This window comes from Lepidochelys olivacea, assembly GCF_965140295.1.
Source record: "Lepidochelys olivacea isolate rLepOli2 genome assembly, chromosome: 3".
Taxonomy (NCBI): Eukaryota; Metazoa; Chordata; order Testudines; family Cheloniidae; genus Lepidochelys; species Lepidochelys olivacea.
Genome location: NC_140413.1, coordinates 107,166,105 through 107,238,193, shown reverse-complemented (window position 1 = coordinate 107,238,193; position 72,089 = coordinate 107,166,105). Strand labels below are relative to the sequence as shown.

Below are 72,089 nucleotides of genomic sequence, written 5' to 3'. Positions count from 1 at the left end.
GCCAAGTGTCCTAAACTCCCAGTCATCCAGAACTGTTAGCAAAGATTGGTGTTGACACAAGGGACTACATTCCCCAGGGATGTACATTCCCCAATCCTTCTTGCCAGCCCAGCAAGTAAGAGACTAGGTCCAGGAGCCCTTCATCCATCCACAGCACCAGAGCTAACCCACCAGAACTGACCCACAAATGGATTTCTCTCTCTCTCTCACACACACACACACGTCTCATTCCAAAATATAAAGAAGTCTTATCAACCTCAAAGTTGGCCAGTAAGATCTAAAGGCTGAAGTAGAAATGTTTTATTTTATTTGAAATGAATTGAACAAGAAATCAAGGTATTCACCAGAATTCCAAAAGTGTACTAATGTTTTTGCCATGTTGGAATAAGAAACCAAAAAGGAGAGATCTCAACACCTCTTTTATTGGACTCCCTTAGCTAGGATCTACTGTACACAAATAAAAGTGATTGATTACAGTTAATTTGACAAGTAATTCTGAATCCTAATAGTAATGATGCTGTGGCTTGCTGGTCCCAGTGACCTATTTTTGGTTTGTCAGACCACTTATCGGTGATTGGAGAAGGTGGATCTTCAATTCCCAGATGTTCTTCATGAAGTCAGGTGAACAACAAGGAGAGAATCACCTGTAATTATGTTGCTCACTGACTCCCCCATTCCTGCACACTTCTTGCTGTCTATAGGAAGAATGTCCTGCCCCTGAAGACCTTAGGAGAGCTGCAGGAGTAGGGATGGGAAGAACACTTGGATAGAGCAGGGAGCTTTACCAGTTGTTGTTAGGAGCTCATTCCCCTACTTCATTGGTCTCCTGAGGCCAACAGGAAGGAGACACACCAATCACCCTTAGGAAGCTTTTGAAAGTCCCCCACCCTCACAGGCTTTAGTGTCATTGGGACCACTGAAGTCTTTGAAGGTTGAGTGAGAAGCCCTCACATTCTCTAACTCCCCACCACCACCACCACCCACCCTTAATTGGCATGTTAGCTCCTAATTAGACTATTTTGGGAATTACTGAAAACAAATTATCCTGGGAAACAATTTCAGATAATTTTCCAGGCCATACACTCATGAACAAGAGTTGGAGACGTAGTCCAGAAATCAAACCAATTTTCCCATCACTCTCTTTGCTGACTTCTCACCGTTAATGACATCCAACTGGGCACGGACTTCCTTAAGCCAACCTGTACACATAACATTTTGAACTACTTTCTAAAACAGTCTGAGAGTTCTACACTGTTACATCTCTACTGAGACAAAATTAAGGTTGTGGTGACTGTGACGGGTTCCCCCAGGGTGCCACCTGGAACTGGGGTACCACTGCGCCCCCTGAGCCACCAGCCTGGGCTCCCTCTTACACTTATTGCTCTAACATGCTACCAAGCCCTCCAGGCTTCAGCCTGCACTTTCCCTAGCATACGTACAGGTAGGGACACACCCAGCTGCAGTTACATGCAGACAGGCTCTTTGACCAGCCCCTGCATGGGAAGGCTTCAGCTAGGGCACCTCCCAGTTCCTCAAGCATGCACCCCTTCTGGAGTATAAACTCAAAATTATACCATCTTGCGCTGCACAGGGAACTGTACAGCATAAGCTCATAAAATTCTCCCCCTCCCTCAATGTGGAGAGGAATATGCAACAGCTTTCTGCCCCTGAATTATGATTTCCATGCACTGGTTTAGATAAAGCAAAAACACATTTATTAACTACAAAAGATAGATTTTAAATGATAATAAGGGATAGCAAACAGAACAAAGCAGATTACCTAGCAAATAAACAAAAAATGCAAACTAATCTTAATATACTAAACAGATTGGATATGAATAGCAGATTCTCACCCTAAGTGATGATACAAGCAGGCTGCAGATTCATAAGGGGCAAGCTGCACTTGCTTACAGCTTGGAATCCCCAGATGTTTCATTCACAGGCTAAAAATCCCTTTAGCCTGTGTCCAGCACTTCCCCCAGTTCAGTCTTTGTTCCTCAGATGTTTCCAGGAGTTTTCCTGGATGGGGCGTCAGTGAAGAACCAAGATGATGTCACTCCCCTGCCTTATATAGTTTTTGCATATGGCGGGGACCCTTTGTTTCAAAGCTTGGTTCCCACGCCAGTCAGTGGAAAAATATTGACATCCCAAGATGGAGTCCAGCACCAGGTGACTTGGTCACATGTTCCTGTAGAATCACAGCAGCCATCCGCCACTGGCTGTTTGGAGTGTTCACAGAAAGGCTCACCAGGTGAGAGATCAGCTTCTCCTAAGGCCTATCGTTTCTTCCTAATGACTCATTAACCTGAATGGGCCCTTCCCAGCCAGACTTCTAGACTGAGAGCATTTTACCTAGTGGGCGTTGCCCAGGAATAGCTACATGTGAAATAGATACATAGTCAATATTCATAACTTGGGACACAAAAATGATACATGCAGACAAATAGGATAATCATATTCAGCAAACCATAACCTTTCCAATGACACCTCACATGCCTTATCTTGCATAAAATACATCATAATTATGATATAATTATATCATAAATTCATAGATACTAAGGTCAGAAGGGACCATTATGATCATCTAGTCCGACCTCCTGCACAACGCAGGCCACAGAATCTCACCCACCCACTCCTGCGAAAAACCTCTCACCTATGTCTGAGCTATTGAAGTCCTCAAATTGTGGTTTAAAGACTTCAAGGAGCAGAGAATCCTCCAGCAAGTGACCCGTGCCCCATGCTACAGAGGAAGGTGAAAAACCTCCAGGGCCTCTTCCAATCTGCCCTGGAGGAAAATTCCTTCCCAACCCCAAATATGATGATCAGCTAAACCCTGAGCATATGGACAAGATTCACCAGCCAGACACACAGAAAATTCTTCCCTGGGTAACTCAGATTCCACCCCATTTAACATCCCATCACAGGCCATTAGGCCTATTTACCATGAATATTTAAAGATCAATTAATTACCAAAATCATGTTATCCCATCATACCATCTCCTCCATAAACGTATCGAGTTTAATCTTAAAGCCAGATAGATCTTTTGCCCCCACTGCTTCCCTTGGAAGGCTATTCCAAAACTTCACTCCTCTGATGGTTAGAAACCTTCGTCTAATTTCAAGTCTAAATTTCCCAATGACCAGTTTATATCCATTTGTTCTTGTGTCCACATTGTGTCCACTGAGCTTAAATAATTCCTCTCCCTCTCCGGTATTTATCCCTCTGATATATTTATAGAGAGCAATCATATCTCCCCTCAACCTTCTTTTAGTTAGGCTAAACAAGCCAAGCTCCTTGAGTCTCCTTTCATAAGACAGATTTTCCATTCCTCGGATCATCCTAGTAGCCCTTCTCTGTACCTGTTCCAGTTTGAATTCATCTTTCTTAAACATGGGAGACCAGAACTGCACACAGTATTCCAGTTGAGGTCTCACCGGTGCCTTGTATAACGGTACTAACACCTCCTTATCTCTACTGGAAATACCTCTCCTGATGCATCCCAAGACCGCATTAGTTTTTTTCACAGCCATATCACATTGGCGGCTCATAGTCATCCTATGATCAACCAATACGCCAAGGTCCTTCTCCTCCTCCGTTACTTCTAATTGATGCGTCCCCAGCTTATAACTAAAATTCTTGTTATTAATCCCTAAATGCATAACCTTACATTTCTCACTATTAAATTTCATCCTATTACTATTACTCCAGTTTACAAGGTCATCCAGATCCTCCTGTATGATATCCCGGTCCTTCTCTAAATTGGCAATACCTCCCAGCTTTGAATCATCCGCAAACTTTATTAGCACACTCCCACTTTCATGCCGAGGTCAGTAATAAAAAGATTAAATAAGATTGGTCCCAAAACTAATCCCTGAGGAACTCCATTGGTAACCTTCCTCCAGCCTGACAGTTATCTTTCAGTAGGACCTGCTGTAGTCTCCCTGTTAACCAATTCCTTATCCACCTTTCAATTTTCATATTGATCCCCATCTTTTCCAATTTAACTAATAATTCCCCATGTGGCACGGTATCAAACGCCTTACTGAAAGCTAGGTAAATTAAATCCACTGCGTTTCCTTTGTCTAAAAAATCTGTTACTTTCTCAAAGAAGGAGATCAGGTTTGTTTGGCATGATCTACCTTTTGTAAAACCATGTTGTATTTTGTCCTATTTACCATTGACCTCAATGTCCTTAACTACTTTCTCCTTCAAAATTTTATCACACTAATATCACTATGAAGAATAGGGGGTGCAGTACCACACTGACTATTTGAGTGGATGCCGTGGCTTGTGAAAGTGCAACCTTAACTCTGAATTACTTGAGTTTCTAACATTTGTTTTTTTCTTAGACACTAATGTTTTTTGAAAGTTAATGCTGATATGAGCTGGCAAGTGTTAATTTCACTCCAGCAAAGCTTTAGAATTGTCAATTAAACTCTGAAACATAAGGGTTCATAATGGAAATGGAAACCGACCTTGGTATAAAGCTGCCAACATGAGAAACAGTATAAATAGATTTATCTAATATGTTGGCTATATGTACACAGGCTGCTATTCCTGCTCATGCTTACTAACAAGGGATGGATTTTAGACAGCAATAACAAGGAATTCACCATGTGAAACATTACAGTACATTCTACTTTAACTACAGCAAATGAAGCATTCCAGCAGGTTGGATGCTGACAATCTCATTTCATCTTTTGATTGTGTTTGAAGTGGCAGCCTAGGTGACTTTAATTTATTGTCAGCATGTATTTACCTACCAGCTGCATCAAAACTAGCGTTTCTTCTGAAGAATTTCCCATCATTGCTAAGAGCAGTACAGCTCCCTCAGTGGTAGCTCCCTCAGTAGATATGCTGCTATGGGCAAGGCTCCAGATGGCTGGTGGTGTCTTGTCCACCATTTTGTCTAAACCTGCTCAGAGTAGTTCTACACCACACAGTCTCCATTAGAACACCGACTATTGCTACCACCGGTGGAGATGCACTGAGGTTAGCAATGTTGGGAATTTTTTTCAGGCAAAAACCTAGTGAAGACAAGGCCACAGAAATGACCCCTCAAAGCCAACCCTCATCCTGCCCCACTGCTTTCTGAATCCTTTTAAACACATTTTTTAAAAGTGTTATTTTTTTTTAAATGAATGGTTTTCGGAAAAGGGATTATGATGCACTCAGACTATCACGAGTGTTTTTAGTGTAGATCTGAAATGTATGGTTCAAAGTGGTAAGCACAAGGAAGCCACATATGACTCACCTTATTGCAAATGAATCACCTGTGGGGGAGGGACAGGGATCAGAGGTAAAATTTCCAAAGCACCTCAGTGACTTAGGAGCCTAACTTTCATTTTCAAGAGTGATTTAGGAACTTAGGAACCTAAATCTCATTAAAAGTCAATAGGACTTGGGGTATATCTACTCTGCAAATAAAAACCCATGGCTGGCCCAATCCAGCTGACTTGGGCTCATGGGGTTTGGACTGTGGGGTTGTTTCATTGCAGCATAGACTTCCATACTCAGGCTGCAGTCTGAGTTCTGGGACTCTCCCACCTCACAGGGTCCTAGAGACACGGGCTCTAGCCTGTGCCTGAAAGTCTACATTGCAATGAAACAGCCCTGCATCCCGAGCCCCATGAGCCCAAGTCAGCTGGCATAGGTCAGCCACAAGTGTCTAATTACAGTGTAGACATACTCATAGACTCCAGATCTAAGTCACTTAGATGCGTTTGAAAATTTACCCCTGTCATCTTCTATGTCTATACACCATCGAGCGCACTATTGATACTCCAAAGGTTAGCATAGTCACAACCTCCATGTCTTCCTAGGAATGTAACAATTGCAGATGAAGTGTCCCAGTCTTTTCCTTTTTTCTTCCTGATTCTATTTCACATTTGCCATGTGTCAAGTTTTCATTTGCATAAAACATTTTGAAAGATGGAGGTTTCAGAAAACCTTTCTGTGAGCCAGCCCTTTCTTCATCCTTCCAAATGGAATGCTAGGATCAGTCACACACCAATTATTGAATTTTTAAAATTAATGAAGGAAGAAAGATTCATTTTGTTTCCTGGTGTTGACAGCAGAATCTGATGATTCATCTTTCTATTTAGGGTATATGGCATCCATCACTGTCATATCCTAGAGTAACTACATCTTCTTTGGGCTTTGGTACACTTGGCCTTATTCAGATTACATGCCTCTTAATAAATAAATACTCAGCAAGATATTACCAAGAGCCGAGTGAGTCATGAGAGGCAGTGTGGTCCAGTGGATAGGGCACTAAAGTGTCAGTCATTTCCAGCTCTTCCACTGACCAGTTGTGTGTTGTTGAACAAGTCTGTTTGCCTCTGTTTGACAAGTCAAACAAGTCACTTCACCTCTCTGGGCCTGTATCTCCTCTATCCTTTGTCTTGTCTGTTTAGAGTGTACTTCTTTTGTCTGTTGCTAAATGTCAGTACAGCACCTCACATAACAGACCTCCAGATGAGACTGAGGATGGTAGGTGCTACTGTAATACAAGAATTGTAGATGGAGTGCACCAACCTGAAAGCATGTTCGGGTAGAATATTCAACTCGCTAACACCAAAAGATGACCTGAAGAGTGTAAATAGTGAATTACCAGCTAGCAGAAAGAATTAGGCTAGCCAAATGGCTCAGGAACAATAGCAAGAGACACATTCAGAAATGAATAAAAATAGCATTAGTAGCAACAGTCAGTGATCTTGTTTTTGAGCTCTTGACATTTTTTTCATCCAGCTTCTTAGCAGATCTGTGTTGCCTACTTTTTATTTTTTTTTTTTTTGGTCTGAACACAGTATTTTCAATCTCTGAACATCTTCTTTGTAGTGACCAAAACACAGGACATGTGGATGCAGTTCCTGCACTGACACTGATTGATTCTCTGATCTTCACCAAGTCAATTAACATATCTTTTTTATCTTGCTGTAAAATGGACATAAGAATTCAGCAATTTCCCAACATACGAGTGTTGTGAGATTGATCAATGTCTGCAAAATGGTTTGAGGTCTTCAGCTAGGCTTGTATGTGTGCAAACTATTATTGTTATTACCAGTGCATCACCTTTCTTCCAGACACATTTTCTGAGATTGCCATCAATACCAGTTCAATAGATCAGCCATTGTGGGGCAATGGGAATTGTCAAAATAATAAAACTGATGCCCTCCCCCAACACCAACCCTATTGTATCTTCAAAAACAGAGGTGTCACTTCTCTGGCAGGGAATGAGGGAGGAACTCAAAAGGGTGTTCTCAAATCAGGACTCCGCAAGGCCTTGCCTCTCAAACAAGACACTAAGGGAGTATCATGACGACAGCTGCACTTACATCACTGAAAATAATTATTCTGATCCAGGGATACAAGCTAAGCCATAAGAGTGGTCTTGTAAGCAAAGGTTTGTTTTAATAGAAACATAAGTATTATGCATTACAGTCTATTGTAAATTGGCTGTAATTTTCTCCTGACGCTCTGCAAATTAAACTAGTTAGGATACCAAATAAATAAATAAATAAAATAACAAATGCCACAAAGCAGAAAGCAAGCTCAGTGTCTGAAGGTTAATGATTGCTCATGAAAGCTACAGAAATAAATTATCTGCCTAGGGACACTGTCACATGATCAGCACAAAAGCTGTAACAGCCAAAAATGTTTATGTAGAGGGGGAAAAAACACTGTCAGCATCACAGAACCCTTCCCCCACTGCTAAATCTGAGTCCCAAGCCAAACAGCTGCTCCTGACTGCTTACATTAAACTAATTTGTGCTGCAACATTGCAGCTGCTTAATTTTTAGTCTGAACTTTATCACCAATAAGTGCTACAATAACAAGTGATTCAGTTGTATCTCTGAAGAAATATCAGTTCCTCAGCAACAAAAACGGTTTAACATAAGTAGACTGCAAATAAATGTAAATTTAAAAAAAATAAAGACAATGAACCAAACAATGCAACTTAAAAACTTGGAGTGGGGGAGACTTAAAAGCCTGTTTTGTTCCTAAATTAATTATAGGACAAATTTTGCCCTCAGATACATGGGCATCTCCCACTGGTGTCAATGGGTGCATATGCAAGGACAGAATCTGACCCATCAATGATTGAAAATATAGAGTGTGGAATCTAAATAACAATAGCTCCTGGAAATAAAGATGAATTGTAACCATCTGAAGGGAGAGGCTAGATTCATGTAGGGCCCAGATCCTGCAGTGAATAGTGTGTGGGTGAACTGCTATGTTTGTGTGGAAAACAATAGGGTTTCCCGCAGAGCCAGCTGTCCACCCATGCACTAGACACTGCAGGACTGGATCCTTAAAGAGCATATGCAGCATTACTCTTCCCTTTACCCCAGACCTAGCCTGACTTTTACTCCAGTGGAATGTGGGACTTCCTCTCTTTGGATTAAATATTTAAGTAGTGTCTGTATGTCACTCTTCCTGTGGAAGATTCTGATGTGTGTGTTGCTGTGAGAGATTTTTTTAAATAGTCACACTCACCATTTAAAAAGTCTAGCTCATTTATATGGTCACAGCTTGAACATCCTGACCTCTTTCCCCCCCCCCCCCTCCTCCCATGAATAAAAATTTGTTCAGACTCGGTTGCATAGAAGGAAGTGTTTTGAGAGTGACTGCAAAATGTTGTTCCTTGGGTAACAGTCCTGCTGCAGTTACAAAATGTCACATGTTGTTCCTCATGTTTTCCTCTGAATTATTTTCCTAGCCCTGTGTCACAAGCTGAGCCTCATCTTTCTGCTGAAACAGACACTGACCTGAACTGGTTGTAATTCCTGCCAAATATGCAGGCACTGTTTTGCTACATTTTGGAATTTGACTTAGTCCATGTGTCAAGCATTTGCTTGCACTCAGGAAAGAACTTTTTTTTCACCCAGTGTTTGGAATGCACAAAAATTTCAGTTTTTAATTAGTTTAAATATGATTAATGTTTTTAAGCTGGATATCTTATTACGCCTAGTATTTCCTGTAAAAAGCGACCATTCAAATTTACTAGTCTTAGTTATTAAGAAAACAATTTGAAAGGAAAAATAAACATTCAAATAGCAATTTTAGTTAAACAAAAACCTGTAGTTTCTAGTAGTACTAACAACAGGGTTCAAAATATAATGTTGCTTGTTTGATGGGGAAAAACGGGCTTTGGGTTTTGCTAAACTAGGGGTTATTTAGCTGCAGGCCCCCATCTTATCCAAACCTCCAAAGATTAGCTGGGGGAAAGAGGAGTTAAATGAAGCTATGCCCCATCTCTTTTCGAAACAGAACTGGGGGGGGGAAGAGGTGATTGGTTGGTTGGTTGGTTGGTTGGTTGGTTGGTTGGTTGGTTGGAGGTTTGCGGGCTTTTGTTTGGGTTTTTTTGTTTGTTTATTTTGTAAAACTCATCAGTAAGGTTTTGGCTTAAAAAAAAAGTCAAAACAAGGGAAGGTTTGATATCTGCATGCCCATTTTATCCTGCCCCCAAAGTTTTGGGGGGTGACTCAATAAATGGGTTCCTGCTTGTATGTATTAGTATTTATGGAGTAATGTTGCTAGTGTGGAAAAAAATTCTGATGGCAAAAAATAATTGCCTCAAGCTGTTCATATGGAGGAGGAAAGGTGAATAGGGTAGTAGCTCCTTATATCCCTATGGAATCCCTGAGATTCCTCCTCTATTTTTCTCCACTTCACACTTTAAACCTAGAAACGCGAAGGGAATATACTAGAGATAAGATATAAAATTTGAATCCAAATCTGTATTTTGAACACCCCAAGTTCCAGAGTGGGCTGGATTCTGAGTTTTGGCTTAGTCCATTATAAATATGGTCCAACCAAATTCACAGCCATGAAAAACGCATGACGGACCATGAAATCTAATCCCCCCAGTGAAAATCTGGCTACTGTAGGGTGGTCACAGTTTTGCCACCCTTACTTCTCCACTGCTTTCAGAGCTGAGCGCCCAGAAAGCAATGGCTCCTGGCCTGGCACCTAACTCTGAAGGCAGAAGCCACCAGCAGCAGCGCAGAAGTGAGGGTGGCATGCACAGTTCCCTCTAAGCTGTGCGCGTGTGCGCACGCACACAGATCCTAAACGGCGAAACACCGCGCACACAACAATTTGCACAGAAGAAATTTTTTGTGCACACGGCCTGTCAAAAATTAGAGGGATCATTGGTGGCATGGTATGGAGGGTTGTCGCTTTTTGGGGTGGTGCAGGGCCAGCCTCTGTGGGCGACCGCCCAGGGTGCCATGCTCAAGGGAGCGGTGTAGTCACCCCTACACACACCGCCAGCCCAAGGTCCCTCTAACCCCTGAGCACTGGGGAGGAGCAGGGCATGGCTCCTACTATGCACCAGGCTCCAACTGCTAGTCCTGGGCAGGCTGCGGAGTGACAGAACTCTCTCTTCCCCTGCATGGGCCGCTCCGGGGGCCGGGTCACACCCACCTCTGGCAGCGGCACAGAAGTAAGGGTGGCAGTACCATACCATGCCACCCTCACATCTGCACTGCTACTGGTGATGGCGCTGCCTTCAGAGCTGGGCTCCAGCCAGCAGCCGCCGCTCTCCAGCTGCCCACCTCTGAAGGCAGCGTCGCCGCCAGCAGCAGCGCAGAAGTAAGAGTGGCAATACCACAACCCCCCTACAATAGCCTTGTCACCCCCCCCCCCCACAAACACACACACAACCCCTTTTTGGGTCTGAATCCCTCAGCTACAACACTGTGAAATTTCAGATTTAAATATCTGAAATGATGAAATATAAGATTTTTAAAAGCATAGGACCATGAAATGTATCAAAATGGACCAGGAATTTGGTAGGGCCATAATTATAAAGAAGTAAGGTGTCATCTGAAAAACATGGAGCTCGGTTTTGGAGCTGGATTGTGAACTTTGTCCATCCAAAACTGTCAGGGTGTTTGGATTCTGGGTTCAGGTCCATCTCTATTGTATACATTATTATTATTACTGTAATTAATTTATAGCACACCATAAATAAAAAGATACATATGCTGCCCAAAGAGCTTTCAATCTATATAATGTAAGGCAAAGAGAAGATGAAACACAGGGCACTTCAGAAGAGGTAGGGGGAGAAGATTATAGCTAGGTGAGAGGTCAAAGGACTGGCTGGAGAGAGGAGGCAAGTTGGGGCAAGAAGATTTGTTTCAGCTGTAAGGGCAGCATGGTAGAAGGTATGAAGCCAAGTGTAGGAGAAGGAGACAAAGGAGAGATCACAGGAAATGAGAAGGGCAATAGGAGGAAATATAGGTGGAAATTTAACTAAGTAGGGTCCTATAGGTGAAGCTGAGAAGTTTAATGTGATGCAGTTAGAGACAGCAAGCAAATACAGAGATTTAAAGATGTTGGTAATATACATGTGTAGCCGTTCTGCCAGGTGGAGTTGGCAGTAAGAAGGGCCAGGTTCCATATCTAGGGGTTCCTTTTAACAATACACCATAGAACTGGCTTGACCCCAACCCAGTAATCTGGGAGAATTACGCCCCACTCCTGGGCACCTCTGAAAGGGAATACTTCCCCTCTCGCAAGCACTGAGTCTGAGTATAGAAAAGAAAACCTTTAATAGCTTGGCATTAATTTGGGGAAACACCGCAAGCATATGACCATGAGCAAAACATCTACCCCAGAGTATGTTGGGCCTTTGCCTCAGGTTCTCACCTTGCGGTGTGAAAATCCAAGAAACAAATGTTCCTTTAACATGCCACTCCCCGCTCCCTTCACCACACCCCACTCACAGTTGTTGTCCTGGGTCAGCGAAGACCCGGAGTTCAAAGGTGCATTAGCATGAGTTCACCTCCCACCCCAGCGGGAGGAGTTGTCAAGCAACGCCTCAGCTGCTGTGCTGCTCACTCTGCATTGCTACCTGCTGCCACAACCACTCTGCCATTCACTCCACACTGGCCGCTGCGCCGTCATCTATTCCATCACTGGCCACTGCGTTGTCATTCACTCTGCCTCTGTGCTGTTGGACCACTGGACACTGTGTCACTCTACTACAGCCCCTGCGAGGTCCCGCCACTTAACACAGCTCTCAGTGATGTCAGCAGTTAGCAGAGGAGCCTCAATAGTAGGGCAGGTTGGTCAGTCTCTGTCACTGGAGATGTTGCCCCCCAGGGCTTAGCACTCAGATCTGGTTATCAGTGATTTTAGTTCTAGCGATCTATAACAAAACAGAAGACTCCCCATTGAGTCTAATCAGCTCAGGCACTAAAAGTGGAGAGAAGAAGGGTCAAATAGTGTCTAGAACTCTTTAGGGAGAGACAATACCACCAGAACAGGTACTTGTCCCCACCCATTCTCTCTTCACTGTGCTTTGGCATCCCTGCCCCCTACTTACCAAGTGCAGTTCAGCTGAGGGTGACCACCCTCAATCAGGGCATGCCAAGCACAGTTCTGCTGCCCCCACTCACGCATCAAGGACAACAACCTTGCATCACCCCTGCACCCAACACCAAAATGACTTGCAATCTAACAACAGCCCAAAGTGATCATTTGAATGAAACACTCCACCAAGCTGCACACCTAGGCAGAGTAGGCATGTCTGTGCAAACAAGGTCAGTTCCTGAAGTCTTTTTCCCCAGCTCATCACTCGATGTCAGGGGAGAGTTTATTCAGACCCTGCTTGTACATGTGATGGACTGGAGGGGCAACTGGTAAATTGGACAGTCATATGATACATGTATTCATCACTCCCCTTTCACTGCATTATCTACCCACTAATCCATCCTTCCACCCTTTCCTTCAGTTAGTTGAACATTGAAAAACTCAGTAGAATCTAGCAGCAACCAGTTCCTTTCTAAGCCAATCTGCCAGAAAAAAGCTTCTTCCTTCTCACCTCAAATGTAGTATTTTTCATACACACCCAACTTATAAAATAACCGCAGTTTGAATACATGGTGTGGTATAAACTCTGATCTGTGGCCAATATTTGTGTAATATTATAAATTATCATGCACCTTCGACCTCTGCACACCTTTCCTCTTGACCCACTAATCCATCTCTATGGAACTTAATCTAACATTCCAGAGCCAGAAGGAGCTTCAAAAAAGTACCAGTTAAAAAAAAATCATTCTTCTCCTCCTCCTCCCTAAATTGCACTTACCTAAGGACCAAGAGGGGCAAGCTCTGTAGTGAACCAATGACAGATATTATATTCATTAAAATGTCACATATTTAAAACCTGTTACCTTGCACTCCTGGAGGGCACCAAACAGGGAGCGCTGCCATTTTCCCAGAGGATCCAAGACTTGTTTCCAGCCCTGAAAATTTCCTGACATATCACATTTTAACCTCCTGAAGTTCTTAGCTAATTTTCAGAGGTTTTCATGGCTCCCTCTAAGATCTATACAGATAGACTCATAGTAACTAGTGCATTTGGGTTTGCAGACAGAGACAAACATGAAATTACCCTGATATCGTTTTCAAACTCTTGAACTTGTTTCTAAAATAGTTTTTCTATTAGCATAACACAAGTAGCCCATTCAAAATGCAAGGTGGTGTGATATGGCACAAAGGTTATATTGAGACATATCTGGGATGACTTGCAATAATTCACTCAGTAATAATGTAGGTAACCCAAGTCATGCAATATATATATATATATATATATATATATATTTCTAATGTACATAATCTTAGTGCAATAAATTATTCTTTCCACTCAGATCCTGACAAAATGTATCATATCCATTCTCATTTTTAGTAAGAAAATATGTCTTCTCATTTCTAATTATCACATAAGTTGAAGCAGTTAATGAGGTATGCAGCAATTTCTAATTCACAGCATTAATGCTCATAGTAATAAGCCTCAAATTTATCATTTTTTTGGAGACAAGCAAAATGTGAGCCATTTTATGAACATGAAAATTGTACAGCTCTTATTTTATAGAGAGGTGGGCCTGAGCCATAAAGTTTGTATTCAAACTACTCAATAAAGTGTAGGAGGGAGGAGATGCAGGAAGTATGTCCAGGATTTTGTTTTGAGTCAAGTTTTGTGTGTTTTGAAACAAAAGTATATATAAGGATCAAATTCTGTGCTCAAACCCATATGTTCAACTCCTTTGGAGCTAGGCTGAGCCTTTAGGTTCAGCATGTAGCTGTGCCTCAACAGGAGGAGCATCGAGAAGGAACTGTGACTATGTCACAATCCCTCCCCTGCTCTTTTCCTGATCAGGGCAGGGGGAGAATAATAATTTTTTTGCAGTTTTGATAAGGGTTCAGCTCACGTCTATTCTCATTCCCAGCCAGTTCCAGTTGCTACAGCATAAGTTGTGGCAGAGCCATGATTCTACCCACTCCCTGCCCTAGCCACCACATTAGGAAGAGCAGGAGCAGGGCAGAGCCTTAACTCTGCCAGGGACTCAGAACTGTGACCCAAGTAGCCTTAACAAAACCTCGCAGCAGGGTAGGTTTCTCCCCACCACTCCTCTGAACAGCCACTTCAGGTTAGGCATTTCAAGTCTAGCCCTTTGACTTCAGTAGAAGTTCAGCTGTGTAGGCACATCTGAAGGTAAAAAACGAGTACTTAGTTGTAAGGCAGTTTATTAACTTGCAGGACAAAACAACAAAAATACAAAGGCTCAGGTCAACATCCCAAAGCTTCACAGCATTTTATTAATGGCACAGTAGTCAGCAGTACACTGATGAGAGCAATTCAGAAACCCAACATCTGCAATTCAGAATCAGAGTTATCAAACAAACGGTGAAGCCTGCTATTAATATACTGTCTGCACTCATGTCTTCATGCAAAGCATCCTCCATATGGTAGTAGCTGCAGCTTTCTTTATCGTTGTCATCATCATAGATGGCACCATTTTGGCACACTGCATGCTCATTATAAGTCACCTGTAGCTACCTGATTTATCATAACTAAGGCTACGTTTATGTCATGGAAGTCATGGAAGTCGCAGACTCCGTGACTTCCAGAGACCTCCATGACATTCTCTACTTCAGCCCCAGGGGCTGCCAGACTCTGGAGCTGGCAGCTAGCAGGGCCCTGGCAGGGTTCCAGTGACAGGTGACAGGACCCCCTTGCAAGGTTCCAGCCACAGGTGACAGACTCCTGAGGGGGCCCTCCTCAGGGTTCCAGTGACAGGCAACAGCCTCACATGGGGGAGAGGGACACCTCAGGTGTGGGGCTGGGAGTGTCCCATTTTCTCTTGGGAAAATATGGTCACCTGCAGCTCCCAGCTGCTGTGGGCAAAGGGGAATCCCACAGCTCCCAGTCACCACGGTGGCAGGGGAAACCACAGAGCCGCAGCAGCGAAAGTCACAGATAGGTCACGGCGTCCGTGAATTTTTGTTTATTGCCCGTGACCTGTCCGTGACTTTTACTAAAAATAACCATGAAAAAATCTTAGCCTTAATCATAACTGTATCTTTAAAACAGCCCATATATAGAATGATCTTGCAAATATTGAGCATGACTAAGCATCTAACTTATCTTCAAGTATGTATGGTACTGTGAATTAGGTGACCATATGTCCATTTTTTATAGGGACAGTCCCAATATTTGGGGCATTTTCTTCTATAGGTGCCTATTACTCCCCACCCCCATCCCGATTTTTCACACTTGCTGTCTGGTCACCCTACTGTGAATTCATTCTGTGGCTCCAATCTTGTACACTCTCATGCAAGTTGTGCTATTGAATTCAGTGGAACTGCTCCTATGTGCAAAGTAACTCATATTGCTAAGAGTTTTTCAGATGGGAGCTATAGTACATAAATTACACAAATTACTACATTTTAATACACAAAACTTATTGACACAGTAGATAGTGTAGCCCTGGGGGGCCCTACAATCTATTGTGTCAATAATCTGAGGATTAGCAGAGTCTCATACTTCCACTGACTTCTATTTGGTTGTTTGTGAACAAAGACAACAAAAAAGTGGGAGTACTGCAGAGGCAGAAAGGTAAAAACCCTGTGGAAAAAGACACTTTGTGTACTGGTGTGCAGTTTGAAAAGGGGATACATCCTGACTTTCTCCAGCCAAAGAAAGCTGGGACCATATTATTTATGTTGTGTATATAATTAGATTGTATAGCACCAATCTCAGACTCTTGGGGCCTGCTTTTTAAATGCACTGAGTACCCACAGTTTCCAGTGAAGTCAACTGAACTTGTGAGTGCTTGGCACCATTAAGAATCGGGCCCATTAAAAAAATTTAAAAACAACAATATTGAATTCAAACATTCTAACCATTAATCTATTAACTGAATTGCCATATAAGCGTCCCCAACATGTACACAGACACAAACACAAACTTCTGCTTCTCAAAAAGAAAAGGAGTACTTAGAGACTAACCAATTTATTAGTCTCTAAGGTGCCACAAGTACTCCTTTTCTTTTTGCGAATACAGACTAACACGGCTGTTTCTGCTTCTCAGTCCATCAACCCAACCCTTCCACAATTGCCTATAGTAAAGCTGGGGACGCCAAGTTCCAAAGATAAGGAGTCTTCAAACAAAAAAGCTCTGACAGCCAGAGTCTTTCATTTAAAATGACTGCCACTGCTGAAATTTATAGCTTTGCTAATATCTCACAGTGAGAGAGATACTTTCTCAGGAAATGGGTTACAAACTGTTTCAGTTTAGAGCTGCTCAGAAAATTTAAGCAGTAATTTTCCTGAAGTTTGGTCTGTGTTCTGAGCAGGTCTCATTAAAATCAATAACTTTGAGCTTCAGTTTGAGCTGCCAGCTCTGCAGTGTAGCATGCTCTCTGTGAGCAACTTGAGCAGTGATGAGCTGCCAGAAGCTCAAGAACCGGTTCCTTCCTCCAGGCCCACTGAAGACCTGGAGCGAGTGACGGACCCACCGCCGAAGTGCCACCAAGGGCTCGGAGTGCCGCCAGATCAGTAAAAATTCACTTTCGAGCCTCCCCGCTGAGAGCTGAGGCAGGATGGACAGGACGGTCCCGCGGGCCAGATCTTCCCTGAGCTTGAGCTTCCCGCCTGAGCTTCCCCACCCCTTTAACTGACTCTAATTCTTTTCTCTGGACATTACACCATGTCTACTATGCAGTTAGGCAAATAATTTCTTAAAACTATGTTTGATTTTATCAATCATTAATCTGTCCTAACGCTGAACTTTTGGAACTATTATTAAGCAGAAATCAAATTATTATTATTACTACTAATAATAAAGTTTACACTTCAGAACGAAGATTTAGCTATCATAACACATATGGTATCTGTGAAACCCTTAAAGGAATAAAGGAAGGGAGTTAGATGTCTTCATGAGATGAGGGCAACAAAAAGAGTGCACTGTGAAACTGCATCAGCTAATGAATTTCCCTTGGAAAGTGGGAGTACTGTTTATGAAAAAGTATTATGCTGAAGATTTTTGTTCTTGTTTTAATAGTGTAGGTCTTGAAACTGACAAAAGCAGCTGAAAACAACAATGGAAACTGAAGGGATGTTGTATATTATGAAAAATAACCACAGTCTCCTTCCACAGTAAGTTTTCTAAGGCTCACAAGTTTTTAAGCAATGGGTTACAAAGAGTGTGCCAAGTCAAGCACTTTCCTTTTTGGTCAGTCTGCTACCACTTCTCATGGTAAATAATACCTCACTCTGTGAGGAGTCTACTGATCTCAAGGGCACTACTTAGAAGAAAGCACTATTCAGTGTAAGGATGGTAGAATCTGGCCTTGACTGAGAAATGACAACATCGCTAATGGAAATGGCTAGTTGGATGGCTAAAGAGACCTCTCATCAGGTAATCTTAATGGAGAGTAATAAACCTGATACGCAATAAGTGAACAATCGGGTAATGGAGTCATGGAACCATATAGGCAAGGTGGAAAATAAATGTCAGGGAGTTGAGAAATCTAATCAATGCCTGATTAAGCTAATTGAAGCCTGGCCACTGAAAATTAATGATTTGGAAAATTAGTCCTAGAAAAGGAGAAAAAGCAAAGATTATTGGGTCTCACAAAAGAGACAGACAGTTCAAATGTGAACACAGTTACCAAGAGATTAATAACTGGTACCCTGGGTGTGGAAGAGTTTGCGATATCACCTCTTACTACATTGAGTATATTGCTCCCCAGTTGCTTCTTCAAGCATGTGCCACCCAGTAAGCCTCAGAAGCCCATCGGTTTGAATTTTTAAAATTGTAAGTAAAAGGGAGGAAATGAGATTGAAAGGTGTTATGTTCTAATGGCTCCAGAATTTCTTTCTCTTCCATCTTCAGTGCAGGGATATAACGAAGGAGCTGAGCACAAAATGACAAACTTTAAGTAGAGCTGATAGACAATTGATGGCATAAAATGCAAGTATTCAAACTGTACTCTGCCCAGTTGCAAGTTTCTAGCTCCATTCACCACTCAGGGTCCTTACAACTAGAACAGCCTCAGGGTTCCTGATATTTAAAGCCCTTAATCAAATTAAAGCAGGGGCCCTGGTAGAGAGACACATGATCCAGTGGATAGTGGGTGGAAGTCAGGAGACCCTCCTTGGTTCTAAGCACACCTTACCAGGAATCTTAACATTTTGTTTGCTTTTTTTGACCACCACTGCACATTGAGCAGAAGTCTTCCTTCGCAGTGAAGAGTGATGCCCAGGTCTTTTTCCTGAGTTTATGTAACTTAGATTTCAATAAAATGTACAAATAGTTCAAATTATTTCTTCTAATATGTATCACTTTGTTTGAGGCAACACTGAATTTCATCTGTGACCCTGCTAGCCATATGCCTAGCTTGGTTAAGTCCTGCTGAAGTTCCTCATAGTCTTCTCCAGTCTCAACTAACACACTGTTCACCCCCTTTTCCAGATTATTAATAAATACACTACCCAGCACCAGTCTTGGAGGCATCCCACAGTTAAACTTTTGCCGTGATGAAAATTGACCATTTTCTCCTACTCTTTGTTTTGTGTCTCTTACTCAGTTTCTGCATGACAATACTTTACTTCTCACATCATAACTACTTAGTTTCTTTAGTAGCCTCTTGAGAGAGACTTTGTCAAAGGCCTTTGTTTGTCCAAATAAATTATATTGTCTGGTTCCCATTTATCCACTATTTTATTGACACATTCAAGGATTTGAATACGTTAGTGAGGCACAATTTTCCTTTGCAAAAGCTATGCTTATTATATCCCCAATGTATCATGATCATCTAGATCTTTTGTAATTCTGTTTTTAATTATCACTTCAACCAAATTGCCAAAGGCAGAAGTAAGGCTTACTCGTCTGTAATTCTCCCAATCACTGCTATATCTTTTTTAAATGTAGGTACAATATTTGCTACCCTCCAATCTTTTGCTATAGTACAGCGGTTCTCAAACTGTGGGTCAGGATCCCAAAGTAGGTCGTGACCCCATTTTAATGGGGTCGCCAGGGCTGGCTTAGACTTGCTGGGGCTTGGGGTTGAAGCCGAGCTCCATAGCCCTGGGCGGCAGGGCTCAGGTTACAGGCCCCCTGGCTAGGGCTGAAGCCCTTGGGCTTGGCCTTTGACCCCTGCCCCCCCCCAGGATGGTGAGACTCAGGTTTTGCCCCCACCCCGGGGCGGTGGGACTCAAGCAGACTCAGGTTTTGGTCCCCTCTCCTGGGGTCATGTAGTAATTTTTTTTCATCAAAAGGAGGTAGTGGTGCAGTGAAGTTTGAGAACCCCTGCTATAGTAGCTGACATTAATAAGAGATTGCATATTTTTTTTTACTAGCTGCCACTGCATTCTTAAGTTCATTCAGAATTCTTGGGCATATACAATCTGGGGTATACTGCTATTTTTAGCTAATCACTTTATCATGTTTGGATTCTTCAGCAATTTATACTTTATCTCATCAGATGAGCAGAGAGAACCTCAACTCCCAAGTCTTCATTGCCTTAAAGGTGAAATTCCTTAAGCTGGTGGATGTCAAAATGCCATCCTCTGAAAGGGTGCCTCCTTCAGGATTTGTCCTGACTTAATCTATTAGCCAGTGCCAGTATCCTGGAATGGAGATATGCACCAGGAACAATGCTCATCACAGGAACATAGGCTAGTTAGACCATCCACAGCTCCAGGATGTTGATGTGAAGCCTTTCTGATCTTCAAGGAGTCCTATAACAGCCACCACATTTTGTTAGAACAGACAATGCAGCAGTGGTCACCTATCTGAACAACCAAAGCAGAACAAAGGATGAGATCCTGTTGCTAGAATCAGCTCTTTTCTTCCATATTACACATTCTGGGGAAACAACCTCCAGGGTGACTGAAGGAACCTGGAGGAATGGACATTCAACAGGGAATCTTCAGAATTGTATCTCCTACAGCTGTCTTCCCTCCATGTACTGTTTGCATCCCAGTCCAATCACTTCCTGCTCACAGGGCAGTACATACCTCGAGCCAAAAACCTGGAATCAGGAGGCTTTCTCAGTCCCTTGAATAGCAGTTATTTTATGTACCCCCACAACTTTTCTCACTGATCTGGAAGAGACTAAATAAAGCACAGCGAGACAAGTGCCAGGTGATTCTAATTTTCCCCAAGTGGCTAAGAGCCTCATTTGCTGAATATCTGTGGCACTCCTCCGTCTTCCAGATAGGCCAATCCTTTTCCAGCAAATGTCCATCCCCCAGACAGCTTTGAAGTCCTCAGGATCAAATCTCATGAGAGGAACTTCTTAAAAGTTGGATCATTCTGATAAAGTCCTGTGCACTCTGTAATATTCTCATAGGAAAAAGTATCAACTTAGTTTACTAGAAAGCATGGCTGTCTTCTCAGCTGGCATACGTCTACTGAACTTGGGCAAAAATGATCTCCAACTCAGGACAACTAGCTCTCTACAGGACCAAGCATTGGCCCTTAATGCCCTCAGGGGGTTTACTGAAGGGGAACTGACTCATCCCTTTGTGACTATACTGCTAAAATTTAGTAAATATTCAAGCATTCAATCTTAAAATTAACTTTTCTGGAGTATTCACAATTGTAACAATCGTGCTTGAGTTTTCACAGAAAGGACAGTGGACATGACCAGATCAAAACTTGCTTTTGAATTCAAATGAATGATTGCATACAATTTTTCCCACTATTCAATCAGCTCTAGTCAGATTTGGCACTGAAATAGCAATGTACCAAAACATGCATATTGTGAAAGCACTTAGAAGGTGCACTATGTTAATATGTTTGTATGGAATTTTAAAAATAAAAAATGAAATTGTCCTATGAAACAGATGAAGTAATTTTTTCTGTTCGCTACTGTTGTAAGTCAAAGAACTATATTAGAACCAGTCAGGAAATGCACACATTCATGAGCACTTCATGAGAAGTTGGGTTGTATCCAGGCTTCATATACTCTTACTCCACCATTACATATTGTGATGTGATCGTGATGAGCAGGAATGGTTTAAATTGGGTGTGCAAGATACAAAAAACCCCAAAACCAAGCCAGTCCTCAGGTCAACTCAAAAACATATCCACCCGTTCTTCCATGTTGCCTCACACCCATGGGACTCTCTCTCTGAATCGATAAGGTTACTGCTCTCTCCTTCAAATCCCTACTCAATACCAACCTTTCTTCCACCATTTAAAAGAAATTTTCCAGAGGCAGGTGGGAAAAACTAATAATGTATCTACTTAATAATAATAAAAAAGCAAACGTGTATATGTATGTAACAAGGATATATATTTGATTGTATCTTTGGCTACCCTCCCACATACATCAAATGTCACCTGTCTTTTAAGGCCCCAGTCCAACAAATACATATGTACATGTTTAACTGTAAGCATGTGAGTAATCTCAATGAGCTAACTTTAAGCACGTGAGCAGTCTCAGGATCATGCCCCCAAACAGTAAGTTTTATGTGAAGCGGGCTGTGACAGGTTGGATCACAGAAACCCCCTTGGGACTGCCACCTGATGTGCCAAGACTACTTCTGCTCCTGCTTTCCTGCTCTCTCAGCTTAGGACTTCAGTGCCCTGCCTGGTTTGAGCCAGACCCGCTAGCCTGCTGCAAACCCAGACCCAGGTCTGAACCACATCCCCTAACAGCTGTAGGCTTAATTGAAAGCAACTTAAGAAGTGTTCCTGTCTTTAACACTCAGATGCCCAACTCTCAATGGGGTCCAAACCCTAAATAAATCTGTTTTACCCTGTATAAAACTTATACAGGGTAAACTCATAAATTGTTCGCCCTCTATAACACTGATAGAGAGATATGTTTGCCCCCTCCCCCTCTACACCCCCCCCCCCCCGCCACCAGGTATTAATACATACTCTGGGTTAATTAATAAGTAAAAAGTGATTTTATGAAATACAGAAAGTAGGATTTAAGTGGTTCCAAGTAGTAGACAGAACAAAATGAATTACCAAGCAAAATAAAATAAAACACACAAGTCTAAGTCTAGTACAGTAATAAAACTGAATACAGATAAAATCTCACCCACAGAAATGTTTCAATAAGTTTCTTTCACAGACTGGATGCCTTCCTAGTCTGGGCACAATCCTTTTCCCTGGTACAGCCCTTGTTCCAGCTCAGGTGGTAGCTAGGGGATTTCTCATGATGGTCTCCCCCTTGTTCTGTTCCACCCACTTACATATCTTTTGCACAAGGCAGGAATCCTTTGTCCCACTGGGTTCCCACCCCTCCTTCTCAGTAGAAAAGCACCAGGTTAAAGATGGATTCCAGTACCAGGTGACATGGTCACATGTCCTGTGAGACCCCAGCCTTCATTCCTCCCAGCCTGACTCACAGGAAGGCCTGCCTGCAAACAGAGCCATCCACAGTCAATTGTCCTGGTTGATGGGAGCCATCAAGATTCCAAACCACCATTAATGGCCCACACTTTGCATAATTACAAAAGGCCCTCAAAGTTATATTTCATATTTCTAGTTTCAGATACAAGAGTGATACATTTATACAAATAGGATGACCACAGTCAGTAGATTATAAGCTTTGTAATGATACCTTACAAGAGACCTTTTGCATGAAGCATATTTTAGTTACATTATATTCACACTCATCAGCATACTTTAATAAAATCATATACAGTGCAATGTCACAGGAGCCATATCTCTATATGTGTTGGCACATTGCCTATCACACTGGAACTTTGATCCTCCTGATCAGGGCCTCTGGACTCTACTGCAATATAGGTAGCTACTGCAATATAAATATTAAATAGTAATAAAATGAAACAGTAAAAGTTAAGTTCCCAGACTGAATTTGTCTTCTTCCAACAAAAAAATATGAACTGTGTGCTACTCTTTATAATTTCATGGTGTATCCCAGTGTTACCACAAGCCTTGAAAGATAAGGGTTTTTTTCTTTTAGGAAAATCAAGTTATTAAATTGGTCAGAGAGGACACTAACAGAAATGTACTAAAATATTTTTTATTAATTACAGAAGGAATTTCATTTGAGAGTCGCACAAAATTTTGCTCAGTTTTCACAGATAAAATATATTATATTAAAAAAGTCCTAGGATTTAAATTTGGTAAAACTCCAATAGTGTTTAACTGAGCAAGTTATTCACTGTATGGAGAAGTGCTCTGTGGGACTGTTTCATTCTTTTACAGAGCATTAGTTTAATCACCTAGGAGATTTCTAACAAATGTTGAAATCTAAATGGCAACAGGAACTTAAGTTATCTTTGAAGGAACATACTTGGTTTTACATTCTGTCTTAGCACCAGACAATGTGCTGAAAATAAAATAGTCTAAATGCACTTTAGTTTCATCCCACAAAACGTATTTTGCTCCTGTTAAATATAAAAGAGCACTGTCAGAATACTTTCTATTGACGTTGTAGGGATTTTTCACTCTTTCCTGTTAACAATCCTCTTGAAAGTGAAGTCTTTTTGATTCTTTAATTTGAAGTTTATTATTTTCCAATATAAAATAATTGCAATCAGTATAGTGGCAAATTATTAATTGCATGAACAAAAGGAGACAAAACCAACAGACAAAGGGGGAAAATCCTGTACTCCCTATTCAGGAAAAACTGGCATTACATGTCTTTCCTGAGCAACAAGTACAGGATCAGGCCCAAACAACATAACAATAATAATAAAAATACAATTGATAATAAAATAGACATGGTAATATAAGTCAATAATGAAAAACCACATTAATATTCAGTATATACTGCTGCCATGTATACTCCCACTTCCTCAATGCTGTTAGCAGTTGCAAATGTGTTCTGCTCTATAAAATGCATAAAGATATCCCATGTATACAGCTTGACATTCAGTAAATCATCCTGAAGTTTGCACAGGAGACAGACAAGCTATTTTACCACCATTTTTTCTCCATCCTTGTGCTCTTGCACTGTTATTGTAGGATTGTTGGGCTTGTAATTATATTTGTTGTATATAGTTCACAGCTAGTAGCCCTGATAGCCCAAAGGTTGAAGTACTCACCAGGTACCATCTAATTCTAATAGACATATCATCTTAGTAGTGTATAAATATAAATGGCAGCTAATATGCAATCTTTTTGTCAAACTCATGAATCGCACCAGTAGATCAGAAAGTTGACATCTGGTTCCTGCTTCCTCATTTTTCCAGGTAAACTGCACCAGCCCTTATACCTCCCTCTGCTTCCCTTCTCCTCCACACTGGTTCAGCTCTGCTAGCCAGTGCATGGGGGGAGGTGGAGTCAAGGCTCCTCCCATTCCCTGCCTTTGTTCACTCACTCCCTACGCCCTTGTGCTGGAAAGGAACAAATGGCCCCATGGCAGCGATGCTCTTCTCCTGCATAGGCTGGGATGAGGGGAGCCCACACAGAGGCATACTCCCCTTCATGGGTGCATAAAGCAGCTCACAAACGAGCCCAATGGAATTAGGATATAGTGTGGAGGATATGAATAAATTGTATTGTCTTATTTACATGGTAGATATATTTAAAGGTTTAAATGGACACATATTTTCCTTAGGTTAATTAATCTGAGCCCAATCCTGCTGTTGTTGAAGTCAAGGGAATTTGGCCATTGATTTCATGAAGAGAAGGAGCTGACCCATGACTTAGCTAGTTATGAGTTTAGATTTGCTCCTTCTCCAAGTGAAATCAATGGACTTATGCAAGGGGAGTATATAAAATGTAATTGTCAGATATATTTCTTCATATTCATGTGCATACATTTAAACAAGAGAGTAAAGCATGGAAAATGATTGATTAAGAATATGCACATAGTGTAACAGAAATGAATGTGATGTAGTACTAATGCAATACTCTGTGAGTATGCTGGTGAAAGAAAAGGAAAGGTCATGACCCTGTTTCAGTACTATGAGTTCTCAGAAAGGGGATCTCAGAGTAGCAAAGGGAACTAGGAAAAACAAAACCTCCAGTGCTAAGAATACACTCAAAATGGATCCTGCATGTAAGAATCTAAAGACACTGAAGAGTGGAAAAAGCATATACTACACATATATGATAACCATGCAAAACATTTATTTATGATTACATTAAAATTTGTATTAAATATCCCCCCATCTGGACCTAACCGGTAGACACTGGATGAGAAAACAGATATAGATAGTCAAATATTTAACTCTGGGAGAAGGAACTGTTCTTTCACTTCCAAACATTTGCACAGACAGTTTTCATATTTACATCAGAATTATGTGGATAGCTGCTAAAAAACCCACTTTTATTTAGATTGCATGTTCTCTGGGACACGGACTGTCTTTAACTCTATGTTTGTACAGAACCTCTACAGGGTCTCTGTCACAGCCTATATTGTTATTATTTATATTACAGTTGTTCCTAGAGGGCCTAGCTGAAATCATTGCACTAGGCACTATATACGCTAAGAGATGGTCCCTGGCCAAAGTGCTTTCAGACTAAATAGACAAAGTGTGGGAGAAATGAAGTGATATTATCCCCATTTTACGGAGGGGGAACTGAGATATAGAGACTAGTTCAGTGACATGTCCAAGGTCACACAAATTGAAGCTGCCTCTCCTGAATCCCAGTCCAGTGCTATAAAAACTATCGGGTTTTTATAGGTAGATTTTTATATTTTGGAATCCAATACAAATTCAGGCTGAAGAACAAAAGAAGCAATGCTTTAGTGGAGCCATATTAGACTTCTGTTTTAGTGGGGAAGAAGTGTGACTGAGTGTTTAGAGCAGGGAACTGGGTGTCAGCACTCTTGGATGTTAGTCCCAACTATGACACTGACTCTGAGCGAAGTGAAGACAAGCCACAGTGCCTTGTCTGTGCCTCAGTTCCCTTATCTGTCAAATGGGGGTAAAAACACTTCCCTACCTCAAAAGAGTGTTGTGTGATATTCTATTAAGGATTGTACAGCATGTCGAGTTCCTCATTTGAAAGGCCCAGTTAAAAGTGTTATATTTTACATCTCCTAACTTTTACTATTTGTAGTAAGCAGTCCAACTGGATGCTCTGGCAGGGTTGCAATTTTGATTCTGAAGAATCAGGCCAATCTGAGCTATTATTAGTTACCCTCATTCTGCTGCAGCCCCTCCTATCCCAAAGCCAGAATCCCACAAAACCTCTGTGCAGTCACACTGCTGCTTTCCAGCCTCTCCTATTCACCCAGCAATTTTATTCTTTTTGTTTGTTTGTTTTTCATATGAGTAAACCCATCCCACAGAGTCTGTGGAACAATGTGAGACCAAACAGATTTTATTTTTAAAAACTTCTTACAGCCTGATCTCAGGCGAGAGTGTAACTCCAAATGAGCTTCACTGAGTGCAAATACAAAGCTTGGAGCAAAGCCCATTGGGCAGAGAACCTCAGGGGCTATTAATCCACAGCCTACAATTTGTAAACGTGCAGGATACTGAGTCAGTAGAAAAAAATAATTTTAAACATCTGTGGTATTCTTTCAATTCCAGATTAATTACACTGCTCAGATTTTAATGTTAGCCAGAAATTTCAAGTCTCTCCACTGCTATGTTGGGAATGTTGCATTTTCCTTTGTGTTTATCACTCCTCTGCTACAGTAGGAGGCTTCCTGTCCAACACAATCTTATGCTGTCTTCTGTGTCCTACTTTATTCCGCTGCTCACCTTGTCTGCCTTTTCTTTCTCCCTTTGTACTGCGACTTTCTGTAACTCTTTGTTAAACCGGATTATTATTACTTTTAAGACAAAGGCTGTATATATACACCCACATCACTCCATCAAAATGGCAATATAAATGAAAATCTAAACAGGCTGTTTAATTCTTTTGAGAAGCTAATAATTATTTTCAATCAGCAAGGACTGCTCTGCCATTTCAAAGAATGATTAATGAGAGCAAATGTGTTTGTAATTTATTAGCAGCAGCTTTTGGGCAGGGGGACTCAGAAGTGGCAGCAGTAGAATCAACATCTGACTGTGTATTACCGTACTATAGTTAAATATGAGCCCCATACTCTATACAGTGATCTATACTCTGTATAGTGACATAAAGCAACTGGGACATATTAATGAATGGTGCATGATTACTTTTTGTGGAAGTTTTGTAGAAAAAACACCATTAGGTACCTCTTCCACAACACTTACTCAAACATCAGTATTCATCAAGGTGTGTTTCTCTAAGAACAGAAACATATTCCACCAGAACATAGTGGAAAGGGTGTGTAACAGGGCATGCATGCCCCGCACTGGGACTGCAGGGGATAATTCCTCTCTTTGGGCCAAGGAGGCCATGCCCCCTCAACCCTTCTGGGTATGCTCCGTTTGGAGGCAAGGTATAAAAGGGAATAGCCCAGTTCATTTGGGGTTGACTGCCAGAGAGGAAGGCGGTTTGCTGCAGGTTCCTGCTGAAGGACCGCAACACTTGATGACACAGAGGCCAGCCAGGCAGCAGCCACCCGTGACCCCCAGGGGCTGGATGCCACAGAGGGAGGAGAGACCGAAGGAACTCCAAGACCACAGGGCATGGAGAAGCAGAAGTAACCCAGGAAGACTTTGCGGGGAGGTGATTGGAGAACTGGAGACTAGCTTGGCATGTTTCCGCCAGATCCCCGCCGAGCTGATGGCAGGCAACCCTGCCACCGTCAGGGCCCTGGATTGGGACCCAGTGTAGAGGGATGGCCTGGGTCCCCCTATCCTGGCTGCCGCCCACCCTGGGGTGGCAGCCTGCCTCACCAGCCCTATGGACTCTGGCCGCTGGGCTGCACAGCCCTGATAAAGAGGGCAGGTGGATTGACTTTGGCTGTTAGGCCACATTACTCTGAGACCCAGAGGGGGTTGCTCAGACTTGACCATGGCCTATAATGACTGTGCCCCATTCCCAAAAGGGGACAGGGTGTGCATGACCTGCGACAGGGTGTATAAGTTGAAACAAAAAAAAGCAGACGATGCAGCAGGGAGGGACAATAGGAAGGAATACCTATCGTAACTAGACGAGGCTAACTGCATGAGCTCCATTACCATAGTATCTGAGCACCTCACAATCTTTAATGAGTGTATTTATCCTGTGAGGTAGGGAAATACTATTGTCCATATTTCACGGCACAGAGAGGCTCAGAGAGACTAAGGGCATGTCTTCACTACCTGCTGGATCAATGGGCAGCGATCGATCCAGCGGGGATCAATTTATCGTGTCTAGTCTAGATGCAATAAATCGACCCCCCGAGCGCTCTCCCGTCGACTCCTGTACTCCAGCGCCGCCAGAGGTGCAGGCAGAGTCAACAGGGGAGTGGCAACAATTAATTCATAGCGATGGAGACACCACAGTAAGTCAATCTAAGTACGTCAACTTCAGCTATGTTATTCACGTAGCTGAAGTTGCGTAACTTAGATCGATATCCCCCCACCACCACCCCAGTGTAGACCAAGGCTTAGTGTCATATTTTAAAGGTATGGAATGTAGGCCTTCCTCTGTTCAGCATTTAAATACCTTTAAAAATCTGGCACTCAGGAGCCTCAGTGCAAGTCTGTGCAGTGGTTTTTTACACCCCTAAGTGACATAATTATACTGATGTACATTTTTTGTGGAGACCTGGCCTCAGTCTCATTGAAAGTCAGTGGGACTTTGGCTTTTAAAAGCCAGATTTTTAAAGGTGTTCAGATGTCTAGTGGGATTTCAAAAGCACCCAGGCACCTGACCCCCTTTGATTCCAATGGCATTTTGGGATGTATAAGTAGGTGGGCACCTATCTGCATCTTTAGGCACCTAAAATTCTTTCAAAATCTGATCCTAAATACCTAAGTGACTTTTATAAATATGACTTAGGCTCCTAAGGCCTGGTCTACACTAGGAGTTGAGGTTGAATTTAGCAGCGTTAAATTGATTTAACTCTGCAACCGTCCACATGACAAAGCCCTTTTTTTCAACTTAAAGGGCTCTTAAAATCAATTTCTTTACTCCACCCCTGACAAGGGGATTAGCGCTTAAATCGGCCTTGCGGGGTCAAATCTGGGGTAGTGTAGATGCAATTCGACGGTATTGGCCTCCGGGAGCTATCCCAGAGTGCTCCGTTGTGACCTCTCTGGACAGCACTCTCAACTCAGATGCACTGGCCGGGTAGGCAGGAAAAGGCCCGCGAACTTTTGAATCTCATTTCCTGTTTGGCCAGTGTGGCAAGCTGCAGGTGAGTGCAGAGCTCATCAGCAGAGGTGACCATGATGGAGTCCCACAATCGCAAAAGAGCTCCAACATGGACTGAACGGGAGGTACGGGACCTGATCGCTGTATGGGGAGATGAATCCATGCTATCAGAACTCCATTCCAGTTTTCAAAATGCCAAAAAATTTGTAAAAATCTCCCAGGGCATGAAGGACAGAGGCCATACCAGGGACTGGAAGCAGTGCCACGTGAAACTTAAGGAGCTGAGGCAAGCCTACCAGAAAACCAGAGAGGCAAACGGTCGCTCCGGGTCACAGCCCCAAACATGCCGCTTCTATGATGAGCTGCATGTCGTTTTAGGAGGTTCAGCCACCACTACCCCAACCGTGTGCTTTGACTCCGTCAATGGAGATGGAGGCAACACGGAAGCAGGTTTTGGGGACGAGAAAGATGATGATGAGGAGGTTGAAGGTAGCTCAAAGCAAGCAAGCGGAGAAACCGGTTTTCCCGGTAGCCAGGAACAGTTTCTCACCCTGGACCTGAAGCCAGTACCCCCCGAACCCACCCAAGGCTGCCTCCTGGACCCGCCAGGCGGAGAAGGGACCTCTGGTGAGTGTACCTTTTAAAATACTATACATGGTTTAAAAGGAAGCATGTTCAATGATCAATTTGCCCTGGCATTCACGGCCAGTACAGCTACTGGAAAGTCTGTTAATGTGTGTGGGGATGGAGCGGAAATCCTTTAGGGACATCTCCATACAGCTCTCCTGGAGGTACTCCCAAAGCCTTTGCAAAAGGTTTCTGGTGAGGGCAGCCTTATTCCGTCCACTATGGTAGGACACTTTACCATGCCAGGCCAGTAGCACATAGTCAGGAATCATTGCAGAACAAAGCATTGCAACGTATGTTTGCTGGCATTCAAACAACATCCGTTCTTTATCTCTCTGTGTTATCCTCAGGAGAGTGATGTCATTCATGGTCACCTGGTTGAAATAGGGTACTTTTCTTAAGTGGACATTCAGAGGTGCCCATTCCTGCTGGGCTGTTTGCCTGTGGCTGAACAGAAATGTTGCCCGCTGTTAGCCACGTGGTGGGGGGAAGGGTGAGGAGTTAGCCACACGGTAGGGGGAGGCAAAATGCGACCTTGTAATGAAAGCACATGTGCTATGTATGTAATGTTAACAGCAAAGTTTACCGTGAAAGAGTGTACCCATTGTTGTATAAAATGTGTCTTTTTAAATACCACTGTCCCTTTTTTATTCTCCACCAGCTGCATGTGTTTCAAGGATCACAGGATCTTCTCCTTCCCAGAGGCTAGCGAAGATTAGAAGGCGAAAAAAACGCACTCGCAATGAAATGTTCTCTGAGCTCATGCTGTCCTCCCACACTGACAGAGCACAGACGAATGCTTGGAGGCAGACAATGTCAGAGTGCAGGAAAGCTCAACATGAATGCGAGGAGAGGTGGTGGGCTGAAGAGAGTAAGTGGCGGGCTGAAGAGAGGGCTGAAGATGATAGGTGGCGGCAGCGTGATGACAGGAGGCAGGATTCAATGCTGAGGCTGCTGGAGGATCAAACTAATATGCTAATTTGCGGATGATACTAAACTGGGAGGAGTGGTAGATACGCTGGAGGGCAGTGATAGGATACAGAGGGACCTAGACAAATTGGAGGATTGGGCCAAAAGAAATCTGATGAGGTTCAATAAGGATAAGTGCAGGGTCCTGCACTTAGGACGGAAGAACCCAATGCACAGCTACAGACTAGGGACCAAATGGCTAGGCAGCAGTTCTGCGGAAAAGGACCTAGGGGTGACAGTGGACGAGAAGCTGGATATGAGTCAGCAGTGTGCCCTTGTTGCCAAGAAGGCCAATGGCATTTTGGGATGTATAATGAGGGGCATAGCGAGCAGATCGAGGGATGTGATCGTCCCCCTCTATTCGACATTGGTGAGGCCTCATCTGGAGTACTGTGTCCAGTTTTGGGACCCACACTACAAGAAGGATGTGGATAAATTGGAGAGAGTCCAGCGAAGGGCAACAAAAATGATTAGGGGTCTGGAACACATGAGTTATGAGGAGAGGCTGAGGGAACTGGGATTGTTTAGTCTGCGGAAGAGAAGAATGAGGGGGGATTTGATAGCTGCTTTCAACTACCTGAGAGGTGGTTCCAGAGAGGATGGTTCTAGACTATTCTCAGTGGTAGAAGAGGTCAGGACAAGGAGTATTGGTCTCAAGTTGCAGTGGGGGAGGTTTAGGTTGGATATTAGGAAAAACTTTTTCACTAGGAGGGTGGTGAAACACTGGAATGTGTTACCTAGGGAGGTGGTAGAATCTCCTTCCTTAGAAGTTTTTAAGGTCAGGCTTGACAAAGCCCTGGCTGGGATGATTTAATTGGGGATTGGTCCTGCTTTGAGCAGGGAGTTGGACTAGACGACCTCCTGAGGTCCCTTCCAACCCTGATATTCTATGATTCTATGATTCTATGCTCCAGCATATGGTTGAGCTGCAGGAAAGGCAGCTGGAGCACAGACCGCTGCTACAGCCCCTGTGTAACCAACCACCCTCCTCCCCAAGTTCCATAGCCTCCTCACCCACACGCCCAAGACCGCGGTGGAGGGGCCTCCAGCCATCCAGCCACTCCACCCCAGAGGATTGCCCAAGCACCAGAAGGCTGGCATTCAATACATTTTTAAGTTTTAAGGTGCTGTGTGGCCTTGTCCTTTCCTCCTCCACCATCCCTCCCGGGCTACCTTGGCAGTTATCCCCCTATTTGTGTGAGAAATTAATAAAGAATGCATGAGTGTGAAGCAACAATGACTTTATTGCCTCTGCAAGTGGTGATCGAAGGGGGAGAGGAGGGTGGTTAGCTTACAGGGAAGTAGAGTGAACCAAGGGAGGCGGGGGAGGTTCATCAAGGAGAAACAAACACAACTGTCACACCATAGCCTGGCCAGTAATGAAACTGGTTTTCAAAGCTTCTCTGATGCACAGCACACGCTGCTGTGCTCTTCTAACTGCCCTGGTGTCTGGCTGCGCGTAACCAGCAGCCAGGCGATTTGCCTCAACCTCCCACCCCGCCATAAACATCTCCCCCTTACTCTCACAGATACTGTGGAGCGCACTGTAAGCAGTAATAACAATGGGAATATTGGTTTCACTGAGGTCTAAGTGAGTCAGTAAACTGCACCAGCAAGCTTTTAAACGTCCAAATGCACATTCTACCACCATTCTGCACTTGCTCAGCCTGTAGTTGAACAGCTCCTTACTTCTGTCCAGGGTGCCTGTGTACGGCTTCATGAGCCATGGCATTAAGGGGTAGGTTGGGTCCCCAAGGATAACTATAGGCATTTCAACATCCCCAACAGTTATTTTCTGGTCTGGGAAGTAAGTCCCTTCCTGCAGCTGTTCAAACAGACCAGAGTTCCTGAACCTTTCATGTACCATTCCCAACCATCCCACGTTGATGTTGGTGAAATGTCCCTTGTGATCCACCAGTGCTTGCAGCACCATTGAAAAGTACCCCTTGTGGTTTACGTACTTGCTGGCTTGGTGCTCCGGTGCCAAGATAGGGATATGTGTTCCATGTATCTCCCCACAACAGTTAGGGAATCCCATTGCAGCAAAGCCATCCACTATGACCTGCACATTTCCCAGGGTCACTACCCTTAATATCAGCAGATCTTTGATTGCGTGGGCTACTTGCATCACAGCAGCCCCCACAGTAGATTTGCCCACTCCAAATTGATTCCCAACTGACCGGTAGCTGTCTGGCATTGCAAGCGTCCACAGGGCTATCGCCACTCACTTGTGAACTGTGAGGGCTGCTCTCTTCTTGGTATTCCTGCGCTTCAGGGCAGGGGAAAGCAAATCACAAAGTTCCATGAAAGTGCCATGAAAGTTCGCAGCCACTGGGAATCATCCCAGACCTGCAACACTATGCGATCCCACCAGTCTGTGCTTGTTTCCCAGACCCAGAATTGGCGTTCCACCGCATGAATCTGCCCCATTAGCACCATGATGCCCACATTGCCAGGGCCCGTGCTTTGAGAGAAGTCTGTGTCCATGTCCTCATCACTCTCATCACCACGCTGATGTCACCTACTCTCCCAGTTTCACTTTGGCAGGTTCTGGTGCTGCATATACTGCTGGATAATGTGTGTGGTGTTTAATGTGCTCCTAATTGCCAAAGTGATCTGAGCAGGCTCCATTCTTGCCGTGGTATGGCATCTGCACGGAAAAAAGGAGCAGAATGATTGTCTGCCATTGCTCTGATGGAGGGAGGGGTGACTGACGACATGGCTTACAGGGTTGGCTTACAGGGAATTAAAATCAACAAAGGAGGTGGCTTTACATCAAGGAGATACAAAAACAACTGTCACACAGAATGGCCCCCTCAAGGATTGAACTCAAAACCCTGGGTTTAGCAGGCCAATGCTCAACCCACTGGTTATCCCTCCCCCCGGTGTTCCAGGCAGGACTGAATCACCATTAAACTTTTCAAGGTGCCCCGACAGACCTCACCGAAATGATTGTCGGCCATTGATTTCACAGAGGCAGGGAGGGGGGAGCAAATGACCACAAAACAAATCTGGCGTATTTCTTGTTTTGATCCACTCCATCTATCTTTTACATCTTAGGCTGGCAGCAGACGGTGCAGTAGGACTGCTACCCATCCTCATCTCCTGGCTACTCGGCAGAAGATGGTGCAATAGGACTGCTAGCCATCCTCATCTCCTGGCTGCTCAGCAGAAGACAGTGCAATATGACTGCCAGCAGGACTAAAGAGAATGACCTGGTCGAGTCACTCCTATTTATGTCCCTGCGCCCATATCTGCCCAGGTGCTCGTGACTGATCTCACCGAGGCGGCCAAGAGCACTTAGGACATGATGGCGATGGTTATCAGGCCTATTGCACTGTCTGCTACCACAAGGCAATGAGCTGCTGCTGTGTAGCAATGCAGTACCGCGTCTGCCAGCACCCAAGAGATGTACAGTGACAGTGAACTGAGTGGGCTCCATGCTTGCCGTGTCTGCACAGGTAACCCAGGAAAAAAGGTGTGAAATGATTGTCTGCCTTTGCTTTCACAGAGGGAGGGCAGGAGGGAGGGCCTGATGACATGTACCCAGAACCACCCACGACAATGTTTTTGCCCCATTAGGCATTGGGATCTCAACCCAGAATTTCAATGGGCGGCGGAGTCTGCAGGAACTGTGGGATAGCTTCCCACAGTGCAATGCTCCAGAAGTCGACGCTAGCCTCGGTACTGTGGAAGCACTCCGCCAAGTTAATGCACTTAATGCACTTAGAGCATTTTGTGTGGGGGGACACACAATCGAATATATAAAACCGATTTCTAAAAAAACAACTTCTATAAATTTGACCTAATTTCATAGTGTAGACATACCCTAAGTTAGTTAGGCATTGCAACATCAAGCAGAGCCATGCCTAAATATTGTCTATAAATCTTGACCTAAATAATAAGGCCCAAGGTCACTCAGGAAGATCTGTGGCAGAGCAGGGAACTGGACCCCACTTTCCCACATCCAGGCTAGCACCCTAAGCACCAGACTGTCCTTCCTCTCAGGTATTATGACCTTCCTTGGGCACTAGAACATGCACAAAGGAGCAATGAATTCACATTCATGAATGGAAGAATGTAAAAGTGTTCTGAGAACTCAACAAATTACAGTTGTTCCAAACAGTTTTAACTTGCAAACCCAGCACTTACCACACAAAGCATATATAACTCAAGCAGACACTGAACTTGGCAGCATTACAGGGATAATATTTTCCTAAGGATGAACTATTCTTGTAGAATTTTGCCAGTATATTAGACACAGATATGCTTTCCTTCATCAACAGGAATGCGTGTCTTCTTGTTCCTCCTCATTCTTATTTAGCCAATGTATTTACAATGAACAATGCAAAGAAGCCCTGTTCTTTGGGATTTCTCCATGGTGCATTATAAAGTAGATTTTTTTTTTATTTTTTATTTTTTTGGCCTTCCTTTACTGCATGGAGGATTGACCACTGCTATAAGCAAGATACTGGACTTCATGGACCAATGAGCTGAGCTGATCTAAAAAAGCCAGGTTTTTATTCCATTCCCTTTGATGTCCCCTTCTCCATGTATTCTTTTGTTTTTGTTCTAAGTGTTGTATTTGTCTGATCTAGACTACAAGATCCTGAATTAGACAAGCTTGGCCAAGATTTCAGACCTGACTAATAATTTGGGGTCCTCAAATTTTGGGTACCCTCCTTGACACACTACTTTTAGAAAGTGTTGAGCACCCAGCCTCTGGAAAGCGGGCCCCTTTTAGGGTTCTTTCATCTCCCTCTTACAGTGCACCAATGTATTTGTCTGTCTGGACTCAATGACTAAACTTGTGATGAACAGTGCCTCCCCCTAGCCCAAAGTACTGATAGAATACAGTGTTCTGCATTTGACGTTCGAGAACACAGCAGTAGTTAGAAACTGTCTAATTCAGGGACTAATAATTCAGGGACTGATTGTGCCCTGAAGATCTGTTCACAGAGGGGGACCTTTGTATATGGATTTTGCCTCCCATGCAGAAGTGGTCTCAAATGCCTTTTCAGCAGCATTCCCCACAACTACCCCTACAGCTTCCATGGAAAAAATGGATCTGTGCAGCGGGAGATAACAGGCAGTGGGAAGGCTGGGGGAGGAGGGGCAGGACCAGACATCATTCTTTCTGTGTCCAGTAGAACCCAGTAGAGTGGGAATGTAATACAGCTTCTGTGGTGGGGATCCTTCTTTAAGGTGGAGTCCCAGGGTCTGCCACCTGCTGCCGAAGCCCTAGCAGCAGAGTTCTAATGGAGCCACACTGCCTAGTTGTTGGAGATGGGGTCAGTGTCAGACAAAGGCATAGAGCCTGTGCACTGGTGAGCCTCTCCTCCTGCTGATCCTTCAGGATATTGGGTGAGTCCTGGGGTCCGTAGGGCTTGTAGGTGGGAAAACTCTTCCTCCCCCACCCCAATGGAAAACTTCTCTCTGTACCCTCCTGCAAGCATTGCTGCAGAAGGGGCTGATCGGTCCCTCAATATTTAAGTGATTATACTTGGTTTTCCTCATCTTATAATGTGAAGATCTGGAATATGTTCCTTGACTCATTAGTCAAATATGTGTAGGTAGGGGAATGACAAAGGATGAAGAGGCAAGAGCTTTTGAAGCATCTCATGCCTGCATCAGGAAAGCCAGCATGAACAAAAACCATGCTGATGCAGGTGTCCTGTTCTGCCTTATGATTCCAACTAAGTTTTGTGCATTATGGATGGAAGGCTACTTTGTGCTGCTGAACAAAGCATAGCATTTGGTGTATTACAGGACATTTGCGTCCTGCTCTCATGAAGGCACAATAGTAGCAAATCTCTTGTCAGTCCAGAATAGTACATCTTGATAATGTTCATATAACCCATGCCAGAGCACCCCAATGAGCTGGCAAGGGTTATGTTCAGAATGAGTGTTTTCCATACATCTGCCTAATGAAATCAAATATATGAATAATTCCAATCTTAATTACATTTATCAGAGTATAGGTTATTAAAAGATGTGTTTATATTTCACTGAGTTATTAGGAGAACTTTCTCACACCATTTCTATGGTTTCCAATGAGAAGGAAGGTGCTACTGGACCTGGCTACAACTGATCCTGCAGACCTTACCTGGGATATCTGAGAACCTCTTGGTAGCATCAATTCTCTGATGATTTGGTTCTCTGATTGCTGGGCAGGAGCAGACAGAAGATGTTTAATGGGAAGCTTTAGAAAAGCAAGGTTTTTTATTTTTCAGAAAATGAATTCAGATGTTTAACTGGAACTACTGTACAGTTCAGTATTTTAAAGGTAAGGGAGTGAAATCCTGATGGAACATATTTAATTTGGTTCTACTTATCATGCAGAGCAGATTTATCCCAATTTTCAAGAAAGCACAAACCAGTTATCTTGGCTTGCCAGAGAGATGAAAATTATGTGATCAAAAAAGAAATGTCTTTATAAAAAGTGGAAGAGTAGTGAGGTGAAAGGATGTAGTGGGTGAGGTGAAAGAATGAAATGAAGACTAGTTTCAATGAGTTATCTTGGGCACATACAAGAAGAATCACAGACAAAAATGTGTAAAGGGCATGGTAGCTAAAATAATATGATGTAGGACTCTTGAACACTGAAGCAGTAGAGACCTTGACAGAGGACATGAGAATGGCTGAAGATCTGAATTAAGGTTTTTTTCAAAGGTATTTATTAACATTAGGAGATGAGAGATCCAAAATATATGCTTTTAAGTGTGCAAGAGGGCAAGAGATGAAGATGATTTTATAATAGCCACAAGCATTGTGTTCAAAAATTATACATAAACTGATAGACATAAATGCTTTATACCTCAGAATACTAAAGGAGCTCTTTCAAACCATTTAGCATCTGTAAGCAATGTGTGCTAGGTCTCAGGCATATCCTAGACAATTGGAAAGGGGCTCATATTAGCTCCATCTTTTAAAAGGCATGAATTATGGGATGTTAGGGCATTATCTATTGGGAGGGCGATGAGGAGGGGTCAGATCCTCAGCTGGTGTGAATTGTCATTTGCATTGCTGTAGCTGTACAGATGAAGGTGCACCAATGCAAACCCCTAGTGTGGACAAACTGCTCTGGTGCAAAAAATGAGTTGCACCAGTTCAGTTTAGCCTGGGTATTCTGATGCAGCATGTCTACATTAGGGATTAACACCAGTGCAGCTACATAAGTGCACAAAAACCAAAACAATGTAGACAGGGCTTCAGCCATTCGTAGGTAGAACTATGGAATCTACCATAAAGGACAAAACGATAGATAGGCTTATAAATAAAGTAAACAAAGATATATAGTATTACAAAAGTATGTTAGGACAACTTTTTTTAAAGAGGAACAGAGTAAAACTATTTGTCTATATTACTGTCTCTGTAAAGCTTTTGCCAAGCATTTCTTTCTAGGGCTATGTCTAGACTAGAATCTAAGAGGTGGGGCAAATACATTTTAAAAGTCTCACACAGGCAAGGAATACTGCCTTTAATATATGTTAGCTGGTTGTGATACTGCAGAAGATGGAGCTTAGGCTTTGACTCAGCCAGGTTAGCATGTGTTATAGTTAACGTGTGCTAACATCACACCTTTAAATCCTTGTCGAGGCTCAGAGAGGCCAATTTCTGTGTGGAATGCAGATATATAAATTAGAAAGGTTAAATAGGCATAAGCAAAAAGTTAGTGTGATGACAATTGCAGTGGACAGAACTCACCAGTGGGGTACCTCAGGAATCAGTGGTGGGTCTGTTGCATTTCAGGTGGTTTATTAATTGCCTAGAACAGGGTTGTGCCTGTAGATGGGCAAAATTTTGTGACGACTCCTGAATCATTATTAATACCTTATGTGACTCACAGTATGTCTTCACTTGTGCATTATCTTGACTTAACCACACTCAGGTAAGAATGGCCACACTGAAATAACACTCCAGCTGCTTTGTCCACACTGACACTGCACTCATTCGTGTGTAGCACTAAAAAGACTTCTGGGGGAACATCCCATGATTTTTTGCATTGTAGTAAACGATAAACTGAGCCACTTTACGAATTCTTCCCCTGTGAATTGTGGGAGAATTTGCCTGTCCCTCTCGGGCACACGGTGGGGATTGTGGAAAGGGATTGGAGAACTAGTAGCACTCAAGTGGTGCTAGCTTGTGTTCACACTACAGAGTAGCCATGTTACAAGGGGACAAATTGTGTTTATTCAAGCTTTAGCCTATACCTCCTAACAGGACAGCCCACTTGTGTTAAAAGCATGATGGCACTGGATCTAACGGCTTTTGTGTGTGGAAGGGACTTGGGTTAGGAGGAGCAACCCTTGAGTTATAACTTGAGTTAACTTGATTGTGGGTTCGATTGGTTGCACGCTCAAAAATTGGCATTAAAATTGGAGACTGGATCTTAAAATCTGGTGCTCAGTGATCACAGTGAGGTTATTGGTGTGCTGAGACCGCAGTCTGTCATGCTAACCAACACTGTCTGATTGGTCTCTGTCACAGGGCAGCCCCTTCCTGGTGCGTTCTCCTAATCAGGCCAGGTCTGGGTGAAAGGCTCTCCCTGTCCTAACCCAAGTAACGTGGCCTGGTCAGGGGCCTAACCTTGACAACACTGGCGTTGGCTCTCTATGAAGGACTAGTGTTTATATTATGGACTTTAACACCCAGATGGCTATTTTTGAGTTGAGTTTTAATTTGTTTCCTGTCCACTGTGGGGCTAGATTGAGAGCTGACCTGGCTAGAGAGCTAGGCCCTGGAAGCAGCAGACCATTGTAGAATCAGGACACTACAGAGGAAGAACCCCTGCAGAGCAGAGGAGGGTGCTGTCGTCACAAGTGCACAGGATAAGAGTCTGTCTGTATTCATCTGTTGTCTCTTATTTTATACTTAGATTGCAAGGGTCTTGCGGCAGGGCCTGTCTTTTTGTTTTGTGTTCATACTGCACCTAGAGAGCTGGCAGGTCACATGGTATTGGCTCCTGCTCCTTGTTACCAGCGGAGAGAAACAACAGTTGAGAGGAGGAGATAAATAAGTAGAAAAAGTAGATAGCGTGATTCACTTTTTTCAAACAGAACAAAACAATTAACACATTAAAAGACAGCTAAGAATACATCTTTTCCTAATACTATTTTACCTTGTAAAAAAATTGCTACAGTTGCCACAGGAAGGCAACAGATTTACAGTGCTCTAAGCAATTGCGAATGGTAGCGGAGGTATCCACTTCAGTCTCTCTATGCAAAAGCTTGAAATTTAGCCTATTAACTCTAATATCATTTATTTGAGTGCATTTGCCTCCCATTCTAAAAAATAAGCTAGTCATAAGCATTACCATGCTTTATATCAGACAGTTTCCCTGTGAACGTTAGTATATAAAAAATAACTTATAAATGGCTACCCACTGGGCATTAAAGTAATCTAATGAAGTTAAAGCAGCTGTTTTAAAACATATTCAAACAAAATCTAATCATTGAGATTTGGCTCTCTGAATTTTATGTTGTACTAATAGGTATTTAAAATGTAGCTGATATTAAATGAATTCTTCAAATCAAGTGAAAAGTCTAGCTATTTGAACACCTCATTATACTACACTGAAGATCTTTTTCATCCATGATATCCTATTAAGGGTTGTAGTGATAACCAAAATTGTTTTCACTGGTATAATAAAAACGACATGCACAGTACCATGGTCCTGATCCTGCAGATCTTACACAGGCATATCTCCTGCTTATCTCAACAGGAGTTTTGTCAGATAAGGACTACAGAATCAGGCCTTCATTTGTAAGCCTACAATATGACTTCCAACAGAAATGTAATTTTCTGCGGCATCTTAAAAAAAACCAAAGCTTCAATCATGATTAAACACTCATGCATGGATATTCCTTCCCCTTCCCATTCACAGATCTTCTTTGAAGCAGGATGGGTGCATTAGCTTCAGACTATTTAACCTTAAATGGGACACCATCCGCTTCAAAACCACATTTCTCTTCTACCTACAAAATGTTATATCTATCCCATTAAACAATAATACCTAAGATTACTGTAACTGAAAGGAGTTAGCCTTGGGTTTTTTTTTATTTTTGCTATTTCTTTTCAGTACTTTTACTTTGCCCATCATGTGTAAGCAGCTTCACTCTACAATCAGGCTGTTTATATGATCAGGGTCTTAGTTTCTGCCTGGCTAAAAAGACCCTTATAAACAGCAGCAGGGGAATAGAAAACCTTAATTTTTAAAAGATTTTGTTTTAATTCAGGACCTATTATTTAAAGGGCAAGCTACCAGAAATCTGTTTGGATTTTTTGTTGTTTTTTTTTAAATTCGTAAGTTTAAAAAAGATCGAGTTGACAGTGTCCCTTTAAAATATTCAAAATAAAAGAGCATTCATTCAGGTAGGGTTACACATATTTTACATTAAAGTATAAATGATAGATATGGGCATCATTATTTTAAATTCAACCATAAAAAATATTCTGCAAATACTAATGTGGAATGAACAGTGTAGTAGAAAGGCCCCCAATCTTAGGAAGGAGAGCGTAGAAAATGCATGGTTTCAATGTACAGACATGATCCAGCTCTAACTAAAGTCAATGAGTATTTTGCTATTAAATTTAGTGGGAATAGGTGAATGCCTTTTGAGAAGACCTGGTTCAATACAATGTATTTTAGCTAATAATTTCTGATACCCACATAACTAATTCTTGTCCTAGGTGGTAGCTATCAGCTATTAATATTTATATACTATAAGAAAATATATTGCCCCAATCTTTTCTCTTAACATCTTCCTTCTGATTGTTCCCATCATTCTCTGAAGCAGTCATCTCATTATGCCTAGTGAGCCAAATTAATTGCTGGTGTAATTCAACTAAAGTCAATGATGTTGCACCACGTAAGAGTTTACCCAGGATGATCACTATTAGATAAATATTACCAATATAGATGGTTAAAATGAAACAGTTAATTTCAATCAATAGTGAAGTATAGAGATGCCTATGAAGGGTAAAATAAAACAGAACAAAAGATTCAAAGAAAACAATTACTAACAAACAAATAAATGTGTTTTATGCTAAATCACTTCTGGAGTAAAAACAAAAAATATATCTACAATAATTGCAAAATGAGCAGGATCATTTTAAAATAGAACCATTAGCCAAATGGATCCTAAATGTGACAAAAATCAATATCCATGTTTTGCTGAGTTTAGTTTTATATTCTCTTCATATCACATTCAGCTTTTTCCTCCCATACTCCTCCCATTCCTCCCTTTCTTTTTTTCAATTTCAATTTCCTCCCCCAACTCTGTTCTGAAATGTACTAGAATCCTTAGTGATGTATACTAAGCACAAATATTGCCACAAAGGTGAGAATTCTAGTAACTGTCACTTTGCTGCTGGCCCATCAGAACTACATGAATGTGACAGTCCATCTCTGTTCTCACAGTTGGTCCAGGAATAAAACAAATGTATAAAAGAGTGAATGGCATGTGTACTTTAGCCATGAACCTGGTTGCCTCTTTAGCTGCTGCTTCTCTTTCATACTTTTTCTCTTCTCTCTTTCACACACTGAAAAGATGGGACAAGGGGTACCATTTGGTTGTTCTCATGCCAAGATGAGGAAAATAGACAAACCCTCCCTTCCCCCTCCCCCAAAAAAATCTAAAATAAACTAACTCCTGGTGTGGGGGGTTATTTAACATTCTGATCTTGTGGACTAAGCACTTGACTGGGAGCCCAGGAACTCCTAAATTCTAATAATAGCTTTACCAATGAGTTTTTCCATGGACTCAATCAATTCATTAAGCCTCTCTGCCTCAGTTTATCTGTAAAAATTAATATAATAATTCTTGTTTGCCTCCCTCACAGAGCTGTCATGAAAATTAATTAGGTCCCAGTTCTGTCCATAGGTGTGTGTGGACACCATTTCCATTGCCTTCAATAGGAATTGTGCCTATTTATCTGAGAGTAGAATTAGGCCCTTGAGTGTTGGATTTTGCACTGCTCTTTGAAGATGTGATAGGCTGAGTATTATTATTAATTTATTAAGGGAGATGCGACATATGCAAAAAAATAAATGTTGAACAAGAAGCTGTATTACTTAGTCATACCCCTTAAATACTGTACAAAGGAGAGGAAAAGGCAAACAGTAAATGGAGAATGGAGTTATCCTTTGAATTAGTACAAATATGTGTCCCAGAATAGAAGGTGGAACGAGAAGATGGTTGCTGTTGAAGGAAAGTATGTTAAGTGCCTAAGACACTGAGTAAATTGTTCAAGAACATTTCATGCTTACTTAATGAATGATTACTCTATAATGTTGCCAAGGTCAGGAAAACCTTGGGTTATCTATCATGTGAATGCCAGTTCCATGAGTTAAAGTGACCATAAATGCAGTAACTTAACTGATGTTTTTCAAAGATGTGTACCTCTACTATTTATTTATTTAGACTTAGTAAAAATGTGCCTATCCCATATGCTGTTGTGCAGGTACAATCTTTACAAACTATATATTAATAAATAGGGCTAAGGTCCAAAACTGGAGATTCTCCCACTTCCCCCGGCCAACATATTAAAAAATGTCTTGGAAACACCTCCCTCATCCTCTTATCTTACTCCCCCAAGAAAAGACCCAGAAGGACAGATACTATGACTTAAAGGTCCACAAGTTAAGGCTCTGGGAAATAAATGAAGGAAGTATGTTCCATAGTATAAAAGATACCCTCACTAAATTTGCCTTGACTACAACCCCTCAAAACAAAATCAGGATCTGAAGAAATATTGAAATAAGACCTGAAGCAGTGCTCTGTGTAGCTTGAAAGCTTCTCTCTATCACCAACAGAAGTTGGTCCAATAAAAATTACCACATCTACCCATCTATCTCTCTAATAAAATCAGGAGGCTGTTAGCTCAAGCTCCTTAAATATCTCCAGTGCCGTATTATCACCTGTGGAGAAAGGCAGTCCCTGAGTTAACTAGGACCAAATACATTTAAGGATTTAGGGCTTAAAACTAACACCTTATATTCCATCCGGAAACATATCAAAAGCCAGCTCAGAACACAGAGCAGAAGTGCAATGTGCTCTGTATGACAAACACTACTCAGCAAGAGGGCTGCCACATCTACAGGAGTTGAAGTTTCGGAATGCTCTTATGGTGCAGCCCCATGAAGAGTACTTTGCTGTAACCCAATCATGAGTTGACAAAAGCATGGGTCACTGTGGTGAGGTCTGAAAGGAAAAGTTGTAAATGGTAAGTGCTTTTAGACATCCTGCTGGACATCTAGAAACAGATGATTAGTTAATCTATGTAACACAAGGTGTGCATACTCCCCCAGCTGAGGGAGCAACTATCAACTCTTGCTACTTCTTCCAGTTTATTCCTCCAACCTACCAGCATTATCTTGACCTTGTCTGGATTACATTGCATACCCTGATTCTGGCAAGACAGTGGGTAAAACAATCAACCCTCTCCTCGGGAAAAGAAAAGAATAGTCACTCAACAATGACTCAATTTTTCATTACCAGGTCTGCATCCAGGGCTGGATTTACATCTTGGGTGCCCCTAGGAACAGGGGCTTGTGCTGTGGGGCTGTTTCATTGCGGTGTAGACTTCTGGGTGTGGACTGGGGCCAGAGCTCTGGGACCCTCCCCCCAGCAGGGTCCTAGAGCCCAGGCTCCAGCCTGAGCCCACAAGTCTACACAGCAATGAAACAGCCCTGTAGGCCGAGCCCCATGAGCCTGAATTAGCTGGCATGGGCCAGCCATGGGTTTTAGTTTGCTGTGTAGATATACCCCATAAGGGCAGATTTCTGTGCCTGCCCGGAGCTTCACTGATTTAAGTGAAGTTTCATGTGGGCTCAAGGATCTACCCACTGGGACCTAGGTATACAATGGTGACAATGCCTCAAAGAGCACTATAGGTCAGCAATTAGTTTCCTTAACGAATGGTTCATTTTGTTGTTAAAACTTTTTAATATATACCTGTACAACAGCATTTGTAATTATTTGTATAACTATTAATTATTCTTGTGGGGATATATGATATATACCATTAACACTATCTAATACTGTGCTATTCAGATTTAATCCTGGGAATCATTCTCTATTATGAACAGTTTCCTTGTAATTTACTGAGCATTTTTTAAAATGTTTATATATAGATAGAAGGGTTATATAACCACGGTAAAGGAGATTTTGCTATTGTGTGACTGCCTGCTTAACTAGCCAAACTGAATTTAGGGCCTTATCCTGAAACCCCTTAATTCACACAAGCAGTTTGAATGAGGCCAATGGGAGTTGTGCACACTCAGCACCTCTCAGGATTAGACTCTTCTGATGTAACACAATACATGGCCCAGTCCTGCATTCCTGTATGCCCAAAACTTCCACTCGGGCTAATGGAAGTTTGGAGTGAACCAAGACTACAGAAGCAGGCACATGATATTTTGCTCTTGCGCTCAATTGCTCTTTATGACTAGGTCATTTTTTTTGTATAAAGAGGTTTTCCCCTCCCCCTCAGTTGGTTTATTTTTCCTGATTCAATTAGGTAGTGCATTAAAGTGAACCAAACAGTTATTACTGCAAGTGCCACAATTCAGAAGTGGTTTCTTGAACAATTATTTACTGTTCTGTTTTTGTTTGGTCTGCTGGGTCTGTACAGTCTGTTCTGTCAGTGCACAGAATTTAAAGAATAATTCTCAGTGGATGTTATTAAACCAATGCCATCTGAGTGCTTCAGTTTTCTTATTTATATACACAAAATAAAAATACTGACCCTTTTTGTTGTTGCTAAAATGGAAAGGGTCTTGGTAACAATTGCTCTTTAATTTACCAACACCGATAAACCAGACTTATTTTGATGGAGCTTTTGTCTAGTAACTGTTTGTTTTGTAGATTATATCTAAAAATGTTTCCATTCAGAATCTAGAAATTCATTTATTTAACCATTCATAAAAAAATTAAACTCGTATGTAAATATAAGCTGCTGGACTGTGCTACCTTTGTTTCCTTCATTTATTTTAATCTCATTTGGAAGGTTTTTATTTTTTTAACTGCTTGTTGATTTTGTACGAAAAGTGATATGTCTGTGTTAGATGTGGCTTTGGAATTCTCTTTAACATTATAGCACTTGTTTTGGACCAGGTGTTGACCGGTCAAATTACAGGAACATGAAGTATAATTTGTACTTGTCACACAGGCAGCCCTCGTTTAAAGATGTTAAGTACTATCTTTTTCACCTGATTCAGTGAAAGGCGATCTAAATTTGTAGTGGGCAGTTATACCCTCTCAGTGTGCCTCCGCCCTCAGCACTCCCTCACCCTGTGGATAGTGCTTTGTTATTTGAGCTCTGGAATTATGCAGGACACAGCTGGTGAAGTAAGTTAAAGAGGGGTGGATGTGGGAGGGATGGAGCTTAGAAACCATGCCTGGGTTTGTTAATAGGGAAAAGCTATTTCAAATTGAGAGGATGCCATTTCTAAGTGATTAAGCCAGAGAGAAACATGATTTATTATTCTTCCACAGGAACTGTAGGAGATATGCAGTTATACCCTAATGCACACAATGGTCCAGATTGTCAAATGTAGGTGCCAAAAATTAGGTTCCTAAAAATGTAGACACCTTAAATAAAAGAGGCTTATTTTTCAAAGGACTTGGGTACCCACAGCTCCCATTGATTCTTGCTTAATATTGACTGATTATATTTGGACTCATTAGAATAACATTAACATACATAATAATGACCAATTAATTGAAAGGTATAAGAAATATTAAAATTGCATCCCACTCTTTTTAATGCATCACACAGCACATTGTGGGCTATAGTCTGAGTGGTGGTTGGAGTGGGGGACTGGCAGTCAAAACTCCTAGTTCTTGTCCCAGTTATGCCACTAGTTTGCCACTAGCTGTGTATACTTGGGCAAATCACTTAACCTCTCTGTGCCTCTGTTACCCATTTTACAAATGGGTATACTAATACTTACCTACCTCATAGGGGTATTATAGAGTGAGATTCACAAAAATACTTAGGCCTCTTAGTCTGGGGTTTGGGTACCTAAATCCCAGTTTTTAGGCTCCTTGTGATCCACAAAACTCCCCCCCACCCCCAAGCCTGTAGGTGTCCAAATTCACTCAGTGCCTCAGTTTTCAGGTTAAAAGTTCCCTAGGTGCCTAAGTTTCTGCCTCTGAGCATGTGCACTGCTGGCCCATGCTAGGCATCCAGGTGCCTATCTTCCACCTAAGCCCTAGATTGATCCATGAACTGGGGGGAAGATAGGCCTTGGCTGCCTATCTCACATGAGGAGCCCAATCTGACAGGCAGGTACAGAAACCACCTACCAGAGTAGGTCCCATTCAAAAGCTGCAGTGGTTACAGCCCTGATGTGAGATATTTGGGTTCAATTTCCCCCTCTACCTGATGGGGAGAAAAGATATGAATGCACTTCTCAGGAGAGTCCACTGAGTTATGATGGGCGGTGGAGGGCTCTCAGTCTTTCCTGTTGGAAGATTTTTCCAGTTTGTATAAATACTTAGAGTCACTGGGCCAGAGAGAGAGAGAGTGTGTGTGCGCGTGTGAGAAGGACTTCATACCCTTGCATCAAGGTAAGAGACACAGTCCAGTCCCTCTGAGCTGATGATGACTGTTTATTTATCTACAGTGGAAAGAGCTTTGACAGGCGAGATTGAGAGAGCCCCATATCAGACTATCCCATAGCTCTGCAGTTCGAGCACTTACCTGAGGTGTGTGAAAGATCCCATTAAAATCCTTTCTCCCCCTCAGGTCAGTGCTCTAACCACTGCACCAAAGATTATAAGGTGGGCACCACTTCCTCTTCCAGATGTTTTGTGTGGAGTAAGGCAGGCACCTAACTCATTCTCACAAAACCAAACTTAGGCACCTCAACTGCCTAACTGCAGGAGAGGGGTTCCCAGTTGTGGATTGCAAGCAGAGACAGCAATCCTTGCAGCCTGGATTTAGACCCCAATCACTTTGGGAAGGGAAGGGCTTAGGACACACATCTGTCCGTGGCATCTCTTGTTGGCGAGTTTGAGATCTCCCTGCCTAGCATGCTGGCTTTTGTGGATCCCATTCTTAGGCACCTAGCTCTCCCTGTTCATTGTATAGAAAGCCTATGTGCCTAATTCAGGCTTTGTGGATGACAATGTTATTCCTGTGATTTTCTAGGTTCCTAAAAGTTAGACATTGCAACATTCAGCATCAGAGCACCCAAGTCCCTTAGTGGATCCAGGTCATAATGCTTAGTTAGCTCAAATTTGTAAAGCACGAGACTTTCATATGGAAGGTACAGGTACAATAAAAGTCCAGTCAGGAGTGCCGGAAGCTCCCTAGAAGTGGGGGGGGAGGGCACCAGTGCCCAAACCATGGTTTTATCCCTTCCCCCATGGCCCCACCCCTTCCCCAAAGCCCTGCTCTTGCCCTGCCTCTTCCCCAAGGCCCTGCCCCACTCACTCCTCTCCACCCCCTTCGTCCCCATCACCGACCCTTAAGGCAGGTAAAAAGTGATGGGGCCATGGCCCCCTGGCCTCACTGTTCCAGCACCCCTAAAATCCAGTATATTTTTATTTTATATGTTGTTCATCCTGGGACTGATTCCGCAGCTCCTCCACTTGCAAAGCTCCCAATTAGGTCAACTGGAGTTTCAGCGGAAACTAGAAGCAGGCCCTCTATAATAGTCATTGACAAGATTCATTATCAACGCTCCTTCTGAGTCATTATGAGCTACATCAGTATTCTAAAATATTTTGCTGATGAGTGGATTATTTAAATTTCTCAATGCACCATTAGCAAGATGATTTTAAAAATTAAATAGCAAAAGGATGATTTTCTTTTCCTATCTTTCTCTCTAGCCCTCAAGGCTGTGAAGGAAAGTTTGAAAATGTGACATGAGTCCACCCTAACGGCAAACAATGTATTGTTTTTAAAATCTCATCCTTTTTAAGCCAATCTCATGATTTTGGTGGGTCTAACTCATGATTTTTGAACACGAGTGGTTGGCAATACTAGGTGAGGGGGAACTGGCCTTAAACTGTCTCTTTACCTTCAGTTCTGCAACTGGAGGGAGATTGGATTAAGTTATGAGATGCAGAACTTGGATGGGATGTGGGATCCCCCCCAAAACAGAGCACCTCAGAAGACCAGGAGTCCAAACAGATTCTGTCTTTGTGCCTGAGGCCAGCCCTCAAAACAGAGGGTCGAATTCCCCCTAGTGTTCTAAGTGCAGTGTCACAATTTTATTTCAAGTCTCACAATATTTGGTGGTTTTCCTGAAGCCCAGCAGCTGGAATCAAGGGATTACATGAAAACCTCTGCTTTCAATGAAAAATAAAGAAGTGTAGCCCGCACACACACTGCTGGTAAATGTGAACCAAGCGCACCCTGAGGACTTAGAAACTAGAGAGCAAATATAAACAAACAATCTCATTATTTTGGAGCCCATTTCACGATTTCCGAATGCTTGGGGCTCACAAGGCTGTAAGTGGGTGCCACCCGGTAAAAGGCCATGCAGTTGCAGGTCATTCTGCTGCTCCCTTCACGCCACGCCCGCTTGCCCTTGCGTTTGTCTTCTTAGCTGGCTGCAAGCAGTCGCCAGCTCCACTGCACGCTGAGAAGGGAACAACAAACAGCCTTGCACAGAGCGGATCCGGTTTACACCCCCCTCGTCATCCCACCCGGGCAGCTGCCCGCAGAGCTGGACGGGCCCGCAGCGCAGCCCTGCTGCCCCCCTCCTACCACAGCGGGAGGGGAGAGGAGGGCAGGGCCAGCGCGGCGCAGCAGCCCCTCCTTCGCAGCTCGTCTCGTTCGGCCAAGGGGTGTGGAGGAGGGAGGGAGGTAGAAGCGCGCAACATCGGCGCAGGGCTGATGGAACGCGCCCCGCCGCGCGGGCAGGCTCGCTAGGGCTTGCGCCCGCCCCCCTCCCGAGTTTTCTAATAGGCGCTGCATGGTGGGGGAAGTGCCCAGTGGCAGCAGTGGCGGGGAGAGGAAGGCTGGCTATTGGCTGAGGAGATGGGGGCTGGCGTTGTGCTGGTGGGGAGGTGTCCAGCTGATTAGTTTGAGGGAGGTGGGGGATGTGGCAGGACAGGAGAGGCTTAGCTGGAGGGAGGGAGAAGGTGGACATGTGGCTGAATGAGGCGATAGGGGAGGGGGAGAAGAGGGAAAGGCTGAAGAAGGGTTTGGGGCGTTTGGTTGGCAAGAGCTTGACTGAAAGAGAACAGGGCGGATTTGCCCCCAAATCGTCTAGGGCTGTAGGGTCAGTTAGTATGCAGGAGAGTCTGCCACTGAAACAAATATAGCTAACCAACCCTCCATCCCCCCACCCCAGACATACACCCACATCCTGGAGAGGAAGTGATTAAAATATGGCTTCACCTTTGCAATCTTTGCTGTCATGCATGTGCAAAAACGAGCCACCTGAGTGGCTCTTGGGGTGAAAATAAACCCTTCACTGGAGTGAGACCTGTCAAATATTAGTCCTAGAACAGGTCTGTGGTGCTTTCTCATTGGTAAAACTTGATTTTCCTGATTTTTTTTTTAAACAAGCTTGCAAGTGGTTGAAAGCCTTGCCCCTGGAGGGTTTCTAATCGTGCAAAATGGATTAGCCTCTTGAATGTATTTACCTTGCAAAATAGTTCCTTTCTGCTGTGGCACTTGATTAAAATGGGACTGAGAATGACTCCTGCATTTTTTGGAACATGTTGGGACGACATAAGATTTTTTAAAAATGCTGCTAAATAATATTACATTGAAAACTGCTGGATCAAAACATGTTTTTAAAGGACTCTGAAGTTATGTTTACATGCTCTTATTTATTTTATAATGGTAACAAAATAATGGGGATCCAGTGGATGTAATTTATTTAAACATTCAAGAGGCTATTAGGGAAAGTTGCTAACCACAGAGGGAGAGGTAAATCCTGTCAATCATGGATTAAAGTCTGGTTAAGAGATGGGTGGGGGGAAGAATAAGAATAAATGGCAAATTCTCATTGTGAAGAAAGTTAATAGTGGGGTGCCCCAGTGATCAATACTAGGCCCAGTGTTGTTTAATATATTTATTAAGGGCCTGCTGGAGATGCTGACTAATGAGGCACTGAAATCTGCCCTCTTCACAAATGACATAGGTTATACAAGATTGGGGAGGCACAACAGAATGACTTGACAAAACTAAATAATTGGGTAATGCAATGGCAGATGGGATTCAGTGTAGGTGAATGCAAGGTAATGCACCTTGGAAGGAATGATTTAAACTATTTGTACACACAGATGGGTTCTGAATTAATTGTAACCTTTCAACAATAGGATTTAAGCATCCGTGTGGACAGCTTAATGAAGATGTCTGCTCAATATGCTATGGTGGTCAAAAACAGCGAATAAAATGTTAGGCTGTAATAAAAAATGGAACAGAGAAAAATACAGAAAATATTGTAATACCATTATATAAAACATTGCTAAGTAGGTTCTCCCTTTGATTATTTTGTTTTGGTCACCTTTATCTTTAACGGTATGTGGGGATAACTCTGTATGAGGAAAAAATTGAATGACAATTTAGGGCTCAATCTTACAAAGTTGAGTGACCTGAACTAGAATTGACTACAGTATTAGCTCAAGTTTTCAGCACCTTACAGGAGAAAGGCCTAAGGGTTTTGTTTGTTTGTTTGTTTGTTTGGGGGGGGGAGCTGCAAAAAGTACAATTTTATATATACACATACAATGAAGGATGGAAGAGAGAAGACCATGTGACATTCTTATTTTATCTTGTCCCTTAATAATAAGGGGCTATTCAAAAGGATACATTTTATCTCTGCAATGTATAATTAATCTGTGAAACTCACTGTCAGAATGTTATTGATGCAAATAGCTTAGTTTAATTCACAAATGGATTAGCCACATGCAAAAAAGAGCAGGCCAAATCTGTAGCTGGTGTAGATTGGTGTAGGTCCTTCAAAGTCCACGGAGCAATGCTGATTTGATCACCAGCTAGGGATCTGGCCCAGCATCTGCAGTTATAGAAAGATAAAATTGACAACAGCTATTCATCTTCCTGTTTTGAGGCCAAAACTGAATGCCAGCTGGATTAAGATAGAAATCCCCTCCAACATATATCTCCACCACTGTATAGATAACTGGCTGGCTGCTTTATCTTGGGTGGTTTGTCTTCTGAACTATGGGACCAGGAAAAAATTCTTCCCATTCATCCATGGTATAATATCGTTCAATTGGCAGGTGCATTATAAGTCTTCATGAGAAGTAGTTAATGTAGACCACTACTTGGAGGCCGGATCCACTGGACTAAATGGGTCACTAGCCTGTTCTGTCATAGCAGTTCCTATGTTTAGGCAAAAGATGTGTGACTGAACTTCAGATGTCCTTTTAGCTGTTTGTTTTCCTTCCTGAAATCAAATCCCTGAGCACTGTGCGAAACAAAAATAAACCAAGGCTATACATGAGCAAGAACAAACCTAGTATTAGGGTAAAAATAGCATAAATTCAATTTAAGCCTGCTACAGTCACAGAGCTGTTTGTTTGTTTTTATTCTGCAAGCCCATCATAAGTATTCTGTGAGGAATCAACTGCCCTTGACAAGTTATACATTTAAGATAATGATTGAAGTGTTAATAAAACATTATTAGCTGACAGAAGTTTTCTTCTCAAATATGAAGACCTTTAGAAAATCTGTAAATGAAATTATTGAGCAATTAATGTTTGTAAAGCCTGTGGAAGATTAAAAGCTTTACATAAATGCTTATTAGTGTATTAATAACAAGTCTTACCCTACCAGATTTACTACCATCCTCATCCAGGGTGGGTTAGGTAGGACTCCATGGCAGATAGAGAAGTGAGTCAGTGATGCTCCTCTGAGAACATCTTTCACTAAAATTCCTTGAGACTATCTCTAAGACAACTTCAGATGGATGTGAGGGCTCTCACACAAGGCTTCCCTCCCCTCCACCAACACACATTCACATCCCAGAGCAAGCTATGAGGGAGTTATTGGGGGGGACTATTTGCTTAGTGAGTGGGCAAACTGGTTGGTGAGGATGTCCTGGGATTAATTTTGGGAGAGTTTGTTTGGAAGGCAGCAGAAGGGTGGGGACAGGGGTGTGGGCGGGGGGAGCTGCTGTTGAAGAACATGGATAATTTGTTAGGCTGCTACTGTTTGCTGTATCAAGGATATTTTTCTAATGGGGAGTTGCAGGTAAACCGCAGGAAATGGGTAATTTGGAAAGAAAATTGCAGTGATCTTACTGAGCATAGACAGTGAAGATTGAGAGTTTGCAAGGATACTTTATCCTGGAGTTGAGAGGAAGCAGGGGCTCCAAAAGGATCATTTTTGCAGGGGTAATTTGTAAGGGTCTTGGAGCTGGGATATTTGGGACATACAGAAGGGTAAGAGTAGATATCAGTGTTTAATTCTGCTGTTTGCCCTCACATCCATCCATTAATTCTGCTGTTTGGGAGTGTGGAAAGGAACTGCGGTCAAGGGTAGGGAGCTGGAAATGTATTGTAGTATAGGTTTAAATATATATATAGGACAAAATCCTAGCTCCATTGTAGTCAATAACAAAACTCCCATTATCTTCAGCTGGGCCAGGATTTCACACATGATCTTAAATAAAAACAAGGAACCAGCATAGTCTTAATAATTGTATGACAACAACTACATATAATAATAACAATAACTCAAACTAATGTAGTGTCTTTCATCCAAGAACCTCCAGGCACTTTACAGAAGTGAGAACATGTTATTATCCCATTTTACAGACAGAGAAGATGAGGTGCATTTGAGACTGAGGGGATGGAGTTTTCAAAAGTGCATAAGGAAATCAGATGTCCAACTCCTATTGACTTATATGTCACTGGCAGAGTTGGGAAAAAAGCCCACCTGACTCCCAGTCCCTTGCTATAACAAGTGGCATAAGTCATTATATAACTCTAATTTACTTTTCTGATTACACAATAGTTATTTAAATATATCAAACGCTTCTCCTTTAGAAAGTAAGTAGAAAAGAATGCATGCTGCTTTCTAGAGTAATTAGTTAATGTTGGTATTGTGCTTTGAAGCCATAAGGTGCTACTTTAAGTAAATATTAAGTATTATTATTATTTTATTATTTACTATTATTAGTGCATGAGTATGATATAATTAATCTGACGTACGTGGACAATACAACCTGCTCAGCTTGCCTAAAAGTTAAAGTTACAAAATTGCACAATTGTCTAACATATATTTGATTAGAAAACAGGTTTTAATTTTAGGTTTCTAAGCTATTGTTATTAACAAAATTTAAGTTTAAAAATAATTTTAGAAAGTATGAGTAATTTTATATTTTAGACATTAATTTTTAAAATATAATTACTTAGTTGTTTCCCAGAGGGCTCATCTGTGTTACTGTACATATTCCAACAGTTAAACAGCCAACAGTTAAAATCTATCTGGACCCATTGTACTGCTTCTAGACACAATGGCCCAAGAACCAGCCACTGTCAAAAATGAAAATAGGCACCCACAAAAGTTATCCAAAAGGAAAAGAAAGTAAAAAAGTGAGGTTTCCCAAAGGACACAATTCAAATGGAAAGGTCTTAGAACAGGGGTCGGCCGCGTCCGGCCCACCAGACGTTTTAATCTAGCACTCGAGCTCCCGCGGAGAAGCAGGGTCTGGGGCTTGCCACGCTCTTGCACTCCAGTCGGAGAGTGGGGTCTGGGGCTTGCCCCACTCCACGTGTGCATGTCCCCCCTCCAGCTCCTATACAGAGGGGTAGCCAGGAGGCTGTGCACACTGCCCCCAAGCCAAGCACTGCCCCCACAGTTCCCATTGGCTGGGAACCACAGCCAATGGGAGCTGCAGGGGCGGCGCCTGCAGACAGGGCAGCGTGCAGAGTCACTTGGCCATGCTGCCGCATAGGAGTTGGTGGGGGAACATGCTGCTGCTTCCAGGAGCTGCTTGAGGTAAGCGCTGCCTGGAGCCTGCACCCCGACCTCCTCCCACACCCCAACCTTCTGCCCCAGCCTTGATCCCCCTCCCGCCCTCTGAACCCCTTGGTCCCAGCCAGGAGCACCCTCTTGCACCCAAAACTCCTCATCGCCAGCCTCACCCCAGAGCTCGCACCCCTAGTTGGAGCCCTCACTTCCCCCTTGTAGCCCAACCCTCTGCCCCAGCCCAGAGCCCCCTCCAGCACCTGAACTCCTCATTTCTGGCCCCACCCCAGAGCCTGCACCTCCAACCACAGCCCTCACTCCCTCCCATACCCCAACCCCAATTTTTTGAGCATTCATGGCCCGCCATATAATTTCCATACCCAGATGTGGCCCTCGGGCCAAAAAGTTTGCCCATCCCTGCCTTAGAACAAGTCTTGATGGTTGTAACAGCAAGTCTCCTCTGGATATGTTCAGGAAGGGAGATCCACAGACATGTAGCTTCTGAACTGAGAATGCCCTACCCAGATAAGATTAACTCTTATGACAAAAAACCAGGACAATTTATCTTATCTCAAATGCCTTAGGGAGACAGTGGGGGAGTGTTGAGTTGAAAGCTGGCCTGAGTTACAAAGCCTGAAACCTAAGGGTTTGCAATAAAAATTATTACCAACCTGTAACTAAAGATATGTACTAAAGGGCTTCTGAAAAGATTGGTCAGACTGGGATGTTTTCCCTTTCCCAGGGGTTATAATTGTAAAAGGAAATCAAATCAGGGGGAAATGTGTGTGAAAGAGTCTCACAAAATTCTGACTGAACAAAATAAGAAGGCTCAAAGCTTATAAATTCCCCTGAACCACAACATATTCCTGATAGTCCTTGCGTGAATGTTTTTGTCATTACACACATTGTATACGCATTATAATTATTTAATTTAGAAGAAAAACAGAATCAAATCAAAGGGGAAAATGTAACTAATTCTGCAACTGTCAGCAGTGCATAATCCATGACCACTGCCACCTCTCCTTGTAACCCTTTATCACCGAAAGTAAATTGGAAGGATTCAAATACTTCACAATGTATGTAAATACAACATAAACATTTAAAATTAGCAAGGATGCTGGTGAAGCACTAGTGGCAGCCATGGTCACAGTGACAGCAACAGAGCAGGAATTACTTACTTACATACACAGCCCCTAATCCTGCAGACACAGGTACTGAATTTTGAGCCCACGCAGAGTGCCATTGAAGTCAATTTTGTGTGTGCAGATTAGAAGATACTGCTCCACATGAAGATGTGAGATCCAAGAAGGGTATGCAAGTCTGTACTTACCTAAACCTGAAGTGAAGTATAATACCAAAGACAGTTCTCTTATATATCCTAATATATTATTACAGTCCATCTTAATATGGCTAATATTTTTACATATATGTAATAATGGACATGTAAAAGTAAAATGCAGGTTTTGTAAATAGAAAAGTACATTCACATTTTAGATTTGACATGAAAAATCTTTGAGCCATAGCCTCAGCTGGTGTATATCAGCATATCTCCATTGATGTTAGTGAAGCTATGCTAATTTACACAAGCTGAGGATCTGGGCCTACGGAAGTCAGAACTGAGATTGACATCATGCTTATGTCTGAGTTGCCCAGGTTTTGTCATTTTAGATCATAATCATAATGGGCCAGATTCTGTTAACCTTGCTCATGCTGAGCAGTCAGTTCCCAGGTAGTCCCATTGATTTAAATGCGAGTTTGTGGTATGCAAGGAATGAAGTGCAAGGCTCTAATGTGCAATGATCTACAAAAATATAATAGAGCTGTTAGTCATGTGCGTAAGTATTTGCAAGATTGGGGCCTGTACGGGTGTAACCACAAATCTTTGTGAACAATAGTTGCTTTTTTTTTTTTTTTGTAGAACATAGCAACACAGTCTAACAACTTATCCAGTGAATAATGTCTGTGGTCTGCATCAAATTAATTACTTGTCAACTACCAATTAATTAATTTATTCCAGGAATATTTTCTCACATGTTCAACCTCTAGGATATAATTAGAGGGAATTCTCTATTTTCTGTACCAAAGAAGTTTTCAGAAATGTCCCACCAAGACATCTGCATGCACTTATGCAATACAAGAATACATACTATCTGTATGATAATCTGTATGATTATCTTTTATAAGGTCATCTGTACCAGGGCTTGGATCCAGCTAGTATGTGGCAGCATGGTGTCCAAGTACCTCTCTCCAGGGGTTATCTTGGTCTCCAAATCTCAGCCTTCATTTTTTAATAGTAAGGGCACGTCTTCACTAGCAATGTTAAAGTTCTGCCGCAGCAGTGCTTTAACGTGGCTTGCGTAGTCACAGCAGAGCGCTGGGAGACAGGTCCCAGCGCTCTAAAAAAACCACCTCCAGGAGGGGAATAGCTCCCAGTGCTGGGAGCGCGGCTCCCAGTGCTGGTGCACTGTCTACACGGGCGCTCTACAGCACTGAAACTTGCAGCGCTCGAGGTGTGTTTTTTCACACCCCATGAGCGAGAAAGTTGCGGCGCTGTAAAATGCCAGTTTAGACAAGCCCTAAGTCATTACCTGGTGTAGTTGTAAAGAAAACCTCAAATATGTGAACGGACAGTAACCAATGTGGAGAAGTCTACACGAGTCTGCAAAGAGCCTGCCACAATGGCTCTGAGAAGTAAGAACTGCCCCATTCATTTGATAGGTGTTAACTAAGACGACCAGTGATGATAATTTTATGTTAACTATTTCATTCCACATGTAAGAAAGGACAGGAAGGATCACAGATCTGAAAATGTACTATGAGTGAGATCTGATTTTGGTGCCACAAATAGCTGGCATTTAGGAGATAGCACCACTTATTTTTCCCCCCTCAATCAAGGAGCCAAGCTCTAGGAACGTAGCAGAGTCTATGGGCATGGGCAAGGCCCACCAAAGGAGAGTTAGGCTCAAGGAGCCCAATGTTGCTCAGAGAGATGCAGTCTTACTTTTAACATCTGTACAATCTACTACGAGTAGTGTTTCCTCTTACCAATTCACAGAAGAAGGGCTTATTTTCTGTGTGGAACTTGGAAGAATACCTCCAGCTTTTTTTTCTCAATTTGACATCTATCTTTAGTGTTTGTTGTCCGTTCTTGTAAAAGGGAGGTTTTGATGGATTTCTGTGTACTTCAGGTCCACAGAAGTATATTTTATCAGATGAAGCAACAAGAATGGTATAAAGGGGTCTGAGTTTAAAGTGAGAAGCAAGCCCAAGTCCCAAGTTAGAACGCGCACCACCACCAGAAGTAGGGCAGTGTGACATCAGCCATCTCAGTAATTACTGGCTGTAAGTAAGAGGTGATTTTATCATGGTTACAAGTACCTTCATGGAGAAAAAAAAATTCTGATAGTAGACAACTCCTTAATCTAGCAGAAAAAGACATAAGGAGATACAATGGTTAGAACAGGGATTGGCAACCTTTGGCACACGACCCATCAGAGAAAGCTGCTGGCGGGCTGAGCCAGTTTGTTTACCTGCAGCATCCACAGGTTCGGCCGATCGCAGCTCCTACTGGCCGCGGTTCACCATTCCAGGCCAATGGGGGCTGCGGGAAGCGGCATGGGCCAAGGGAATTGCTGGTCGCTGCTTCCCGCAGCCCCCATTGGCCTGGAGCGGCGAACCACAGCTGCGATCAGCTGAACCTGCGGACGCTGCGATCAGCTGAACCTGCGGACGCTGCAGGTAAACAAACCATCCCGGCCCCCCAGCGGCTTTCCCTGATGGGCCATGGGCCAAAGGTTGCAGATTCCTGGGTTTGAAGCTGAAGCTAGACAAACTCAGACTAGGCGCACATTTTTAACAGTGAGTGTAATTAACAATTGGAGCAATTTACTGAGGGATGTGGTGGATTGTCTGTCACCTGAAGCTTTCAAATCAAGTCTGGAGCTCTTTCTAAAAGATATGCTATAGCTCAAACAGAAGTTGTGGTATTGATACATAAAATATTAAGTGAAGTCCTTTGGCCTGTGTTACGCAGGTCAGACTGGATTATCACAGTGGTCTCGTCTATGAAATCAAGACAGCAACTACAGTTCTAAATATGGTCTCCATTCTACAGATGCTTATGCACCAAGTAAAGCATGTGAGATTATGGCTGAAATTGGAAGACTCCAAAATTATGCTGGAGATCTAGGTTCAAATTGTATTTAAACTCATTTTTATCTATGGTTTCTTGAGCTTAGTCTATCTCCCAGTGAATGTTTGTTCACATAACAAAACTACAATAGAGTCTGGTACAATTCAGCATACTTGGCATCCTCTGTTCTGGAGAATCCTAGCATTTACATTATGAGGTAGTAAAGGAGAGAGGTTTAATTTATTAAAACAATCAATAGATTAATTTATGGTGAACATCAGTATTGAAACTCTCATTGGTATATGGCCACTATTCTCTACACTTTATAAGTAACCATAACTAGCCATCTATGAATATAGGAATCATATTTAAAAAGAGTTTAAATTGTTTTTAAAAGGTACAAGAGAACTCTCTCTAAACTAGATTAAATCTATCATTATTTCTACTCCCTCTTCATATAACCTTTGTAAATCACATAAACCTAGGGGTGATTTGAGACATTTCCTTTTCATTGTAAAATGTTTAAGATTCATACTTAAATATTTTTAACTGTGCTCATGAAAGGTACTAAATTAACATATCTGGAAATCAAAGTCTTCTGTTTATTCACAGAAGAGGCAGTGTGGGCAGAGACAATGTAAATTTCCCATGTCCCATCAATGTTTCAGTCTAGTTGTGGAGATACCTCACTGAAGGTCCCTAGTACACAGTCAGACAACTTCAGTTTGGAAGAGCCCACCCATTGAGGTACCCCCTAGGTAGCAATGTGCTGTTTGCTCCCCCAAATCTCTTTCCTCTCCCCTCGTGACCTCAGACAGAGTTGTTCAATCTTTGTGCCTATTCAGTCTTTCACCTTTTTGTTTGAGACTTGCAACAAGGATAGGTGGCATTTTATACCATTTGTCATGTTTCTTTAATGTGGACATTTGTCTACTAGAAACTGGACAGAGACCTTCAATTTATTTCATGGCGGCCACTGGGCTATCAGTTGGTGAGTACTTTTCGTCACTACTAATTTGGACTGAATTTGAGCCCAGTGACCTTGAGCTTACTTCAGAAGCCATTACCAATCTCCTAAATGCCCAAAGAAGTTCCCAATCCTATTATTTAGTCCCATTTAATAACAATATCCAAAAGATATAGAGATGTACTAAAGATGTCCACACTGGGATTAGGTGTGAGAGAATACAAACAGATGAAATTTAATGATTATTTTGATTATTGTATCTTCTTGAACCACCTGAGAAATAACTTTGTTCTGAATAGTCTCATTTTCAGATTTAAATTTTAAAAGAAAATGTCTTAGAATAGAATTACGCTTACAAAACAAAAATGTTAATTATGTTCCCTCAGCTATGAAGTAAGTGTACGGGGAAGGGGACACAGTACAAAAAAAATGGATCCTGGCAACCACCCATTATCCCTGGATTCTCTTAGAGTGAAGAGACAACACAGGTTTATGGTGCAAAGGATACAGCCACTATATATATATATATATATATATATATATATATATAAACTAACTTGAGCCATCTAGACAAATAGAAAGAAGGCATGTGGGGAAGTGCTGGTGAGACTAGCTCAATTTATCATTCTCCTGGCACATGTCCCTCAGCTTAGAACATCTCTTCACTGAACAAACCTATGGTTCCTGGCATGTAACTGGGTAATTTAGGTATGGGGGGACCGCTCACTAGTGGCAGTGTGTTGTTAGCTCCCCACTGTCACTTTACTCTGGCCTCATGACCATCTCTCACCAGAGGGCATTAACTACCCTATGAAGCCCAGCAAAGAAAAAAATCTGACCTGTGCAGATAACTCTTTCTCTAGCTTTCCTTTCTCCCATAGTAATTGACTGTGGCTTATCCACTACAGATTCTGCATCTTGCAGATGCTTGTCATCAGTCTATCAATCTTTTAGCATCATGCCACTACTGCAGGGGATTCCCACTGGGGGAGCTCTCCCACACCAGGGTTGGCTGGTTATGTGCCAGGGTTTATAGACTCACTAAGTAGCTAGCTTCACTGTGGTGAGAGGATGCTCTAAATAGGAAGACATATGGTAGGCTCTGGGGAACTCCTGGCTTGTCTACGGAACCAGTGGAAGGAACAACAGTGATTACATGAGGCTTGTGCCTGGCATTGCATGCTGTAGCTTCTCCAGCTCTAGCCTCCTGACTTTGACGATATCCAAACTAGAAAACTTGCCAAAGTCATTTTCTTCCAGCTAGATAATCAGGGAATCTGGTGCTGAGGCTTATAACCAACTCTGCAGTGCTGGCACCAGCTGTGTCTACTACATTCTCCTTCTACCAAACCAAGTAAAAGTGGCAGACTCCTCAGACAACCCTAACTATTGTCCTTCTGAACTAGTCTTTGTCCATTGCTCTGTACAATGTGTGATAGAATGCTCACAAATGCACTCCAGGATGGTTTGCGTTGGCAAGGTCACAAATAAGTACAGCTTGGCTTTTCAAAGGAGCCAAAGAGAGTCAGATGCCCAAATCCCACTGAAATTCACTGTCCCAGTGAGAGAGATACCCTGATCTTCCTATCATTGTATGTCTAGAGCTGAACATTGTTGTTGGTCCCAGGAAATTAGAGGTGCATGGTGGGTGAGGTAATATATTTTATTCAGCCAATTTCTATTGATTAAAGAGACAAGCTTGCAAGTTACACAGAGCTCTTCTGCAGGTCTGGGAAAGGCAGCTGTGCATAACATTTATTGCATCTGCTTGGATTCTTCTTTTTGGTTTTCCATTCTGCTATGCCTATTGCTGTTGCTCTAATGTGCAAGGAATGAGAGGAGTAAGCACTCAGGATCCCACTATCCTGCATGGCCTTCTGCTTCAAACTCTTAACTCCCAAGTTGGGGGGGGGTCCATCTTCATACTCCTGTGCTAGCACATTGTCAGATATTTCTCCATTCCTCTTCTGAACACAGGTACCAACTATACCCAAGAGCCTGTTGTAGCTGGATCAGCTTTTGAACTTCTCTGCCATACTTTTATTCCCATTGCATGCCTTCCCTGCATATGCAGTGCCCTACTTTCTCATTAGCTGATGGCAGCACCAGCTCAGTTATGCAAAAGGCCCTAGAGAACACCAATGTGTATGCTGCCTTAAATAACTGTGCTTCACACTGGGACTGGCAAACTGATGGATTCATGCTTTGTACCGAGTACTCCCCATTACCCGTCCCCTACCTTGTCTTCCTGGTTTTTTCCGATTTGCTGTAGAATCCTATGCATCCCTCTGGTGAACCATAAACTAAGTTGCTTTGCAGCCTCTGATGAAGACAACACCATATAAGATGTAAATGCCTGAAAACACCTCTCAGGCCCATAGTATATTGGGTGATATGCCTACTCATCTTTCTTGCTGTCATGTGCCAGTTCTCCACAATCTGCTTTGGCATCTCTACTTCTGGTGCCAGCTTCCAGAATCTGTAAAACTGAAAATAAGAAAGAGCATCCAAAGCAGTGTTAATCCTAACTGATATGTGTTGAGCTTTGAAAAGGCATTGCAATACAAATGGTCTTACCAGTGTCACCATGGATTTGTATTTAGCAAATTGCTTGCTCATATTGTCCACAACTGCCTAATTGTCAAACAGCAACAGTATGTCCTCAATACTCATTCTTTTGCCCACAAAACTACTACTACCATCAAGGGAAAAATCTCCAGGATGGTGATTGTCCCTCTTTTTATCACTCATGGCCCAGATTGGAGACCATGGCTAAATCATATTCCCCAAATCAAGAGCTTCAAATGTGCCAGAGAACACCTGATTATCCTCTCCAGCAGGCCAGATATTGCATCACATGGTAGAGACCCCATTCAATTCCTGTAGAAATTCAAGCCAGATGATGAGGTCACTTCCTTAGCAAAGCTATTCTGGTGATGTCCTTGCTCCCATCTTTTAATGCTTCCTGCCACCCCTTTCCCCAGGGAACTCCATCCTTGTCACACTTCACTGTTGTTGTTTTTTAAGTGGTCTGCCTCTCCCCTCCTTCTGTTCACTTATCAGCTCTGTGCTTGGTTCTTACCCGCTGTGTGCAGGACTGCTGCTCTCTGCACATCTTCTGCTCCAGTTGCATCTGTATCCTGAACCCGAGTTGGTTCCAATAGCACTGTTCACATTACCCACCAGACTAAGTTCCCTCTAAGCTGCGCACCTGTGCAGCAGGCTATCAAGGGCCATGCAGGCACACAGTGGGGAGAGACACCTCTCCTCCAGGCCACAGCCCCAGAGCTGCTGCAGCAGGGAAAGGCACTCTCCCCCAGGCCCTGGGGTGCTGAGCAAGAGAGGGCTCTCTCCCTGCCGCAGCCCCAGGACAGGCTGCACTCCAAACCCCTCATCCCCAGCCCCACCCCAGAGGCCACACCCCCAGCCAGAGCCCTCACACCCCCAGCACCTCAACCGTCTGCCCCAGCCCTGAGCCACCTCCCACACTTCGAACCTCTCAGCCCCACCGCCGCCACATATCACCTCCATATTGGTGCACATAGCAAAATTCATTCCTCACATGGATGGAAAAAATTAGAGGGAACATTGCCGCCAGAGCAATTTAGGCAGAAAAGCATCACCTTTAACTGACATCTAAATAGGTTATGGCCAGGGTAGACAAGTAAGGCCCTGGCCAGTCAAACTGCTTTAAAAGAGGGTCAGACTTCTCCTTCCCCAGTAGGGACCTACAGCCTGCCCTGTGCTGTCACAGCAGTGCCCTGTAGTTCTACTCTTTGAGATGCATGTGTGCCCACAGCACACTTCTGTTCTTGCACTGGGAAGTGGAGGGGACAGAAGCATTACTGCTTGCTACTGATGGCTGTTTGAACCTAACAAGGGGTATGCCCCATTCTTTGTCTCCAAGCACAGCTGCCATAGAGCTGAACCAGAGCCTTCAGCACTCCCAGTGAGCTGTGACATAGTGTCCCTTCTTAAGAGTTTTATACTAGATAAGCTTTAAAATAGGACAGTATTCAACTTCACTGCAGTGTTTGCAACTGTCCTCCCCTTGCCCTCTCCCTCTTGTGTGATAATTTAGTGCAGCTGGGAAGATTTGGTAGATTTTTACCTAGAGATGCATTTTGAAAATCCAGGATTTCTGAAATGTGGGGTTCTGTTTGCATGCCATCCCACCGTACCAAATGAGTGGTGAATGTTAGAGATGATGTGCTGACGGGCAGGTTTATGGTGATGTGCCTCAGCTTACAGGACTACTGTATTTACAAAGCAGTTACCATGTTTATGTCTTTCTTTTTTCTTTTCCAGCAAAAAAGCAGTATCAAATAGCGCTTATATTCGTTTCCTGCAAACCCGATCCCTCTAAATCAGCCCCAAATCACCACCAGACAAAGCCAGTCAGGCGAGAGGTTGTGCAACTTTGCAATCACCTCTTTCCTCCCCCACCTCCCAGATCAAGGGCGGCAGCAGCAACAACCGTGTATGTGTAAAAAGGTGGATCTCGGGAATGAGTCTTGCTGAATTTGTTTACAGAGCAGAGTCGCCTCCGTGTGAATGCCAAAGCTACCGAGAGAGGTAAACACAAACTTAGCAAAAGCACACGTACATGGAGCAGCCGAGTGTAACCCCGAAAGTGCGGATTGGATCTGTGTCTCTGTGTGCCATGGAAGACAAACATCCCCAGTTCTATTCCTTGCCACCTGCAACCTCTGCTTTATGCGTGCGACAGCCCCCTCCAAATAGAGGCAGAGGAAGAAATACCTCGAGGGATGTGGGGGAGGGAGTTACCCCTTCCTAAAAAAAAAAGTAGACACAGCATTAATTCTCACGTGTCTGGAGCTGTATCGAGGAAACCCAGCAACTGTGAACAAGGCACGAGCAAGGCTGTTCAGTTGCTTTCAGTGTAAGGCTTGTAATCGGAAGCAATGTTGCAGAATTGCATGCGGAGGGGGGGGCGGGGGAAATACCATACACACAAGCCCTGCTCCACAAATCGACGGCAGTTTAAAACAGCCTGCTTGATTTGAGTTGGGAGGGAGTGCAAGTTGAGTACCATATTATTTGACAAAACCGAAGCCTGTTAAGTTGTTATTAGCAGTGGCTGCAACAGTGTCCATTATGATACAGAATCTATTTTCCCTGTCAGTCTTCTCTCCTCCAGTTCTATGCAATAGATTCGTAATCCCCTCCCCCTCCCTCGCTTTGAGATATAAGAGGAGTGTAGCAGGGATATGGCTCCTAGCATTAGCTGATCTGAAGACACCGCATAAGTGATCAGCAAACACACGTGTCGCTCAACCAGAACGAACAGGATTCTTTGGATTCCTTCCAGATCCGCCTGGCTTTTTTTTCCCCTTTCTTTCTTCCCCCGCCCCCCTCGCTTGCTCCAGGTTTTACTTCTGGTTGCCTGTGAGGCTTTTGCTCCTCCCTTCTGAAATCCTATATTAACTGTGGCCGAAGCAGGGTAAGGGAAACACAGCGCATTGTTGGCAAGTGTCGATGAGCCTCGCAGAGGAGCGAGAAACAGCTTTTGCGTCCGTAGCCGCCGCCGCAGTCGCACCGACGCTAATTAGTCATTCGTATCCTCAAGTAACCACAGGGAAGAGAAAAAGAAAAGCCCTCTCTATGCTGGGCTAGTTTTACTGACTGGTTTCCTCAACACCCTTGGCGCAACAACAACACAAAGAGAGAGAGGTGAGGGTAATGGAGGGGGGTTTGATTGTTGTTTTGCTTGTTTATACTTTGGTGTGCGGCGGCAGCCCGGATGTGAACGGCGCAAGAAAGAATACGGCTCATTCTCCGCGGTGCACCATAAGCGCCTTAAAATGCGTGTTATAAAAATAAAATAATGGGTGCGGGGGGGGGGCGGGAAGCCTTGTGGACTTAATTCCAAAAGTTGGTGACGCGGGGAGGTGGGACTTGTTTCCTTCGCTGCTCTTTGCAGGGTATCTTTTGAAAGGTTTCCATGGCTTGGAATGGAAAGAATGGCTCACTCGCCTGGGAGGCGGGCGTTGTACGCGATACTTTTAGGTGCTCGGTGTGCAGGAGTTGCAATGGGAAGGTGGGTGAGTTCTCTGGATTCGCAGCAGGGACTGCAGACTTCTTCCAAAGAAATCAGTAGTATTGTGTGGAGGAGCGCTGCTGCACGCCCTCTCGGAGGGAGGGGTGCTACTGAGCTCGCTTTTTAAGGGACTCCTGTAAGTGTAAAAGAGTGTGGGTAATGTCTGTGGATTTTAAGAAATACCTCTTCCCGTGTGTTAACTTCCTAGGTGGCAAATGGCAGACCACATGATGGCCATGAATCATGGGCGATTCCCTGATGGAACCAGCGGGCTTCATCACCACCCTGCACATCGAATGGGGATGGGTCAGTTTCCGAGCCCCCATCACCATCACCAACAGCAGCAACATGCCTTCAGCGCCTTGATGGGCGAGCATATACATTATGGAGCTGGAAATATGAACGCAAATGGCGGGATCAGACATGCAATGGGGCCAGGGAACGTGAATGGGGGGCATCCTCCTAGCAGCATGCCTCCCACGGCAAGATTTAATAATTCTCAGTTCATGGCCCCCCCTGTTGCAAGCCAAGGAGGCCCCTTAACGGCCAGCATGCAGCTGCAGAAGCTAAACAACCAGTATTTTAGCCACCATCCTTATCCTCACAACCACTATATGCCAGACTTGCACCCTGCAAATCATCCGATGAACGGAACAAACCAGCATTTCAGAGACTGCAACCCAAAGCATAGCAGCAGCAGCGGCATGCCTCCTTCAGTCCCCCATGTCCCTGCAGCAATGCTGCCTCCCAATGTCATAGACACTGACTTCATAGATGAGGAGGTGCTCATGTCCTTAGTCATAGAAATGGGTTTGGACCGCATCAAGGAGCTTCCTGAGCTGTGGTTGGGACAGAACGAGTTTGATTTCATGACAGACTTCGTTTGCAAACAACAGCCCAGCAGAGTGAGCTGCTGACTTCTTTAAAACAAACAAAGGACTTTCTATCCGTGTGAATGAAAACATTCCCTTAGACACAGTATCTCGCTTTTCAGTGCTTGAAAGGTTGAGAATCTGGAAAACAGAGTAAACTATGAGCTTGTATAAATTGGGGTTGTTTTTAAATAATTGCTGCCACTTTTTCTTTCTTTTTTGCTTTGACACTCACTTCGCTTCCTGTAATAATTATTTCTGGCTAACTCTGGCTTTTTATGGGTTTCCCCCCACCTCTTAATTTCCTCACAGTAACATGTCCGTAATTTCTACAGTGCTCAGCTGTTAGATACTAATCTTGGCAAATTGCTTAATCTTGTGGATTTTGTAAACAATGATTTCCAATGACTTGAACTGCATTCAGATTCTGAGTGAACAGGGAAAAAATTGCATTAGTTGGTTGCATGAACTTTGAAGGGCAGATATTACTGCACAAATGCTGCCATCTTGCTTCATTTTTAACTATGCATTGCAGTGCAGACTATTTTTTTTTTAAATATGCTAAACTGGAAGCTTAACAGATGTGGGCCAACCCCTCCTAGATCAGGAAAAGAATAATGTTACTTAAAGTCTGCTACCCAGTCCCCCTCCCCCATATGTATAGACAATAATATGGTGTGGATGAAATGTTGACTAGTCAGTGGCAAACATTTCACAGATTTTTATTTTGTTTCTGTCTTCAGCATTTTTGACACTGTGCTAATATAGTTTATTCAGTACATGAAAAGATACTACTGTGTTGAAAGCTTTTTAGGAAATTTTGACAGTATTTTTGTACAAAACATTTTTTTTGAGAAAATATTGTTAATTTATTCTATTTTAATTTGCCAATGTCAATAAAAAGTTAAGAAATGCTTTAGTTTTTCTAGAAGTCATTTACGAAATTTTTTCTTCAGAACTCCCCTTGCCCCTGATAAGTAGAACATCTACCTGTAAAACTGTGTTGGTGTGCAGGAAAACATTCCAAAGTAGAATTACATTGCACCAATGTATATTGAGCTCAGGAGAGCAGGATTTAAACATAATTATGGCATAAAGCTTAATAAGAACCATTGTAATATGCCTGTCAGTGTGGTTTTATCAAAAATAAAGTTGCCAAGAAGCAACTTTTTGTGTGTGACTTGCCAGCATAGTTGCTTTAAATGTAGTTGTCCAGAATTATGATGCATAAAGTATTTATTATATTTATCTATTAAACTTGTAATTTTATAAATTCTCTTTCACTTACATGTTAGACTTTTTTTCTTTAGTATTTTTACTATGTCATGTTGAAGAGTTATTTAAGAGATGGACTCATTAGGTGGTAGGGATTTTTTTTCTATGCCATCTTTGATTATTTGGATTACATAGATGCTGTATGAAACTAAAAGACATGCATCACATTGAAATCTACTATTTTTCCTTATTTAGGAAAAGGAAATACCTAGCAGTTATAAGTTTTCTACTGTGGGACAACCCTAATCCATTTTTCCCCGCCCCCCCCCAGACATGGTTGCCAACTAATTCACAATTAAATGAATTTATACCCATTTCTTTCCAGTATTTGGGGGAACCTCCTTTCATTATAAGGCAATATATACATTTTGTTCTTTTTAAGGGCCAAATCTTGTTGTCCTCTTTGCTCCCCTTCCCTCCCCCCCAAAAAAAACCCAACAAAATCCCTTCCATGTAAATCCTTACTTCAGTAAGGTCAGCAAGATCATATCCCTAATACTTATAATCTCATTTAGCTATGCTTCCCAAGCTTGACACTGATCTGACACCATCCTCTTTCTAATTCTTTTTAAATTATTTTTTCAGTGTTGTCAGCTCAAGTGTGAGGGAAAGAACAAAACTATTATGTAGTTGAATTTTGAACATGGGTGTGTATAAACAGAGGACAATAACCCCAGGTAGAGTATTTGTGTTTGTAAGTTACAGTGTTATGAATCCCGTTGGGAAATTAAGCTGGTTAGTATTGCCAAACAACTGATGGTAAAAGTGATACTTTAGCTTTACCCTTTTTACACACAAACAAGTTTGTAACTAGAGTTACTATGTGACAAATCATACTCCTATTCAAAATGGCTAATGTTCATAAAGTACACCAACAGATAACACTAGAGACAAGCAGGTGTGTAGGTTTGCGGGGGCAGTAGTATAATGATCCTTTACTCCCCAGTATTTCCGGGTAGGAAACATTCATTCTTTCCTTCGACCTGCCTCTGAAGAGACGACAGTATGTTTCAGACCATGATCACTAATTTTGTGTGACGCTAAATTTAATACCAAATGCCATTGAACCATATCTTATCAAATGTCCTAAAACTTTGTGTTTGAAGAATGCAGATATAGTCTTAATACCTGCTGCCTAATTTGGCACTAAATAAATCTTTTTCCATTTTTGAGGCTGTTTGTCCTACACATTGCTTTGACAGCCTCCTTTATGTTTTTTTTTTTCTGGTATAAAACAAACTATCTGAATATGATACTTACTGCTATTTAAGTCCTCTTCAGTAGACTCCTAAGACTACTCCCTTATGTTTTCTGTTTACTGCTACAGATTCTTGATTTATAAAGTTGATGAAAACATGCATTCTTCTTAGTGGAAGCATTACTACTTAGTCTGTGTGCAGTGATAAATCCTCCCATATAAGCTTTTCCATAAATAGGTAGTTTTATAGGCACACAGGAAAAATCTATTTGCATACACCTTATTGCATAACTCCTGTGCTCCAGTTCCTCCAGACAATGTCAGATCAGACTGAACTGCAAAAAGCACTGGTTTTTTCCAGAGAGAAACAGTGCAAAGAATTTGTGTTGACTTTTGAGATTATACCACAGATAAATTTGCAGAACATTTATAATCATATCACCTACATTGTCACTTAATTGCTAACAAAGAGTCAGATCACAGTGGAGGTCGTAACTATATTTCTTTTGCTACATTTCAAACTACATTTTCTTTTTCATAGCATTGTCTACCAAACAACAGTTAGAGCCTGACCCTACTCTCTCTGAAGTGAAGTCAATGGTAAAATTCTCACTGATTTGATGTGGAGCAGTAGAAGGCCTTGAGTTGGTCCTAGCTGGCTTTCTGTAGTGTTTATAGATATGTTTATATAATTTGTAGTTTGAGCAAAATTATTAGTGAAATATGTACAGTGACCTAGTTTACCAGATATTCATAAACCTTGTGGTCTTGCATCCTGTTAATTTGCTTATAGTACAGGAAACCTGACCTCTGTACTTTGGCTGTTTTTCAAAAAGTTCTAATATGGTACATGAGATCTACTGTTCTTTAAGCCATGTCCATAAATAGACGCACTGCTTTAGTTGCAGGGGAGATCAAGGATAAGCTTTCACATAACACCAAACACACTTGTCAGAAAAATAGATTCTGATTAATAAAATAATTTCAGGGTCTTATGGTTGGAAAAATATAGGCACGGCCACTTTGCTGGTGCTGATAAAGCCATTACAGCCTTAGCTGGGTCTTGCAAGAACAGTTACCTCATCACGGCTGTTTATGGAGTGCTCTATAGAGCACACCAAGAACAGGCTGACATCTATTGTGAAGTTTATAGTCTCCATGACTTTTACAACTGTAAAAGAGCCTGGGCTGGATATAAATTGATGTCATCAGTAAAGGCCAGGTTCTTTAGAGCAAAATATTAATCCACTAATCTGTTATGGGTGGTCATTTTGAAATATAAACTCTTTTCAACCCTGAATATATTAGGTGTTTGCGCCCCCTTGTGGTTTGCATATTAACAGGAAAGCAGCTATTTTCTTAAAGGGATATTTTTTTCAGAACCATTTTTACCTGTGGAATAACAAGCATACATCTGAATGACAGATGACCAGTTCAATTAAAGGGATTCTGAAAACAAACTGATAAAAACTGGAGAAAGGAGGTACATTAAAACTCAGAAGAAAATAACCTTATATGACAAAGAGTTATAACAAACTGTATGCAGCTTACTGCACTCCTTACTCCATGAAAATTCCCAGTCAGGAACCAGTGCTACAGATTTCTATAGGAGCAGTCCAAAACACTGTTGTATAATACAGTATATGGAAACAGGGAAGCTCTCAAGTGCAGTCACTTTCAGGTGGAAAGACGGCAACTATTCTGCACCCTAGCATCATTATCCACACTACTGGGGGATGAAGTGAATAATAAAAGTATCCAATCGTACCCACAAGGAGTCAAAATATAATTACTTGGCTTGGAAATTGCCTTATTTCTGTAAAAAGGACCAGAGTGAGATGTCATGTATTTAAAAGTAAACAAATTCCCTTTCTATGTTACATACCGCACTGTACGTAACTAAAAATGAAAACATTTCCTTTTCACTATGATTGCTCTTTGTTTACTTTTAATATTTCTCTCAGCATGGACAGTGATCGCTTTTGAGTCAATTCCTTTTTCTTGTTCTTATTCACTAGCACGGTGTTACAGAGTTTGGGTTTCAAGTGCTGCAGAAGAATGTTTGTTTTAAAAAAGAAGTTTTCCATTATAATTAGAAAAAATTATGAAAATATTTCTGTCAGTCTCATGTTTTGTAAAAGTTTATTATTCTACAAAATCTAAGAGTTAAACTGTCCTCTGCTTAAGTTATTCCTGTGATAGGGACTGGAAACTGCCCAAGTCTTGGTTGCATGCAGTGTAGTTGTAGCTGTGTCTGTCACAGGATATTAGAGAGACAAGGTGCGCGAGGAAATATATTTTATTGGACCAGCTTGTTTCTCTTACCAACAGAAGTTGGTCCAATAAAAGACATTACCTCACTGACCTTGTCTCTCAAGTCTGGATTGGTGGAGTTTCCATTTAAATTTTTGTTTGGCAGAGACACTGGTTTCCACACACCCAGATCTGACAAGGAGTTTATATTCTGCAACCTATGTATCTTTGGAGATTGACCAGAAGCTACCGTCATCTATCTGTATGGACACCCATACCCATTATGTTTCATAGCCCTCCTGTGTCTGTCTCCCCACTGGCTTCTTCTCCCAAAATTTCTCCTGAGTGAGGTATTACCATGCAATAGGGGTACAGGGTTAGTTACTACTGAAGGGACCAGTG

General features: G+C 42.6%; 1 protein-coding gene and 1 long non-coding RNA gene across 2 annotated transcripts; one reads left to right on the top strand and one right to left on the bottom strand.

Annotated features, from left to right (window-relative positions):
• Positions 1–51,902: 51,902 nt before the first annotated feature.
• LOC311518830 lies at positions 51,903–64,867 on the bottom strand. Its single transcript, XR_014711130.1, has 3 exons — positions 64,635–64,867; positions 62,268–62,515; positions 51,903–52,422 (listed from the first exon to the last, which is right to left on the bottom strand). It is a non-coding gene; the product is annotated as an uncharacterized lncRNA (long non-coding RNA).
• Positions 64,868–65,480: 613 nt separating this feature from the next.
• On the top strand, positions 65,481–67,877 carry CITED2 (Cbp/p300 interacting transactivator with Glu/Asp rich carboxy-terminal domain 2). Its single transcript, XM_084624619.1, has 2 exons — positions 65,481–65,722; positions 66,298–67,877. The coding sequence occupies exon 2, from the start codon at positions 66,305–66,307 to the stop codon at positions 67,004–67,006; it is 702 nt and encodes a 233-aa protein (XP_084480745.1). The 5' UTR covers positions 65,481–65,722; positions 66,298–66,304; the 3' UTR covers positions 67,007–67,877.
• Positions 67,878–72,089: the final 4,212 nt, after the last annotated feature.

Excerpts from the sequence above, each read along its gene's own strand:
- CITED2 (XM_084624619.1), top strand. The coding sequence starts at position 66,305 with ATGGCAGACCACATGATGGCCATGAATCATGGGCGATTCCCTGATGGA.